General features: G+C 37.4%; 3 protein-coding genes across 5 annotated transcripts in view; all 3 read left to right on the top strand.

Annotated features, from left to right (window-relative positions):
- The first annotated feature begins 11,631 nt into the window (after window positions 1-11,631).
- On the top strand, window positions 11,632-13,023 carry LOC126707124 (protein FLOURY 1-like). The gene has a single exon (XM_050406721.1). It carries the CDS (start codon window positions 11,982-11,984, stop codon window positions 12,918-12,920), a length of 939 nt encoding a protein of 312 aa, XP_050262678.1. The 5' UTR covers window positions 11,632-11,981; the 3' UTR covers window positions 12,921-13,023.
- Window positions 13,024-37,518: 24,495 nt separating this feature from the next.
- Window positions 37,519-54,723, top strand: LOC126706222 (methylmalonate-semialdehyde dehydrogenase [acylating], mitochondrial-like). 3 transcript variants are annotated; one of them, XM_050405561.1, is made up of 23 exons: window positions 37,519-37,691; window positions 39,458-39,628; window positions 39,747-39,761; window positions 39,873-40,445; window positions 41,940-41,969; window positions 42,062-42,156; window positions 42,390-42,461; window positions 42,556-42,717; window positions 42,816-42,894; window positions 42,972-43,126; window positions 46,250-46,313; window positions 47,806-47,885; window positions 48,192-48,257; window positions 48,491-48,541; window positions 48,665-48,816; window positions 50,186-50,276; window positions 50,540-50,620; window positions 53,215-53,292; window positions 53,507-53,542; window positions 53,641-53,684; window positions 53,779-53,857; window positions 54,206-54,296; window positions 54,382-54,723. In XM_050405561.1, exons 2-23 carry the CDS (start codon window positions 39,622-39,624, stop codon window positions 54,483-54,485), a joined length of 2,205 nt encoding a protein of 734 aa, XP_050261518.1. In that variant the 5' UTR covers window positions 37,519-37,691; window positions 39,458-39,621; the 3' UTR covers window positions 54,486-54,723. The 3 variants fall into 3 exon arrangements, with proteins under 3 accessions (XP_050261518.1, XP_050261517.1, XP_050261519.1); XM_050405560.1 differs by having other exon boundaries at window positions 48,629-48,816; XM_050405562.1 differs by lacking the exon at window positions 41,940-41,969.
- A 15,360-nt stretch (window positions 54,724-70,083) lies between these two features.
- The window catches only part of LOC126706221 (methylmalonate-semialdehyde dehydrogenase [acylating], mitochondrial), an 8,745-nt gene continuing 6,739 nt past the window's right edge, over window positions 70,084-72,089 (top strand). Inside the window, exons 1-6 of the mRNA XM_050405559.1 lie at window positions 70,084-70,243; window positions 70,356-70,465; window positions 70,939-71,010; window positions 71,121-71,282; window positions 71,366-71,444; window positions 71,547-71,701. Coding sequence (XP_050261516.1) covers window positions 70,219-70,243; window positions 70,356-70,465; window positions 70,939-71,010; window positions 71,121-71,282; window positions 71,366-71,444; window positions 71,547-71,701 — 603 coding nt within the window. The 5' untranslated portion in view covers window positions 70,084-70,218. The remainder of the gene's footprint in view (window positions 70,244-70,355; window positions 70,466-70,938; window positions 71,011-71,120; window positions 71,283-71,365; window positions 71,445-71,546; window positions 71,702-72,089) is intronic.

The following is a 72,089-nucleotide window of genomic DNA, read 5'->3' as shown; positions in this document are numbered from 1 at the left end:
TCGGGATGGGTCTGCTCTTGGGCTTGGTCCCCTTGTTGTATAGCTTCGTGGGCTCTCTCTCTAAGGCGCCGGGATACTTGCTCCGCGGAATCGTCTCGAAGGGGAACTAGTTCGTCCGCGGTAGTGAACCGCCTACCAAATTCCCTCGCTTCCCCGGTTGTAAGCTTCGGCGGCAAGAAGTTCACGTACCGGACGTCTATGTACGAGAGCAGGGGGCTGTCAACTAACAACGCCTGCTTGAATGATTGCCAAGTGGAGTAAACCGGTTCCACGCCGAGGATCAGGTGTGAGGCCCGGAGTTGCCCGTCCCAGTGCACGAAGATCTCGGAACGAAGGACGAAGTTTAAGTCCTTGACGTGGACGGCTCTGAGGTCCTGAGTAAACACTTTGCCGTCTGCAGAAGAACAAATAACACGTTAGCTTTTAACAATAAAAGATTTTATTTTACTTAAACAACTACAAGAAGGGGAAGGTACGAACCCACTTCACGCCGTGTGAGGGGGCAAGGGATCTCCCCGGCAAACCAATTGCCGCGCACCCTGACAAACTCCCTGGCGGAGTTCCTGTTCGAATCGGGTAGGCACGATATCAGCCGTACCCGAGCATCCCTTGTCTTTAAGTAGTAATTTGTGGACTTGCTCCCACAAAGGCTGTACATTTGGTTAATATCATGGTGATCTAGTTGTAAGTTAAAGGTATGGTTTAACTGGCCGACACACCTAACTACCTGGTAAAAATTGGGGGGAAGCTGGTCGGGGCACAGCCCATAGTAGGTAAGTGTGCTTATCAGGAGGGGATCTACCGGGAACCTAACCCCACCTTCTAAGATGGACATCAAAGGAAAGAAGGCTGTACCATGCCCTCGGTGGAGTTCCATATCACTCTCGTGGCAGTAAGCCACGTCCACGTCACGGGGGATACTAAATTTACTCCTAAAGTTGGCCAAAGCAGCCGGGGTATCTAGAAGGTAAGAATAACCCATCTACAAAGCCTAAAACTACAAGAATAAAATCAAAGAAACAAAGCTGAAGGAACAGGAAGGGAAAAAGAGACTTACGTTGGGTTCTAAGGAGGAAAAGAACGCTGAGCAAGCAAGCACACAGAAATGTGGTCGGCAGAGAGTAGGCGCTAAAAATCAGAGGCAAAGGAAAAATGGAGTGACGCTTGGAGAAGAACTATTTATAGAGCCAGAAGAAATGGGGAAAGATGAAACGCTTGATCAAACAATAAATGGGCACAGCGAACGAGCGACCCAGCAAATGCCAAGCGTAACCGATTTGCGCACCGCTTCGGTTCACGAACCGTCAGGCAATAATGACGTCTGCGCCTGGCGCCGCGAAACGGCGCGTCTTTTGAGATGGCTATTAATGAGAAATGACAGCCAGAAGTCCCAGACTAAAAGATTCCCGAGGTCAAGAAGCCCGGGCAGTTCCTTGATTCTCCTCGGCAACCGAGTATGAATCAAGGGGGGGCTATTGTACGGCACCGAGCTCCCAAAGCCCATACAGGCCTTGGGCCCAGACCCATCTAGGCCCCGGGCCCAAGCCCATACCAGCCTTGGGCGCAGGCCCAGCAGATAGTTCCCGTTACCTTATGCCCTTCTGAAAACTGCCTTAGGGCCAAAAACAAGTTTTGGTTATTAAGCTCCCGGGGTTGACCGGTTGACATTTCTCGGTAGAGCGCATGAGTCAATACCCGGGAAGGTCATGATATGCACGGGAACGTGAGTCGCCGAACATAATCGGTGAAAATGGAGCCAAGTTCCAAGATCATAAATGCTGCACCGCCCTCTCACCTAAAACAGCCACTTTAACCAGATAATACTGGACCTTCAATAGCACTAACGATGAACATAATCATGGTCTCCCCACTAACCTTGGCTATAAATAGAGGAAAGTTGGGAGAAGAAGGGGTTCAGAAAAATTGGGAGAAAAGGAGTGAAAGAGAGAGAGCTTTTCAGCTGAGTGTTGCTTTGAGTCTCTCTGCCGAGAACGACCCATTGTAGGAAATCCTTAAACCCACTACAAATAAATTGTGAGCCCAAGGGATCTAAGGCCCAGAGTTCTTGTACTTGGTTCTTACAATTTTATTTGAAGAAAAATTCTGATCTACATCTAAGGAAGATGTAGATCCATTTTATTTTGAAGAAAAAGAGTTGACTACATGCAGATCTTTAAAACTAAGAAACAGATTATATCAACAATAAAGGAATCAAAAAAAATAAAAATAAAAAACCATATTTTCATAAGCTAAACTAACAAGGTAGGATACGAATATCTAAAACAATTAAACATTCATCATCATGATAAAGAAAAGCATAAAAACAAAAGGATTAGAAAACAACCTCTTGCATGAGCACACTTTGTTCTTGAGAGGATGTTTTAGGGTTCAAAGAAATTTGTTCAATTCTCTTTGAAACCTAAAAACCCTGATTTAGACAGCAACACTCAGAGATGGGATCAGAAAATATAAGCGATTTGAGAGCCTAAAACGTATGCCTCTCAGAGCGTAAAAAAAAAAAAAAAAAAAAAAAAAAAAAAGTGTTGAATTATGAGGTTTAGTCTCTATTTACAAAGGTCAGAGGACTCTAAAAAATAGGCACAGACAATTAGGATGTGAATCCGAACGCATCCTTTTGCGAAAAGATCGAAAAGGCTGTGTCTTATCATCACCCGAAGGCCGTTGGGCCAAAGCCCAACAAAGGAAAATTCAGCCCCCTTAGAGTGCCGAATTGGCCATTTGACACCGAACACTCTTTCGTGTTCGGGTGCTATTTGGACTCTTCTTCTAGGGTTTTTTGGCCAGTCCTTGTACCTAGAATACCCTAAAATAAATATTGATAAAGTTCAAATTATCCACAATTTTATTGTTATCCAGTCACCCCTTTTATTCCTATGTATGCAATCCTATTTTAAACACTAATTATCAACCTATCACAAAATTATTTAATTAATTTTAATGGCTTAACCAATTAGAATTAATTTAAACTGACCATGTGTAGTTGACCTTACCTAGACACAGTGCATATTGACCATACAAACTTGATCATGCGATAGGGGTGGGCATGGGTTGAGTTAAGGAGATTTTTTGACCCAACCCACCATGGTGGGTCAAAAAAAATTCAACCCAATCCAACCCAACCCATCACTTAAATCCAACTCAACCCACATGGGTCAAGTTCGGTCGAGTTGAACCCATGGGTTGGACAAATTTTATTATTATTATTAAATTGAGTAGAAAAAAATATAAATATAAATATATTTAAAAAAAAAAAAAAAAACCCCAAAAATTAGTATCAATGTAACTCCTTAAAGGTAAACAACACTAATGACTAAACAACAATAGTAATTTACTAAAGTTTGTATAAACTAATTGGCTTTTATATAAGATAGGAAGAGCTGGTTATTATAAAAATTTTATTAATTATGTAATATATTTTAAATATCTATATTAAATATATGGGTGGGTCGGGTCGAGTTTGGCGGGTTTGGAATTTTATGACCCAAACCCAACCCGACCCGCTATCAAAAAATTTTTTTGTAACCCAACCCAACCCACCAAGCCCTAGAAACCAACCCAACCCGGCGGGTTGAGTCGGGTCGGTTTTGGTGGGTCGGCGGGTTGGCTGCACACCCCTATCATGCGATATCTTTCGACTCGATGGTCTAATTTGAAAACCAAAAACACTGTTGTGACCGTTAGAATCAAAAGATCATTTTTATGATATGCAATGAATGAATTAATGCATGTAATGCAAAAACAAGTTGATGCATGTAATGCAAGAACAAATTGATGCATGTAATGCAATCATGATTTTTGTGGTACATGGATGGTCATTCAAGTCATTCTCCTTGATTAAATCATGGGTGAAAAATTGAGTGTCTACAATTGCAACAAATTTATTGTAACAAAACTCTACTTCAACGAAATTTTGAGAGAGGCTTGGTCAATAATTAAGAATAAAGCTAGATAGAGAGATAGGCTTGCAAATATAGGAAATTTTGGAATTTGATTAATTGTATATATAATGCAACCATGATAATCCTTGTCCCATTTGTAGGATAGGCTGGTTTTTCTAAGTGTTTAGTGCTCTCAAAACCAAAAAAAAAAAAAACATGAACAAGTGTCTTTGCATTGTATGTACAATTAATCAAATTCCAAAATTATCTATATTTGCAAGCCTGTCTCTCTGGATACACTCAACATGGAATGCATGGCTACATGCAAAAACCTCATCAACACTCTCACCCTCCACAAACTCCCCAAGGCAAATAGGGAAATTTTGGTGATTAATCCTGCACTGGCATAAAAAGCTCATTGTGGGAGTTTTGGCAAAGGAGGCAGAGGAACAAGCTGTATGTTGGCATGTTCAGGTTGTGTGGTGTGACACTTCTTCCAACAAAAGTGGATGATCCCTAGCAAAAGAATGACCACAACAACAGCACCCACAATCCCCAGAGTCTTAATGGCACCTTTGCTTCACTCTAACCCAAAGGAGTTAGTTGCAATTCTCTTGCATGGAGGAGGCAACAGAGTCAAAAGAGAGAAAATGCTACTCCCATAGCTGTGTCTGCCGAAAATGTAAATGAGAGAGAGAGAGAGAGAGTCCAAATGATCATTTTCAAAAAAAAAAAAGAGAAAAGAAGAGAGAGACATTTGATTAGTAACCATGACCATTTTTGGTAACCAGAACGCATAAGCCATTTTTGTAAAAATTAGAAAAATTGGCAAGAGAGAGAGAGGGAGAGAGAGGGAGAGAAAAGAGGGGGAGAGATGAGAGTATGAATGGCCATTTTCGGAAAAAATTAAAATAAAATAAAAACATTGATCAAGGACCACTGACCATTTTTGGTAACCATGGCCATTTTTTGGTAAACAAAACCTGTAAGCCAATTTTGCAATAGATAATTTGATGTGGGTCTTTTGCAAAATAGTTATGTAAAATAGAAAAAGTAGATTCTTATACTAGATGAAAAATTTTAGACGGACTAATGTGATTGCTCTTACCCCCATTTAGCATTTTGGCTAATAACATGACCAACGGATCAGATAAGCTTCTTGTGATTAAATATGAAGTATTATTAAATTTATATTATTATAAATTAAGCACTTAAGCTTGACCCGTGTACCTGGTCAAATAACTTTAAAAAAAATATTTTAAAAAAAAAGCTCCACCTAGCTGGGCTTTGACATGAAATAAATCCATAAGAAAATTATCAAAAGTCAAGATTGGGCTCAAAACTAATAGAAAGAAAGAATAGACTGACGGAAAGTGGGGTCACGGAGGAGATATATTTTTATGGAAAATGCTAAAGTTTGTAACTTAGCATTACTCTTTATCATGAAGTTAAGATGTTCAAACTCAAAACCTCTTACTCTAATACTATGTTAAATTACCGATTGTTTAAAAGCTTATTTGTTATAATAGAGTAGTTTTAATCATTTAACCACATACTTCTAATAAGTTCTCACTTAAGAATTAAAGAGGCTTAAGCCAACACCACATATCACTCTAATAATGTGATCTTATATTCAAGTCTTCCAAAACTCTACTTGGTCGAATAGTTCACTGTGAATATCCTCAGTATCAACAAATACCTTTAACGAATCTATGCAGCAGTGAGCACTAGCTAAAATGAACGAAATAAGATCATTTACATTCCTTTAAAGAGAGATAGGAATTGATCTCTTTTTAGGTTTGGTTACACAGTGGATGAGTCAATCCTGTTTAGTCTGCACAGGAAAAGATATCTTTCTAGGTAAAGTTGAATTTGTCATTTACATTGATGATAATATCCACTTCCCAAAACAAAGTGTGGTGGATTATGCTTGCTATAAGTACGGGAGGCATTTTTTTGTTTATGGTGTGGTGTTTGGGATTCAGCCTAAAAAGAATTCATTTTCTCGTGCTTTATATTGCACTGAATTTCTTGCCATGTAAACCATTTACCACTCCTACAACTCTCTCTCTCTCTCTCTCTCTCTCTCTCTCTCTCTCTATTAAAAAAAAAAAAAGTCCTTTCCTTTTCCTTTGCAGAAGTTCTGATTTTTTTTCTTTTTCTTTTTCTTTTTCCCACACAAATACAACCCTTTATGGCTTTATGTTTGGTAATTGGTATAACTTATTTTGACCAGATAAATCTTAAAAGTAATCTGATCATGAGTTGGGCTAGAACTGAAGAACACATCTGAAAAACATGAGTTTCGTAATTAGATGTTAATTCTTTTTAGGATAATTATTAGATGTTAATTGATTGTTGTTGCTCAAACCATGTATCATTCCTTTCCTGTATTAGAATTAAAGCTCGAAAATGTGTTAAAAACACAAGAGCTGTTTAGACCCCCAAATAAAAGTTACAACTCAATAGATTTTACACTAACTTAATTCTAAGTGCGGAATAGTGTAAATGTGAGCAAATAAATAAACAAGCTACTTTAACACATATTCATATAATCACAGCAGTAAAATGAACTGTAAAAGAGTAAGGAAGAAGAATGCAAACACAGATAACACGCCGATGTGTTATCGAAGAGGAAACCAAAAAACTCGGCAAAAAACCTCTCCGCCGCCCTCCAAGCGGTAATCGATCCACTAGACAATTAGTTGGGATACATGGGTTAGCTAGAGACCCTCCAAACCTAATCTACCCACTGTACCTAAGCCCTCCAAACTCCTACTCTAACAAGGCTTCTCGGAACTGTGTCTTGTCTAACTCTCCGGATCCCGCAATAAGCTCCATGTTGCATCTATCATCCTTGACTTCTTCCAATGCTTCCTAGCAGCACCAAACGATCACTTTACACTCTGAAAGGGTGTGATAAGTGTTTGGGCTATCAACCTCTCAATAGTATGGAAATGAAGAGATAGGAGTTGAGGAAAATCCACAAGTTATTGTGTAAAGGATTGTGGGTATAACAATTTCTAACTCTCAAGGTGCTTGGCTAGGGTTTTCTCTCAGAAGCACTCCTTAACATTTGTGAGTAATGTGAGTAGATATAGTGTGGGTACAAAAAATATGTATCTGATAGTACAGTCTGGCAAAACAGAATGTCTCGTGGGTGTCTCGCGGAAAGGTCTTACCCGCGAGATACTCACGAGACACATTTGTCTCCAACTGTACTAACTCTTCTCATTCCAGTCATGTGCAGAGCACATGCATTACTTCGCGGGATGCTAAGTCATGAGTTACTCACGAAAACCTCTTCAATCTTCAATAGCTTGAGTCTTCACACTCTCTCTCTCTCTCTATCACACAACCCTTACAATCAAGTCCCACAATAAATACAGGGTACAAAAGATTAAATAAAATTACAATCAAATTTGGCACGGAATAAAAGCCAACAAAATACATAGTTGTACTTGTAAATCACAACTTTACAAAAAGAAATATTGTAATTACTAATTACTTCAATTTTTACTCATAGTCAATGACTCAATATGTACTATACTTATTTTATCCTCCTTTTTTGTTTTTTTTTAAGAAACACCTGATTTTACCATTTGATCATTAAAGTTGGTGCTTTTCTCCTTCGGGGTTATAGTCAAACTACATATACTATTGAACCAGAAGACAATTGATGAACTCCAATATCTCCACTACTATATTATTGAAGTTCTCAATTTGCCTTTTTATCACATGAAATTTCAAAATTAGCTTTCTTCAATGAAGGTAGCATTTTTTTTTTTTTTTTTTTAAGTTTGGTAACTATAACGAAGGAGAGGAGATTTGAAAACATTAAAAAATTCCAATTGAGCTATAATACTTTTAGCATTGAAAATTGGCCAAAATGGCAAAATACCCATTTCTCACAAAGTTTCCAGCAAAATTTCTCTTATCTGAAACTATTTAGGGATGTGCCCCTGTGTTTGAAACTCAATTTTCTAAAAATCGAGTTTCAAATGTAAAACTCGATTTTCGGACAATCAAGTTATAGAGAAATGAAACTTTAAAATAAATAAATAAAATTGTGGAACTCGAGTTCCTTGAAAATATTCAAGTGGAACTTGAGTTCCATGAACTTGAATTCCACAATTTTTTTTTTTTTTTAAGTTTCATTTTGCTATAACTTGATTGTCCAAAAATCGAATTTTACATTGAAACTCGATTTTCCAAAAATTAAGTTTCAAAATAGGGGCACATCCCTAAATAGTTTCAGATAGAGGGGCATTTTACAGGAATGTTTGTGAGAAAGAGGTAAAACCCCATTTTGGCCATTGAAAATGTTAATTAAGGTAAATGCAATCACAACAAGATGGTCACAAACTTCCGCTACTCCACTTTTCCTTGTCACATTGTCTACTATCTCTTTCTTCATTTATTTATTTATTTTTTATTATTTATACAAGATAAAATTTCTACTTTAGTCTAATCTAAGTGTATATGTGTGTGAAACTCTCTCCTGAAAACTTAAACCCCGACCCTTGCCCCCCCACACCCCACAAACACTTATACTTGTAGAGTAACTAACACACCAAAGGTGTGTGGTGGTTATTTATTATTATTTTTGATAATTCAAACATTGTAATTTGTTTGTAATAATGGGGGAAGAGGAGGTTGTGCAAAGCTACATGACTCTTGTCAACTATAAAAGTGTATTAATTTGTATCAGTTAAGGTTGAATTTAGTAGGAATGTAATTAGGTTGACATTAATTATTACCTATAATTGGCTTTCTTTTTATCATTAAAAAAAATTGCATTACAATTCATTATTAAATTATTTATTATTCCTCTACATATGCACTTAGAGCATTCTTTATTAAAACTCTATCATTTATAGAGTTGAGAAAAAGAAGTTTACTTTTTTTTCGTTTTCTTTTTTTGATAAAAGGTTAAAAGGGTTTTAAAAATTTATAATTAAAACACGATTACAATAAATCAGATTCAAGAAGAGTTATAAAACAAGGAGGTAAATCCTCCAATCAAACATATTCAACAACCAAGTATTTAGCCTTATTTGCTTGTTATTTTTATTTTTGGTAAGCAACACTATTAAAAGATTGACATACGAATAAAGTATCACTAAAATGCATGTCTTCCTAAATGACATCCAAAATATGACCATATATGTAGTGATAGAGTTTGTTCTAGACTGAATCACTTTGACTGAAACCAAATCATCTCATTCAAAGATTACATCAAAGAGTCCAAGATCAGGACAAAACCTAAACTCATCCTCCATTGCCACAACATATTCTTTATATTCTTTTTTGTTTTTATGGAAATATATTCTTATATTCCAATCTAAAATATCCCAAAATGAAGTTCTCTTTGAAAAATTAATATATAAATTTCCTAATATACTCTTACTTTATTTTAAAAGTCAATATTTTTCTTTGACTAAATTAAAGTTTAAGGAGGATAGTTTTGAAAACTAGTACTTTTTATGTAAATGACAATACATAATGATGCTCCTTTACAAATTTATATTTTTGAATAAACCTTACAAAATGGGACAAAATAAGTATCAAATTACAAGAAACAATTCCCTTGCCTTAGCTAGGAGAGCAATTCATTTTTATGGTTTTTTTAGTTTGGATTGAGGATGTTAAATAACAAGAAACACTTTTTTTTTTTTTTAACTGTACAAGAAACACTTGAGAGCAACAAAAGGGAATGCTAAAATTACACCAAACTATCTGATCTCTTACTCATGATGTGAATCAATTAACAGTCGGGATCATGCCTATATGATTGATCAAGATACTACTAGAATATGGATTGAGATTAGGTGCAATACCTAGGGTATTACACCTGATGTAATTGGTGTGAGTGATTGAGATTTAAAGTTACAAAAAGTAACTTTAAATCTCAACCATTGAATAAAAAAATAAGAAAAAGTAAAAAAAGTAAGATGAGTAAAAAAATATATATGGGCAAGGATGGTTGTAGCAAATCCTGCATAATGTGGAAACGTGTGAGAGAGAGAGAAAGGGGTGAGTGGAGAGAGAGAGAGGGGTGAGAAACACTAACATAAAATTTATTTAAATTTGCATTGACATATGTCATTCTAATATATTGCCACATCCACCATTATGCAGGCCAAAGTTGCAGTAAATCTTTGCTCAAAAAATATTGTGAGAGAAAGGAGCGTAAATTGCATGGTGCACTGAATCTCAATCCCTATCATACCATATAGCACCAAAAAAAAAGAAAAAGAAAAGAGAGTTATTTGCCGCCGCCAAAAGACACTTTACATAACCTGGTGGCCTTAAAAAAATCACATGTAGAGATATAGAGTAGAACAAAGTTTCTCTCTAAACTAGTTTGGAAAGAAACTTTTCAAACTTCTCACATATCTCTTTTTTATTTGTGTGAATTTTGAAAATCTAACCATTGAATTTCATGTTCCTTATGTTCTTAACATGCATATCAAATTTCGTTCAAATTGGATATTATTTACTATTCGATCAATAAACTTATTTTGTATATACAATTTTAGATCATAAAATTTTGAAATTTTAACATTTGTTTGATGAGATAGCAATTTATCTTTGATTTTCTTGAAATTTTACATGTATGAAGAATATAATAGGAATATGCAATCTAACAGTTAGATTTTCAAAATTTACACTCAATATAGAGATATATGAGGAGTTTGTAGAGTTTCCCTTCAAACTAGTTTGGAGAGAAACTTTGTTCTACGAGGTACCCATGATCTTTCCCTAAAATAACAAATTTGCCACTTTTTGGAGAGAAATTTTGTTCTACAGAGTACCCATGATCTTTCCCTAAAATTACGAATTTGCCACTCTCGCACAAGTGGAGTTAATGACATACCCGTCTCTGGGTGTACCGTTGTACTATGTGGCCAAGACTCCTAGCCTTCAACGGTAAAAGGCATTAAAAAGTAAAAACAAAGATCAAAAAGACTATTTGCACTTATGAAGAGTAATGGTACAGACACAAACTATTTTACAATATTTTTACAAACTGCTGATGTGACTTTAGTAATTTTCAAATAATTATTGATAAACATAAATGTGATGTTAGCAGTGGACCCATATTAAAACTAATAAGAATTTGTCACATCAATAGTTTGTAAAAATGTTGTGGATAGTTAAATTCTCAAACTATTATATAAATTTTTCTACAAACTGCTGAAGTGATGGATAGTTATTGAACAGTAAAAAAATGATATCAATTGTGAGTCCAAATGGGAATCGATAAGAATTTGTTATGTTAATAATTTGTAAAAATATTATAAAAAAGTTTGTGTACGTGGCATTACTCCGGCATAGATTATAGATTAATTGCTTGCAAATAATAACCTCTGCAATAATATTAAATTCAAAGTTTATTAATCTCCATCAAATACATTTGATTTTCTTCTTTATGGTGATATTTCTGATGTAATTAGGTCTATCTCTATTTTTATAACTAGACTAGATCTATGTCATTTATTTACGTATCATTTTTTTTTCTACAAATTTTATCTTTATATTTTAAAAAATGTTGGTTTGAAACCAGGACCTAAAACACTCATTCTAACCAACATTTTTTAAAATAAATAAATAAATAAATGCAGATACTCAGAAATTAAATACTAGATTCTAAAAAAAAAAAAAAAAAAAAAATACTATATCAAACTTATTGGATAACTGAACTGACTCAACATGTTGATTTGTCGGAGCATCCTTGCAGTCCGTCCAATATATATCTCCACACTCTCTTCCTCACTGACACGATAGATACATTCCCATCTCTTTCTCTCTCTCTCACTCTTTCTCTCTCTACTGTAGAATGTTAGTGGTCCCATACTTCTACTCCTCTGTGTACCTTCCTTCTCCACGGTTCCGAATAGAAACTCGTATTGCATTTCTTTGTCTTTCGTTCCTTTTTCCCAAATTCTCTTCTTCTTTTTTTTCTTTTTTTTTGTAAAGAAAATCATAAAGTTTCTTTTTTGTTTCTTGCTTATACCAAAAGTTTGAGCATTCCAACATTGAAATCAAGGATCTTAGAGTGTAAGCCATTAGACCCACATGCATATTCTGAGACATTTTTGCTTATTGGTTGTCATTTGCACTGTTTTTAATTTGCATAAGAGGTTTTTGCAAAGCTTTTTGGGGTTTCTGGTTATGGACTGCGCTTCATGTTTGACGTTTCTGAATCAGGGAAATGGGTTTGGTTGTGGGTTTTTCGTGTTTGGGTATTTCTCACATGTTTTCAATTTTTTGGGGTTGTTTTATATAATTGGTTTGTGTTTGAAGTTTTTGCAATTTGGTTGGCACGGTATGGATTTGATGCAATTTTTGTGTGAATTCAGAGGGAAATCAAGAGGTTTTAGAAAGGGGGTTCCTCTAAAAAGTGGTGCGGGTGAAGTATCTGATTCAAAGATTATGCCTTGTGAGCGTGAATCGTTGAAATTGTTGGAGAATTCAAAGTCACAGAAACAGGCTGTGAATTCAAATGGTGATGCTTTGGAAGAGAATGATGATGACAAAAAAGAATGCCATGGTGAAGATGAAGAATTTGATGTAATGGCGTTGAGAAAATTGGTGAAGATAGAGAGGCAGCGAGCAAATGGCTCTTATGCAGAGCTTGAGAAGGAAAGAATGGCGGCTGCATCGGCAGCAGAGGAGGCAATGGCCATGATTTTGCGGCTTCAAAGAGAGAAAAGCTCAATAGAAATTCAAGCCAATCAATACCGCAGATTGGCTGAGCAGAAGCAGCAATATGACCAAGAAGTGATACAATCTTTGCGATGGATTGTGATGAAACACGAGTCTAATAGGACTTTGTTGGAAGATCAATTGAGGTTTTGTAGGCAAAAGTTGAAGCTTTGTACTATGAAGGGAAATGAAGTGGATCATGGACCTGAAGGAGTTGATGCAAGTATGAGATTTTTGAATTCCAGTACAGAACATGGTTTTGATGATATGCTAATTAGTTCTCTTGACATGGATTCCTCAATGTTGTAAGTTATTGTGCATATCTTGAATAATAATACATTGATGTATCCTTTCTTCCAATATAAATTTTAGTTTATAAATGTAAATTTAGCCTTCCTTTTGTTTTGCCTTTGATTTGGTAATTTAAATTTTAGATAGTGTGACTAAGAACTTGTTTGGATATCATGAAAAATAAATGAAATCATTCTATTTTCATGATCATCGTCCAAACCGAGAGGGTCCCATGGATGGCAAACTGTTTGGCTTGATTTTGGATGACTGTTTCTATAACTCAAAAACTCAAAATTTTAGATGTGGATGCTGGAAAATGAAAACATGACTTATTTTTAAGAATTGTGAACAAGTACCACTCAATTTTCATGATCCATCATCCAAACCAAGTGGGTCCTATGGATGACACACTATTTGACTTGATTTTGAATGACACTCAAAATTTTGGATGTAGGTGCTAGAAAATGAAAATAGGGATTATTTTTAAGAATTCTGAACAATTACTTTATTATTTTCTAGTGAGAACTGAAAACGAAAGTTCAGAAAATTCTACTTTGACGAAAGAAAGTCCTGGGAATTCAGTTTTTTTTATTAGCATAAGGGAATTCAGTTTTTGAATCAAACAATTATAATATTATATCTCAAACACATAGTATATTGTTTCTCAAAACAAAAAAAAACAAAAAAAAAAAAAAAAAAAAACAGTATATTATAACCTTGGAGATAGGTAGAATGCCATTAACTAGGTCCAATGGTCCTTGACATTTTTTTTTTTCTCCTTTTCTTTCAAATAAATTTCATATCTTGATACCGTTTATAATTTTATCTCAAACAAATCTGAGGTCTTAGAAACATTGCTCTCTTTTTCTTTTTTTATCAGCTTATAGACCATAAACATTTGATTTTACAATTAATCTCCTGAAATTTTAATTTGAATAATTAATTTCATAGATACCAGCTTAGTCACAAATCAAATATTTTGTTCATATTTTCTAGTCAAGTCTGGCGGATTTAATTTGATGACGTGCAATCTTTTTGTTTTGTTAGATAGCGAGTGGGGAGAGGCTGCATTCGAACTAGATACATGGATGCTATTACCATTGCATTATCACTTAAACCCTCACGTTAGTGCATTTATTTTTACACTCTCATTTCTTGAGAGTGTAAAAATGACACACCGTACCAAACTTGATGGAAAAAAAAAAAAAAAAACTTTCCTCTTTGACATCTAATTGACCAAACTTTGTTAAATTAATATTACAAAAGTTTTTTTTTAAAAAAATATTTAAAATGTTTTGTACTAACCTCCCATTTACTTAATGGCAAGTTTCCAAAATTATCTTATTTCATAATTAAAATTCATTGTTTTAAATTTTTAAAAGTGTATTTTAAAATATTAAGTATGAATTTTGCTTTTTTGCTCTTTTCTTTTCTTTTTTCAACAAGTTATGAACAGACTTTACATTGCAAGTGTTTTGGCACTTGATAAATTTTGCATCTTATTCTAAATCTATCAGTTATTTTTTTACTAATCATGATTATATTTTTGTAAAGAGATTCTTATAAAAATTTAGAATATTTCATTACTAATATTAAAAAAAAAAAGAAAAGGAGAATGTTTTTAGAATATTTCATTACTAATATTTCAAGGAAGGGGAATGTTTTTTTTCTTCAAGTTTGTGGTCGAGTGTCATTCTTCCAATCCTTAAGAGAGAGGAGGACAATTATGCCAACCAAATTTTGCAAACTTATGAGTCAGGGGAAATTAATGTGTACTCCCGGAATACCATAAATACGTACTCCCTCCTCTCACATGAATTGTGAGTCCCACTAATTAAATTTATGGTGGGACCCACCATTCATGTGAGAGGAAGGAGTACGCATTTATGACACTTCAGGAGTACCGAATAATTTTCCAGTCATAACTACTTAAAAAATAAAAAATAAAAAACGTCTTCATTTTCAAACCCAACCGTCAACACTATATGAGTAAATCGTTTAACAAAACTATCCCGAAAAGCCAAAACAACACTCAGTGCCATAGTTAGTAAAATATGTTATATATAATATAGTAATGTCAGTAAATATACTAGTGGGTATAATTTGGCATTTTCAAAAAAAAAAAAAAAAAATTGGCATTTTCACAAAAAATGCGTTTAAAACTTTTGGCAAGAGAAAAAATGAAAATGAAAAAAGAATGATACATATATAGTATAGGTGTAGGGTCACGTTTTTCTGGCCAAGTTCAAGATTGCATGGGACCTTAGACCAGTGAGCCCGGTACAATGAATTTGTAGAGAGTGGGCCAAAGAGCTAGGCTTTAGTGTATGGACAACGGTCATCACGGTGTTCTTCATGGACCGAGTTTATCAAAGAGAATTGGTCCTCGGCATGATCCGAGGAGCTTTTTCTGGCGCCTCTAGTGTGTTGGGGGGGGGGGGGGGTCTCAACCCCGCCCTCCTATCTCTCTTTACCCCCTTTTTATAGTAGTTTCCTTTCTCCTGAATGGGGTCCCTAGGGTAAGTACTTGTCCCATTAGCCCTTTTCTCCAATTGTTGGGAGTGGTTGTAAGGACAGAGAAGTATGGCCGTGTCAGATATAAGGCACTAAATGCAATAATGGCATCCTTTCCCTTAGGCACTTCCGTTTTCTCCGTTGTCCTTTTCTGTCTTTAGTACTTTTCCTGCTCCGTGGGACGATATGGAGTGTTACTACCAGTGGCAGGTTGCCTCCTTTATCCTCGGCCACACCCATGCTGAGGAGGATTCTCCCCATGGCCGAGGAGGGGCTTTTCCTTGGACTGGGCCCTTGACCCAATGTAGGTATCGACGTGGGCTTACAGGTCTTTTACCCCCACAATAGGTATAATACGTTTATTTTTAAAATTTTCATGTTGTAAAATATAGAAACGTTTATATACATTTTCAATAATAAATACCGTATTAATATTAGAAATTATTTTCAACACTTTAATTTGAAAAATCTACTATAATGGACAAAATTATTTAAATAAACATGATTAATAGAATATAAATATTCAATAAAATAATTCGTACATGAAATTGTGGTTCAAAGAAATCAAGATCTAAAAGTTATACTTTTGTAAAAAGTGTGGATATTTTGATACTTCGGCTTAAGAACACTAAAAATTGTGGTAAGTTTCCTATGAACTATAATGCTTCTCCTTTTGTTTTATGCAGCCTAAAGCATGTGATGGTTTTGACATATGGCTTTAGAAAAAGCCACATGCTAAACATCCATTCCCATGACTTAGCAAACATCAATGAAGGCCAAGGTCAATCCGTGAGTGTTTGTCTTCAACACACAAGGGAATATTATCAACACTCCAACAAGGATGAAGGTTCAATAAGTGTATAAAACACTATGAAAGTTTAGACTCCAATTTCCAAATTATCAATTCAAGCTTATTATTAAACAATTAATGTGCAGAATATGAACATAAGTATATAACATAATTGATAAACAATCTCAACCAAATAAAATCACATTCACAACAGAAATTAAATGGTAAAGATTAAGGGAAGAGAGATGCAAATACAAGGACAATCACAACGATGTGTTATCGAAGAGGAAACTGAAGCCCTCGGCGTAAAACCTCTCCGCCGCCCTCCAAGCGGTAAATAATCCACTAAAGAATGTAGTTGGGATACATGAACAGCAGAAGACCCTCCAATACTAATCTACCCAGTGTACCTAAGCCCTTCAAGCTCCTACTCCAACGAGGTTATGCCGAACCTATTTCTTCTTTAGCTTACCGGATTCCGCTATAGCCCATAGAATCAATCAATATGAAATTGGTCCCTTCCTAACTACTTCCCAAACACCAAAATGGCATTCTCACAGATGTGAGTATGATGAGAAAAAGGTTTTGGTAATGTACCTCTCAAGGATGTAACAATGGAGAGGGTGAGAGTAGAAGAATTTGAGGAGTCTCTATGTGAAGATTGGGAATGAGCCAATCTTGTTTTTCTCTAAGGTTTCTCTCTTAAAATTCTCTCTGGAAGCTCTCTACATTTCGTGGGTATAAGGGATATATATACTAGGGTGAGAAAGGAATGTGAAGAGTAAGGTTTTTCAAAACAGAGCTGGCTGGTGGCTTGGCCTCGCGACTTGACTGAGCCGCGAGTTCCAGCCGCAAGATAACTGAATGGCTAGTTTGTACTTTTTGTCCTGTAATGCTCCAGCTGGCATTACGCTTCAACTTCTAGCATGCTTGGCACGTGTGCAACTTCTGACGGCTTGCAAGCCGCGAGCCACCCGCGAGATCCAATCACGAGTCCTTGCTTCTTTGCACAATCTTAAGCATTTCTTCACACTCTCTCACACACTACCCTTACATGATTCTCACCTAAATACAGAGTTACTAATTGCCAAAATACAAGCAAATTTGGCACGGAATAAAGCCAACAAGATGGTTGATAAAATTTCAACCTTACAATCTCCCCCTTTGGCTATTTTGTGACAAAACCCTAAAACAGACTCTAGACTTAACATGTGAGTTGGGAACAGTTGAACAAAACTCACTCACACCTAACTCTAGAATTTGTGTAGCTCTTGAATCATATGAACAAGAATCTCCTGAAACACAATAACACAATATGATCATTGTATGTAGAAAAACTTGTAATGCATATGAGGCAAGCACAATGTGATCAAGCAAAATGGAATTAAGTAATAAACCATGGTTTGACCATACAAGCAATCACTATAAAATAGTGACCACAATACTCGTTCACACTTAGAATGAACATCCGGACATACAAGCTAGCAAGCTCAATGCAAATTACTTGCATGTCCAACACTCAACCAATGCACAATACAAAAAGTATATGCATCTAGGAACAAGATCCTACTAGGGCACAAGAGTGAGAGAACTTAAAGGAAATGCATAACATTTAACTAGAAGTACTAGGCAACAAAGCATAAAAACTGCATAAGCATGGTACAAACCATAAAAGCCTACAAATCACATGGAAACAAACCCTAAAAGCTTACAAAAGCAATATGGGTACAAATTAAAAGCTACATAAGCAAGGGTACAAATATAAACACTTCCCTTATCATATCACTCCCCCTATCAGAGTCATAGGAGCTGTGATGAACCTGGAACATAAATACCTATAACCTGAAACACTTGCATAAAACACATTAAACCCTTAAAGTAAAGCAAGTAATAAAAGGACAAGTATAATGTAACAAATAAATTGCGATTAAGTAAAACATGATGTGAAACATGTGAGCAACTTGATACACAAACACGATACAATGAAAACAACAAAACATAGATACCAAACATAACTCAAAGCACCATAAAACAAACGACTTGGTATATGCATCTCCCCTATGGAATATCTCTCCCCCTACAAATGTGCACAAGAAATATAATTTCTCCCCCTAAGGATGTGCACAAGAGTCATATAGAAATGACAAAACTCTCCGGTATACTACTCTAGAGTATACTCTCCCTCTTTTTAACATGAATAGACAAAGGGGTCAAGGAGAAAAGAGGGCAAGAAATGAAGGTACGAATAATGATAATGATGCATGAGGAGTGCGAGATGAATGAAAAAATGAAGCTCAAACCTAAGACAAATCAAAATGCTACAAAGCACAAGGTAAACATGACATGCTAGGATGAAGAAAGTATAGACCAATGCATGACAAGAGCAGCAAAGGTGTGTGCAAGAGGTGGCTATATGCAATGCATGAATAATGCATGGAAAATGCACATGTGGGGCAAGGTGTGTTAAATATACAACCAATGAACCAAACATGATCCTAGTAAGGAAACATGAGAAACCCCAATGTTTGGTACTCATCGGAGTCCAAACAAGTGAGAAAATGCCTAAGAGGCATTTTATCAAACACCTAGCGTGCACACTATGAACAACAAAGTAAAACAATGCATGAACATCATGAAATCCACCCTTAATACAAGTTCTTTATGCCACAATGGGCCAACATCCAATGCAAATCAACAAAAGAAACCAATCCCATGAAAAAATTTGACAAAAATTAAGTTTTCCCAACCCCAATGATGAAAATCCCAACCAAGAGCACAAAACTCTCTAAAACATAATCTAAAAATCAAAATTAATGAAAAGAGTTTATAATTACCTTAGAGATGTTAATGGAATGAAAAACCATTCAAATTGATTGGGTTTTGATGTAAAAATATTGAAAGAGAGGTTTAAAAGAGGATGGGAGAGATTTAAAATAGGTTTCTCACGAAAAAGCTCTTTAAAAAGCTGATTCTGGGCGTTTCGCGACTGGGCGAGTCGCGAGGTTCATGTATATACATAAGGAACATAAAAAATTTGACTGATATATTTTGAAAAAAAAAAATCAAGAATAAACATAACAATTATTATGTATATGTTCATATTATGATTTGAGACAATAATAATATATAGAGTGTTGTTTAGGATGCTGTTAACTTTTTTCCTAAGTATGGAAAAAATAACTCTTTTATTAGTATTGGTAATGAGTGAAAATCCATCTTCAATACTTTATTGTCATTTTTATATGTTTTTGTGTTAAAAACTTTCTTTGCGCTACTCTTAATTGTTTATTTATTGGGAAAAGTTAAAAAAATATTTTTAGGAATTTTTTGAGGAAAAAGAAAAAAGTAACTGATTTTTTTTACAATTTTTAATATTTTGCATAAAAATAATATCAAAATTTTTCTAAAATTGTTTATTAACAAATGTCGTAAGGACGCCTGTTAATCAGACGTCCTTTATTTATAATTAGAAATTGAATCTCTTGAATGATTCACTTTTTTACTTTATATTTTCTTTTTAAGGTTTAGGGTATCTTAATTGAAAGTTCAAATATGTGTATAAACACCCTTGAACATTTAGACCCCCAAATTACAACTTAACCAATTCAAGCATTATGTCAAACAACTAGTATGCGGAAAATTAACATAAACTATAATATGGAATTGGACAAACTATCTAAGCCAAAATAAAATCACAACCCACAGCAGATAATAAAAGGCAAAGATAAAAGGGAAGGAAGATGCAAACACAAAGACAACACGCGATGTGTTATCAAAGAGGAAACCGAAGCCCTCGGCGTAAAACCTCTCCGCCGCCCTCCAAGCGGTAAACAATCCACTAGAAAATGTAGTTGGGATACATGGACAGCAATAGACCCTCCAAGCCTAATCTACCCAGTGCACCTAAGCCCTCCAAGCTTCTTGCTCTAACGAGGTTGCGCCGAACCTTTTTCTTTTCTAACTTCCCGGATTCCGCTACTAGACCATAGCATCAACCAATGAAGATTGGTTCCTTCCTAACTGCTTCCCAGAACACCAAACAGCCCTCTCACAGTAATGGATATGGTGAGAACAAGGTTTTGGTAAAAAGCCTCTCAAGAGTTTGGCAATGGAGAGGAAGAGAGTTGAGGAATTTGAAGAGGCACTTATGTAAAGATTGTAGATGAATCAATCTTGTTTTACTCTAGGGTTTCTCTCTCAAAATTCTCTCTGGAAGCTCTCTTTCTTTTGTGGGTATAAGGGGTATATATACTAGGGTGAGAGAGGAATGTGAAACGTCAGGTTTTTCAAAACAGGGCTGGCTCGCGGCTTGGCCTCGCGACTTGACTGAGTCGCGAGATCCAGTCGCAAGATAACCGTATGGCCAGTTATCCTGTTTTTTCCTGTAGTGCTCCAGTTAGCATGACTGTTCACCTTCTGGCATGCTTGGCATGTGTGCTGTGTCTGGCGGCTTGCAGCCGCGAGTCACCCGCGAGGCCAAGCCGCGAGTCTCTGTTTTCTTGCACACTCTTGAGCAAACATCACTCTATCTCACTCACTACCCTTACAACAAGCCCACCTAAATACATGGTTACTAAATGCTGAAATACAAGTAAATTTGGCACGGAATAAAGCCAATTAGATGGTTGAATAAATTCAACCTTACATTAATGATCTAAGCAGCATCACTCTTCAATGCTCACCTTTTCAAAATTCATTTGGGTCACCAATTCAATAACCTTCCTCACAGCCTATGCTTTGAGCACATCTAATTCTCGAATAGAGATTTATACCTATTGAATCTCAATACAAATATTTTTTTCCATATGGTTATAAGATGCCACAATCACAATTGCCTTCCCATATTTCGGCCAAGTAACATCCGCATTCACTTTATTCTAATCCAATTTACACTTTGTAGGCTCCAAACAAAGGATAATTTAATTCAATGGACATTGAGATATACACATTTGATCTTTGCTTCTTCTTTTTTTTAAAAAAAATAATTATAATAGCTATTTTTAACCTATTGGACTCATTACTAAGGCCGGAAATTCTAACGTTATTTTCTTTAACTTATAACCATTGCTCACCCTTAGTGTAGTGGTCACTATACAGGTATAAATGCTTGTGAGGTGTGGGGGGTAAGAGCTGGGGTTCAAGTCTCCAGGAGAGAGTTTCACACACATATACACTTAGATTAGGCTAGAGTAGAAATTCTATCTTATATATAAAAAAAAAAAAATGATATAATTTTATAAGAATTTTATAAATGATTGTTAATGGTTAGGCACAACTCATCATGTCATTATTACTTGCATTTAAAAGCTTAAACCTTTCCTAATTAAAGGTCTAGTGACCACTTATATTTGTTTTGGTGCCTTTAAAGTTTAACTATTTAATCATCTACAAGCAAACTATATGACCAAATTGACAATCATTTACGGTGATGTTTGTAAATGCTACGTACCCAACAAATTTTGTTGACAACCTTTTTCACAACATATGAGATGGTAGATTTTAATTAATACATCACTTTTACATGGGACCACCATAGACATCACTCTTATCATACATCAATATCAACTTGCCACCTTATTTAATTGTGGGCCAATCAAAATTAATCACCTAGTTTCAAATAGATTGATCTAATAAAGTAGGATGCATCTAAGAAACTGTTATAAATAGAGGCACCCTTAACTCATTCAAATGAGATAAACAAGATAAAATTGAGCCTAATCTTAGGTGGGTAATTTTAAATTATTCCTATATAATATTTATAAAATTACCCTTTGTAGAATATTAATTGATACTCTTAATTGAATAAATTTTGAAATTGAAATCCAAGCCAATTAGTTTGGAGAGTCCCATGCTCGTCCAAAACTCATCAAAAGGTCCCCCTTATAAATAGAAGGGGGATTCATGGTTCAAGGTACCACACTCCCTTAGAGTTCTAGAGGAAGCTTCAAAGCATAGTCATAAAGTAGTTGGTGATCCTTTGTTTAGTGAGCGACCGAGTCTTTAGTTGTAATCCTCTCTAGACTTCTAGCTTGGGAAACTCAATAAACTTGCCCAAATTGTAAAAAATATCCATTCTATGCAGGTGGGGATAAAAGTGTGAAAAAGAAAAAAAAAAGTAATTTATGAACAATTATAAAATTGTCAAGAGTCCTGTAGTTCAACTTCATTGGCAATTTTTTATGTTTCCAACTAAGATGGCTAGGTCTCAAATCCCTTTACTCCTAACTATTGATGTAAAAAATGAAAAATCAAAATCAAAACTCTAAAGATAGTAAGTTGAATTGCAAATTTGCTTCAGAATTCGAATCTATTAAGTAATTTAAGGAGTCATGTGAAGCGTATTAATGTACATAAACCCACCTCAATTTGATATAATTTTATCTGTAGATATATACTAAAGGTGTCCATAGTCCATATTCGACATCTTTGGGTTTTTTCCTCATCTAAACTATCTATGTTAAAAAATAATAATAATAAAATAAAAATAAAAATAAAAATAAAAAATAAAAACCTCTAATATGTATTTAAGATTAAGATGACACTAGAGCAAACGAGGGGTTTCTCTTCTTTTTTTTTTTAGTTAGCATTCATATATTGTTTAGTTTAGTTTTTATTTATTTATTTATTATTATTTTTTAAATAAATCTAACTTGTGAAGAATTTTAATTTTTAATTCTTTTTTTAAAATGTCCTTTTTATATATAAAAAAAAAAAAATTATGAACACGAATGTAGATTGTGTGTAAAGACTAGGGTTAGACATTATAATACTATTCCCATTGCATATACTATGTGCATGCTAAGCAAGGTTTTCAGACCCAGACCGTTCATTGAACCATAAAAGGGAGAGGTTCAAGGTTTTTGAGGTCGAACCGAGGTCGAACTGGGGTCAAACCATGATGACGTCATAATTAATTTAATAATAATTAAAGCCTAAATATAGATATTAAATTGATAAAACTAGCAAAATTGACAATATATCTATATATGTGAGGGATATTTAATGATTTTCAAGCACATATTTAATAATTAAATAAGAAAGTTAATTAAAAAAAAAATAATCTTGAAAACATTAAAATTTATGATTAATTTTTGAAGTAAAGTTGAATATATTTGAAAGATTTTAATTATAATTTTTTTTATTCATTATACGAGATAGATAATTTAATTAAGTAGAATAAAATTGTGTTAAGTTGTTTTATAATAATTATAAAAAAAAAAAAAAAAATTGCTAAGGGGTTGGACCGCACGGTTCTCACCGGTTCGTGCGGTCCAATCCCGGTTTAGCGGTTCACGGAATTAACAAAAAATCCGGTTCTTTATGCTTAAAAAACCGATTTTCATCCCAGTTCTCGGTTTTCACGGTCTGACCTCTCAGTCCGGTCCGGTTCTGAAAACTATGATGCTAAGAGGGCTCTCTCTCTCTCTCTCTCATATACTATTATGCACTTGTCAATCATAGTTGAGAGTGAAATCTCATGTGTACGGTAAACTGAATTTAAATTTATGATACTATGATAGTGCCATTTTATAGGTTTTTTGTTTTTATTTTTCAATTATAGGGTGCTACTTTTTCTTTTTCCTTTTCTTTTTTCTACTAACCTATTTTAGCATGCGTTTTAGCAAAACCTCAATTAGACATATCTTTTTCAAATTTCTTTTAAAGATTTGATGACTCTTTTTTCTTTTAGGGAAATCATGCATAACTTTTTATTACTAATAAATACCAACAAAATTCTTACTAATTTCAAAGCAGTCCCTACCTTAGTTTCCAACTATTGCATGAACTAATAATTAATTTAAAGAAAGATATACAATACTCTAAGAGTAGAATAATATTATATTTTCTCCTCTTACATAAATAGTAAATCTCACTAGGAATTTAATTAGTATGTTAACTATCATATGAAAGGAGGAAGTACGACATTATTGTATTCCTAATGTATTGTATAATGATGAAGCGTGAATTCGTCAGTCGAGATGGGCAGATAGAATCGGCCTCCTGTCAGCGCGAATGTATCCTCTAAGATGGTCACCGGTGTAGTGCCTGCCACAACGCCTCGGATGCCAAAGTTAGAACAGAAAAGCATTTTGTGAAATGAAATGGATAAGCAAGACAATAATAGGTGTTTCTTAGAGTGTGTATGTACCTTCTATTGACAATGTGAGGGCTTTATATATGTGGCTTTGGCTGCTAGCCGTTGTGGTTGTTAATGTCTTTCTTAGTAACGTCTCTTGCCCAATAATGGGGCTTTTAATAGGTTCCCAACGGTCTGTCTAGCTGGTTTTGTAACTACCCAGGTCATCGATTGACTACATTGAATGATTTCCCTATCCTCGTCAGTGATGACTGGTTTCTTCGTCATTCAGGATGACTTCATTATGAGTATTGGCTTCGTCTATGGGATGTAATCTCGTCATTCCCATCAGTTGCCCCCCAGGTTATGTTGTCGTCTATGACGTGTCATGAGGACCATAGAAGATGAAAAGTTTTCCTGAGCTGTCTATGACTCTTGGGGTTTTGCTCCGAATTTAATGCGTAGTGGCAGCGCTACACGCAATGTGGTCACGTGGCGCGTGCTGATTAGTGGAGTTAATGGCATGACCCTTGGGTTTCCCGCTTTTTTTTTTTTTCAGTTTTCTTGGGTCTTGGTTTCAAAACTTTTCCTTTCCTTCACTTTAATCTTTTGTTCCAAGTTTTATTTTTTCCGTTTATTCCTGCGACCGCTTCGACCTTGCTCCGGCGATATCTTTCGAGTTTTTCTGGTTTCAATCGTTCATTCTTCAAGGTACGTTCCTCTTTTCTTCCTCTTCTGTTCCCCTTTCCTTCATAATCTTTTTATGAGTTCTTGATTCTTTCTTTGCCCTTTGCTTTTGGTGTTGTTGTGTTTGATTTTCAGGTTTTTAGGATTTTATTCCCCTTTTCATGGTCAGTTCTTCTGAGGTTAGGGTAGCTTGCCCCTCGGTCTCTTTCTTTTTTGCTCGCTTAAGGGCGGCTTTGGGCGTTTCCGGTGATTTTTTCCCTTTGGTTGGGGACTTTATTTTTGAAGGTTGTGGGTTGAGTGTAGTTTTAGGGGAGCTATCTCCAATATTAGGCCAGTCACTTGCTTGGTTTGAGGGTGAAACGAAGAGGATGTCGGAGGTGAGATCTAGCGAACTCGAAATTAGGTTGTCGTCCAGCGAAGGCCTAGTGGAAGGCGATACGACCGTCTCTGCCCCTCGTCCAGTTAGGGCTTTTTACGCCCTTGGGGAGGCATGTGGGCTGGAGGCTGATACTGTAGCTAGGTTCAAGGATAGATTTCAGTTTCTTGAGTGGGTTCGTGTTCGTCAGCCTGGTAGTAAGGATCGGGCCTGCCACTTCTTCCCTGGTGAGGTATGCTTCTATGAGGCTGCTTTCACTTGTGGGCTTAGGCTACCCGTCCATCCGTTGGTGATGGAGCTTTTGGGTTACTTTGGTATTGCTCCCGGGCAACTTATGCCCAATTCAGGGAGGATAGTGATCAACTGTATGGAGATATGGTTGGCCGCTAACGAGGATATGATCAAGGTGAGTGAGCTCGTCTTCATTTACCGTCTAAAAGAGTCAAAAGAGTATGGTTATTATGAGCTAGTCCCTTGGGCGAGGAGGACTAGGATCGTCAAGGGTTTACCCTCGTCATTCAGGTATTGGAAGTCCCATTTCATTTTCGTGTCCGGGGACGATTTTGAGACCCTTTCTAGCGAGGCTTGGGGTGATATCCCAAGGTTGCTCCATCAGTGGGGAACCCCAAACTTAGGTGCGTCAATGTTTCTCCTCGTCTGTTAATCTTCATTTTGCTTATGTGGTCGTCTCTAACCCCTTTAGCCGTTTCTTTGACAGTTAAAAGACGTCCCAAGTTAAAAAGCAAATACCAGGGTCTTGTTGAAAAGGCGATAGAGTACGCCAATTCGATTGAAAGTTGGGAGGACCTTGTAGACCCACGGACGCTTGCATTCTATTGCCTAGGCCCGGACCCATCTCCCTACGTCTTGTGCAACATCGACATTGAGGGAAAAAAGAGTAAGTATTGATTTTCTCGTGTGTACTTGGATCTCTAAGTTTTTTTTTTTTTTTTTTTTTTTTTTTTTTTTTTTTTTTTTTTTGTAGAGATGATGACCAGGTTTAATAAGGACATGTACGCGAAGATGAGGTCTAAGAAGGATGAGCCTCTGGCGAATATTGGGAAGAAGGTGGTCTGCGTCACAAGGAAGGGTCCGTCCATTCTCCCAGCTACGGACGCCACTCCTATCGTCTCCGGAGTTAAGAACGTAAGGACGGCTTCTCCGGCTACCTCGGTTGAAGAGATCCCTACCCCTTCCTCGAAAAGGCAATGAGTGTCGGGTAAGGAGAAGGAAAAGGAGAGAGTTGGTTCCTCCATCTGGGATGATAAGGGTATGGCCGTGGAGCGAGCACACGGTGTTGTGAATGCTAAGGACCTCAAGGTCTTTTCTGGGGTGCCACTCAACGCAGTTGCGAGTCAGCACGTGCATAGGATCGTCCAGGTAAAATACTTCTGCATTTACTTTGTTCCCCTTCTTTTTTTTTTTTTTTTTTTTACTGACGGACTTAATTTCCTTCATCAGGTGTTGAGGGAGAGTCTTCACCTTACTTCAGAGTGTCTTACTCAAGAGGCTAAGGTGGCGTCTCTGGCATCCAGGATGGAGGTTTTGGAGAAGGAGAGCTCCACGTTGAAGAAGAAGCTTATCGATTCAATGGATGAAGCTGCCACTTTGAAAGAAAACGTCAAGGCCTTGAATGCCGATCTTAGGGTTGAGCGTTAGCTAAACTTGGAGAAGGACGACCAGCTTTAGGCGGCTAAAGAAAAGCTCAAAACCATTGCTGCTAGGTCCGTCGAAGCCTTCCAGCAAACTGAGGAGTACACCACAGTGCTCTTCAGTTGGTATTTCAAGGGCTTCGAGCTTCTGCGGAGGTACCTCGTCAAGCATCCTACTAGAGTTGACCTGCCGAACCTAAACCTTGAAGTGGTGGATCAAGAGATGGCGATGGGTGAGGCTGCCCAGTCTTCAGCCCCTGAAGGTGATGCCCCTAAAAAGACTCCTGGTGATAACGCCCTATCTGGTGACGCCCCTGCCATTGAAGATCCTTCGGGTGACGCTCCCACTGACGCCCGGACCTGACACTTATGAAAAATTTTATCTGTTGTGTGTGCCTATTATGTTTTGGGCTTTTTGTACATCTGATAGCAGTTTTTTTTTTTTTTTAATCTATTTTGGGAACAATGTTTCTTGGCCTAGTGTTTATGGGTCTTTAGAAAGAACAAGGATAATTGCCCGCTGTTTTTGGGTTTTAATTGATTTTATGATTTCACACTTACCTGCTTATATGATTGTACTTTGTTGGCACCTGACATGTTTGTGGTGTTTTGAGCTCGTCCATATCTCGCCCTTAGCAAAACTTTTAACTGTGACCCTTTCCCTCTTTTCGTCGCTGATTTGATACTTAGTCTGCAACTCACCATCCTACAGAGAGGCTTGAGTACAGCCTGAGTTTTATTTTGATTTGTTGCAAGGTTCTTGTCCCTTTTTTTTTTTTTTTTTTTTTTTTTTTTTTTTTTTACGTGGATTCGTCTGTACTTGTGCCCGCCAAAGGATTCTGCCTGCGTCAGTAACTTACATTTGTCAAGGCGAAATCTTGTTACTTAGCCCTTTGGCTTCCCCCCTTTCAAGGGATTTCGTCATGCCTGTGGCTTCTCTAGTAACTTACATCCGTCAAGGCGGAATCTTGTTACTTAGACCTTTGGCTTACCCCCTTTCAAGGGATTTCGTCATGCCTATGGCTTCTCTAGTAACTTACATTCGTCAAGGCGGAATCTTGTTACTTGGCCTATACCCATTTAAGGGGTTTTGTTAGGTTTATGGATTCGTCAGTAACTTACATCCGTCAAGGCGGAATCTTGTTACTTGGTCTATACCCATTTAAGGGGTTTTGTTATGCCTGTAGCTTCGTTAGTAACTTATATCCGTCAAGGCGGAATCTTGTTACTTAGCCATTCTGTGGCCTTCAACCGTTATAGGTATCGTCAGTAACTTACATCCGTCAATGCGGAATCTTGTTACTTGGTCATTGCATGCCATACGATTGACTAGACCTGCTTACACAAAGACATTAGATGAATAACTCTTTCATTAATTTCAAGAATGAATATATTTGTTTGTTACATCTATTGGTGGTACTTCTTTAAATGCTCAATGTTCCATGGTCGAGAGAGTCTTTGTCCGTCCATGGTTTCCAGGTGGTAACTACCTTGTCTTGAGTAGTGAATGACTCGGTAAGGCCCTTCCCATGTGGGACCCAGCTTTCCTTGGGTAGGGTCTTTAGTTGCTGTGGTGGTCTTGCGCAGGACGAGGTCTCCTATGTCCAGTCATTTGAGTTTAACCCTCTTATTGTAGTATTTGGCCATCTTCAACTGGTACTTCGTCATCTTGCTGGAGGCTTTGTCTCATACTTCATCCAGACAATCCAGGTTGAGTCGCAGTTCATCGTCATTGCACTCTTCGTTGAACGTCTCTTGTCTGACGCTTGTTACTCCTACTTCGACCGGGATTACTGTTTCAGTGCCATAGGTAAGCCTGAAGGGGGTCTCTCCTGTTGGGGTTCTCGCCGTGGTTCTGTAAGCCCACAAGGTATTAGGTAATTCTTCTGGCCAGGCACCCTTCGCATTGTCCAGCTTGGTTTTGATAATCTTGAGCAGCGTCCGATTCGTTACTTTCGTCTGTCCGTTTGCCTGGGATGCTCCGGGGACGAGAACTGATTCTTGATTCCAAGGTTTGAACAGAAGTCTCTGAAGCCTTGGCTGTCGAACTGCCTCTCATTATTTGATATAATCGTCAAGGGAATCCCGAACCTGCAGATTATATTCTTCTACACAAAACTCCGAATTCTTGCCTCGGTGATTGTTGCTAGAGCCTCTGCCTTAACCCATTTTGTGAAGTAATCAATAGCAACTAGTAGGAATTTTACCTAACCTTTACCTTGGGGTAGTGGGCCGACGATGTCGATCCCTCATTGTGCAAATGGCCACGGGGAGGCTATCGTCGTCAGTCTCTCTGCTGGAAGCCGTTGTACATTCCCGTATCGCTGGCACTTGTCGCGCCTCTTGACGATTTCAACAGTGTCCACCTGCATAGTCGGCTAAAAATAACCTGTTCGTATTACCTTGTTTACTAGGGATCTAGGCTGTCGTGGTCGCCGCAAACTCTTCCATGAATTTCTTCCAGTATGTATCTAGCTTCTTCTTCGTTGACAAACTTCAAGTAAGGCATGGAGAAGCCTCTCTTGTATAAGGCATCATTAAGGATTGTGAACCTGGTTGCCCTCTTCTTGATCCTTTTAGCTTCTTCTATGTTCTGAGGGAGGTGCCCGTCTTAGAGGAAAGACATTATGGGTGTCATCCAGCTGTTTGTGCTCTGAATCAAAGGTTTTCAAACCCGGACCGTTCATTGAATCGTAAAAGGAAGAGGTTCAAGGTTTTTGAGGTCGAACCGGGGTCGAACCATGATGACATCATAATTAATTTAATAATTAATTTAAATATATATAAAAAAATTAAATTAATAAAAAAAATAGAAAAATTATCTAAAATAGTCCAAAACAAATATAGATAGTATTTTTTATAACATAACTTTCATAATACAAATAAAAATTATTAAATTCTAAAAAAACATAAATTATTGAGTTTCTAAATTATTTTTAAGTCATAACAAAGCACACTTTAGTACCGAATAATTTTTATTTTATGAAACCCAATAAAATAGTTAAGAAACAAACTAATTTATTTGCTCCTGGCCAAGCCCATTTGACTGGATCATTTTTTTTCCCAAGCCCATTTGAATAGTCGCTTTTTACCATTTATTATGAATTGAAAAAAATAAAAATCAAAAGCTGGATTTGAAGAATGAAGATGTCCATGTATTTAAAAATTGTTAAAGTTTAAACAAATAACAAAACCCAAGAAATCGTTTTACTGTCCCCAAAAAAAAAAAAACAAAACCCAAGAAGTGCTTGACAGCAAGCAAGCATTTATGTGAGGAGTTGACACGCACAGCAAAGAAGTCTCCAGAAGCGTGAAGAAGTCTACAACATTTTTAGCAATAATTTCACAACAAAATTTATATAAAAAATTGTTATTAGTTCTAATTTGAACCCACTATTGAAATTATTTTTTTACTCACCAATATTAACTAATAACAATTTATACTTAAAATTTATTGTGAAAATATTGTAGTAACATTTAATTGTAATTTTCTATTTTTTTATTATTATTATTCCCTTTTTCCTTGCATCCTTACATTTCTTTTCCTTTTCTTTTCTTTTTTTATCTCTTGATTTTTCTCCTCCACACACGTTTCCCCATCCCCACTCCTCTTATCTTTCTTTTTATTTTTCTAGACTCTTCCTTCTCCACACAGAGTGTCCTCTGCTTTTATTTTTCTTTCTTTATCTCTATCTCTCTGTTTCTCATTCTCATTCTCTCATACTCTCACCCTGTCACACACACATTATCGACGGAGAACAAAGCTAGAATTTAAAGCTTGCTTCGCCCAAGAGAAGAGTTTCTAAAGAGAGGGAGCTGCGTGATGTGCTCTGAAGAGAGAAGAAGAAGAAACATAAAGACATGTTGTGTTTCTTTGGAGATGGCAGTGGCAGACATGATGTACTTTTTTTTTTTCTTTTGAGAGGGAGTTGTGTTTCTGTGTTTCTCTGAAGAGGGAGTTGTGTTTCTTTTTCTTCTTTCTTTCTTTCTTTCTTTCTTTCTTTTTTTTATTTTTTTATTTTTTTATTTTTAAGGTTCAGATTCAAAAGAAACCATGAGAAGCAGTCTGATCACGGTTCTCAGAACCGTGCGGTTGAACCGCGGTTTGAACGGTTGCCTTTTTTTGGGGCATAGAATGGTTCTTGAGCATAAAAGAACCGTGATTGTGAGAGGTTCACAGTTTTTTCGGTCGGACCGTACGGCCCGGTCCGGGTTTCAAAACCATGCTCTGGATGGTAAATGTTGGGACCTCTTCAATGCTGGGGTGTTTCTGGACTTCCATCGCTAAGTCCGTGCTAATCTCCCCTTTTTCTGACGACGCTAGCTTCGAGACTTCGTCTGCTCCCATATTCTGACTTTTTGGGATCTGCACGAACTCCACTGTATCGAACTCCTGAGTCAGATGTTTCGTTAGCCTGAGATATTTCTGCATCCTCTCTTCCTTCGCTTCGTACTCCCCCTTGATCTGCCTGATTACTAACTTTGAATCATTTTGGATTAACAGGTTCTTTGCTCCAAGTGCCTTTCCAAGCCTCAATCTCGTCAGTATCCCCTCGTATTCAGCTTCGTTGTTGGTAGCCGGAAATTTCAGTTGAACCCCATACTTGAGCTTCTCTCCGTCGGGGGTGGTTATGACGACCCCTACTCCCCCCTTCCTTTGGGCTAACGAACCATTAGTTTGTATCGTCCATCTCTCAACTCCGTCGGTAAGGCTGTCTTCGTCCAGAAGGGTGAACTTTACGATGAAGTCCACCAAAGCTTGCTCCTTGATTGCTGTTCTGGGATGGTACTCGATGTCAAATTGACTAAGTTCAATGGCCCACTGGACCATTCTTTCGGCTACCTCAGGTTTATTCATCGATTTCTTGATCAGTTGGTCCGTCATTACGAGGATGGGGTTTGCCTGAAAGTATTGCCTTAACTTGCGCGAGGCTACTATTAATGCAAACGCGATCTTTTCAATTCGTGGATACCTGGACTCAGCCCCTTGGAAGGCTTGGCTGATGTAGTAAACTGGGAGTTGCTTCGTGTCTTCTTCTCTAATCAAGGCTGCACTTACTGCTGAAGCTGACACTGCTAGGTATAAGTATAGGTCTTCCCCTTCTTTGGACGGGCTTAAGAGGGGTGGACTACTCAGGTAACGCTTTAGTTCCTGGAACGCTACTTCATATTCGTTGGTCCAGGCAAAAGCTTGCTTCAAGGTCTTGAAAAAGGGTAGGCACTTGTCTGTAGCTCTGGAGACGAACCTATTTAAAGCTGCTATCCTTCCTGTGAGCTTCTGAACTTCCTTGACGGTCCTGGGTGACACCATGTTGATTATGGCTCACACTTTCTCTGGGTTTGCTTCTATTCCTCTTTGGGACACCATGAATCCTAGGAATTTCCCTCGAGCTACCCCAAAAACACACTTACTTGGATTCAACTTCATCTGGTATTTTTTAAGGGTGGCAAACGTCTCTTTCAGGTCGTCCAGATGTGTGAGCTCTTCCGTACTCTTGACGAGCATATCGTCCATGTATACTTCCATGTTCCTTCCAATCTGTTGGCCAAACATTTTGTTCACCAGTCTCTGATACGTAGCTTCGGCATTCTTTAATCCAAAAGGCATTACCTTGTAACAATAGAGTCCTTGACTCGTGATGAAGGTAGTCTTCTCCTGGTCTTCCTTAGCCATCCTTATCTGGTTATATCCCAAGAAAGCGTCCATGAACGTCAGTAACTTGTGCCCGACTGTAGAGTCCACAAGCTGGTCTATTCTCGGTAGAGGGAAGCTGTCCACCACTAGGAAGTCTAACTGACGGGTCAACTGCACCAGGTAGGTCCCCACCATCACTGTCAACATCACTATGCCCTTGGGGTATACCCTGTCTCCGCTGAAGCTGACGAGGGGAGAGTCAAATGGGCGCAGTCTTCTTGGATCTAGTCTCAGCTGCTGGAAGGCAGGGAGGTAAATGATGTCTACGGAGCTACCGTTGTCCACGAGGATCCTCTTGGTATTGAATCCCTCTATATTCAGCATTATAACCAAAGGGTCATTGTGGGGCTGCTTCACTCCCCTAGCGTCTTCTTCATTGAAGGACATGTCCCGGTCTGTTCATTGTTGCTTAGACGGAGGTATCGTGTGGACACTATTTACCTGCCTCTAATATGCTTTCTTGAGGGATTTAAATGATCCTCTTGAGAAGGGCCCTCCTGTAATCGTTTTTATCTCCCCGATCACATCCTGTGGAGGTTGGGACGGACGGTCGTTGTAGGGGCCTTTTTTGTGTATTGCGTTAGGCTAGGCTGCCTCCTGCGGTAATGGGCCCGAATGTTTCTGAGTAAGGGAGTTGAGACCGGCCTAACTGTAACTCAACTTGGGCCGGCTTGTGCACAAACTATGCCTCGTATGCCAGGAGTATGCTTACGGCAAGCAGAATTGTTTCAGATGAGTTACGATAGGCAGATATAATAATAATAACAAAATAGAGTACTCTGACTATTTATGAAAAATGGCCAAGCAATCCCTACTTATAAAATATAATTACAGTCGTAAAAATGTCATTTACAAAGAAAGTAAAGGAGAAAGAAAGTGATGTGAACTAATCAAGAATGGGCATAAAGTCAAGTTTAAGTTTGGTCCGCAGAAGCAAAACCAAAGAGGGGAGAACGCCTCCTCTCAATGCAAATAATCTCCCAGGAAAAGATCCTGCCGTGGAGATTAATGGCTTTGAGGGAGTCAGACCTGAATGGTTAATACCCAAAAGGAATCCTTGTTATGTTTTGGAAGAGAGCAGGATTTGAAGGGGGAGAGAGGGAAATCGACCTACTGGTGCATGCCTATTGTATTATCTTTCTTTTTTTCTCTGTTTTCTCTCTTATCTTTTTCTTTTCTTTCTCTTGTTTTCTTTTATTCTCTTTTCTTTTTACTACGCAACACCTTCTGTTTTTTCCCTCTTTTTTCAAGGCACGGCAAGGGTCCTTTTATAGTGCTTGCTGTGACCAGTTTTTTACCACTTTGCCCCTTAACCGCCTTTGTCTGGTCTGGGCGTACTTGCCGACCACCAAAGGGTTCGTCTGTGTGCCACTCACCCTTGCCAAACAAAGGCAGGTTTGTTTCATTCGTCAATCCACCATAGCACTCTTAGCTGCCACGGCATAAATGTTTTCTCTCTCTTTCTCTCAAGGCATGCACCTAATGGTTCCCCCCTCAACCTTACCTCTTTTGGGTGGACTGTCATCCCAACAGGACGTACCTCCCAAAAGGGCTTGGGCAGGAGCCACAAAATAGGTCTTTTCCCCTCTCCTCACCACCAAACCATACCCCCTTTACCTCTTACCTCTGACCCATTACTCCACCACGTCCCATATTGGCTGGGTACAAACTGGTGGTGCCTAGGTCTTGCGTGTGCTTTCCTTTCAAATATGTCCAAAAAATCTGCCTACTGCTCATGCGTTTGCTGTGCTCTGGAGGCTCGTCGTCCGTGTTTTTTGACCTCTTATGTGGGCTTTTCTTTGTTTTCCCGCTCCATTCAAGATCTGAACTTTGTCTGATGATGGGCCTTACATTTCTTTAGCCCATTCCTTGGTTTTCTTTATTTCTTGCAATGTTGTACTGTTATTCCTGCCGTAATAACTTAATCCTGCTGGACCTCTTTTGGGCCAGCCGTTTATTCCTTCTCTTAGTGGCTTGACATGGCCACTGTTTTGCTTTTACTTATGGGCTCTTTTGTCCCTTTGGGCTTTCCTTTAGGCATCCACGGCCCATTTGCTTTCTTTGGGCTTCATCGGCCCATTTGCTAATTCCACACTCCTATGGGCTTTTTACTAACTTCATTGGGCTTCCTTGGCCCAATAACCTTATTCTCATCCTTGGGGTTCATGGGCCTACCATAAACTCCTTACTCTCTTAGTTTGCATTACCTTGGGCCTGCGACGGCCCTTCCTCGCTTTTCTACCTCATACACTGCCTATAGGATGCTACTTCTTTCTTTCCGGGCTTCTTTGAGCCCACTTGCCTCTTCAAGACCCATTTGTTTATTTCTTGGGCTTGTGATCCATTATTCCTGCCGCTTAGGCTTACTGATTTTTTGCTGTCTATTTTGTCAATTCCTTGTTACCCTTATTATTGGGCTTTCTTTCTTTCTGCCTGGGCTCTCACAAATGACCCTCAACAGTCGTCATCCCGGGAAGAGGACCCATGCTGGCTCTTATTACCATCCCTGAACTTACTATATTCCCCTTTCTTCACATACTTCTGTAATTTCCCTTTCCGTATCAACTCCTCTATTTGCTCCTTTAGGCCCCTACAATCTTCTGTGTGGTGTCCGTGATCTTTGTGGAATTGGCAGTACTTGTTCTTATCGCGGACGCTAGGGGATGAGTGTAATGGTCTTGGCCATTTGAGTTAGTGCTCGTCCTTGATCTACGGTAAAATTTTGCCAACAGGCATAACCAGAGGAGTAAATCTTACCGTCCAAGGACCTTTATCATCTTTTCTCTTGTTCCCGTCATTGTTCCGATGATCTGGGCGCTCCTTCTTTTGACCCCTACGATCGTCTTCCTTCTTTGCCTTGTCTCCTGGCTTCTCTACATCCTTTATAGCTGCTAAAGCATCTTCAGTATTCATGTACTTCTGTGCCTTCAAGAGCATTTCTGCCATTGTTTTTGGTGGATTCTTTGCGAGGAAGGCCACGAGATCTCTGGATCTCAGTCCCATTTTGAAGTTCGTCAGCTGCACCTTGTTATCAGCTTTGTCCACCTCCAGAGTCTCCCGAGTAAAGCGTTTCACGTACGACCTCAGAGTTTCCTTCTCTCCTTGCCTAATGGTGAGTAAGTGGTCCGTTGGCCTCTTTGGACGCTACCCCTCTATGAAATGACGTAAGAAGGCATTGCTCAACTGCTCGAAGTTATCTACGGACGAAGTTGGCAACTTTGTGAACTATTCCCTTGCAGCTCCTTTGAGAGTGGTGGGAAAGGAACGACACAGTATCTCGTCAGGTGGCTGTTGAAGACTTAGAGTCGTCTTGAAGGTATTAAGGTGATCCTAAGGGTCTCTGAGTCCGTCGAACGGCTCAAGTTGAGGTAAGCGAAATTTCGACGGTATAGGGCATTCAAGTACCGCCGAGGTGAAAGGCGAATCCGTGGCCCTTACCATTCTGTCTACGCTTCGATCTGTCTTCTCCTTAATGGCGTTCCTCAGTTCGTCCATCTCCTTCCTCATTTCTCAAAGGAGATCTGAATTCTGCTCGTCCGGAGTAGTTGGCCTCTGATGGATACTCCGCCTATGGCTATCCCCTTCTCCCTCTAGGTTATCTTTGGACCGGTTCTCTTCCTGTTGAGCCTGTTGGACCTGCTGGAGTCGTAGCTTCATTTCCTGGTTTTGCTTGGTGAGTTCTTCAATGGTGGCCGCAAGAGCTTGAACTTGCTGGGTCAAGGCTGTAGAATCTGGATTAGGTTCTATCTGAATGTAGAGGGTTGATGGAAACTGCGTTCTCAAATATGAATCTGAAAATGTCGTCCCCACAGACGGTGCCAAACTGATGAAGCATGAATTCGTCAATTGAGATGGGCAGATGGAACCGGTCTCCTGTCAGCGCGAATGTATCCTCTAAGATGGTCACCGGTGTGGTGCCTGCCACAACGCCTCCGATGCCAAAGTTAGAACAGAAAAGCACTTTGTGAAATGAAATGGATAAGCAAGACAATAATAGGTGTTTCTTAGAGTGTGTATGTACCTTCTGTTGACAATGTAAGGGCTTTATATATGTGGCTTTGACTGCTAGCCGTTGTGGTCGTTAATGCCTTTCTTAGTAACGCCTCTTGCCCAATAATGAGGCTTTTAATAGGTTCCCAACGATTTGCTTGGCTGGTTTTGTAGCTGCCCAAGTCATCGATTGACTACATCGAATGATTTCCCTGTCCTCATCAGTGATGACTGGTTTTTTCGTCATTTAGGACGACTTCGTCATGAGTATTGGATTCGTCTATGGGATGTAATCTCGTCATTCCCATCATATAATATCCCCTGGTTTAAGATAATAATAAAAAATGTGTTATTTATTATAAGAAATGAGAATATTAGAACTTAGAAGTATGTTGTCATTTCTTGATTGATAGTTTTTTATCATCAGACTAAGAAAATTTCAACTTATAGCATCCGCTCCAAAGATTTTACCAGTTAAAATAACTGGAACCCACTTGATTGACCTTATTATATTTTGACAAAGAGCTCTTAAGATCACACTATTTTATAAATCATAATTCTATTATATATTGCTTTTAAATTTTATTCTATATTCAAACCTAATATTATAATTATAGTTTATAGATAGTTCCATATAGTCAAAAACAAACCTAATATTAACGGATACTCATTAATAATAATAATCAAATTTCATATTTAAAAAAAATAATAAAAGAAAAAAAAATCATATTTTAAACATTCCGGTGCATTGCATTTGCAAGGCTTATCCATTAGCTGTTACATAGTACTGTACCACGTTTGTTTAATCACTTAAAACTCTTTTTTAACGCATTCCCACGTAGGTCTAAAATTCCACTCTATCATGTAACGCCAAACAACGACTGTGCACTCATTGAGAATTCAACAAGTCAGTTGCATTGCATTTGCAAATTCCATTCACAAACCTCTCACTGCACTCTCCACTCACGGACCTACACGTAACCGAACTCCGGCCGATCGCCGTCGTCGGTTAGAATTTCTCTCTCTCTCTCCACCCTGTTTGGTTTCATAGAAAGTGTGGGAAAATATATGGAAGAGAAAATTGATATACTTGTTTTGTAAAGTAAAGTGTGTGGGAAATGTTTGTTCCATCATTTTGATGCTTATGACTCTAAATTGGGTCCTCATATAACTTAAAATTCTGCAATAATTTATTTTCTGAGGTTGTAAAGATCATAATTTGGTGGGTTTTTTTTTTTTTTTTTTGGTGGATTAATTTAAGGCTTATTAGTTATTTTTGTTTTACTTTTAATCCTATGTTTGGTGGCTGAGGAATTGTAGGAAAGAAATGAAACTAAAAACTTGATTCTGAGATTTTTGGTTGGTTATGATTGAAAAAACACACATGGGTTAGGCTCTAATTTTTGTGGCAAATGGAAGTTTTTCATGGAATAAATTGCAGAATGTGACAGTGAGCTAAAACAATCAATGATGACTATTGCGGTCAAAAGTGAAAATGTAAGACAATAATAAATGTAGGCCTGTTCTCTCCTTAGACCTGAAGTTTTCTTGCATAATTTTTTGTTTTTTTAAAATTTTATAGAAAAGATTAAGGTGGTTTGCCATTTAGTTTAGATGGTAAGCCTACAGGACATGCTTTAGTAGGCGTGGAAATAATCTTGTTTAATCCCATCACTTCAAAGTGAAAACTTCAGTTTTACAAGTGCTTCTCTTTACATTGGATGAACATGGTAAATACTTTCCGTCCTTTTCGTTTATAGGAAATGTTTTCTTCCAGGCTTGTTTAATGCCATAATTCACCTTTTCTGTCGCTAGATAGCTTCCTTGGGGGAAATAAATGGGACCTTACCTTTTAGGGTAAATTGAACTTTCTCTTTCAACTTTGTTTGACAATCATTATTAACTATTGTAGCAAAAAGCACCTGTATTATCAGTTTAGATTGAATCCTGATGTATCTTTCATGTACTACATCAAGCTTATTCCAAAGCACTGGTATATAAACCATCAAGTCAGTTAATCATAACATTTTTAATTTAAATTTGTGTATAAGGGGAAAATACATTTGATTGTGCACCATTTTTGAATGAAGTAGTATAACCTCATTTTCAAATTTAAATTAGCAAATTGGATTTTGGACACCTGAGAGTTGAGTCTTCTTGTCTGAAAATTGAAATCATGACAATCATCAATTGTCATTATGAAGGGGTTACTTTAACTTCTAATTTTGTGACTGGTAAAGGAAGTGAGCAGGTTAACATCTGGCAGCATATTGTAATTTTAATAAATTAGATAAACTATTATTAGTGGATGAAGTGGTAATGGTTATAACCTCTCACACAAGAGTAGCGTGCTAAGTTATGGTTCATAGTTTTGTTGTTCATATGAATATTATTTACACACATCCCTTAATTAACTGCTGCTGTGTGTAATATATGTATGAGATGCTATATTGTTGGTGATTAGGAGAAAAGGTACATGTAAAAGTAGTACATGGTGATGCTTTCAAATTCTGAGGATTCTGTAATAGGGAGAAAAAATGCTAGATAGTGTGTGCGTGTATGTGTGTATGCTGGTGTATCTTTTGTGTGTGCGTGCGTGCGTGCATGCACTGTGTGTCCGATGTAAATTTTTGAAAGGCATGTAATGGCACAAAATGTTGGTTTATACTTATTCCAAAAGTACTGGATAAAATTGTGGCTATGCGCATTACGCGTATTTATATCTTGGATTGTTTGAAATTTGTATAATCTATATCAACTCCCTTTTTTGACAGGGGACTTTATAGGGTATGAACTCTTCTGTTTCAACTGAAAGTGAAATGCTGGCAGACGAGGATATCAGTGCTGTTGTATGAGGTGTTTTTGTTTAACTTTTTCTGGATTCATGCATTATGGGCCTTACGACAGTAGTTTTACAATGATATGAGATTCAATAGACATGAGAGGTGATAACAATATTTCACTTCTGAAAATTTCAAATAGAAGAATGGGTTTTTGTTTTTGTTCTCAACCAGGCATGAAGTATCTTATCTGCTGATACAACAAGTGATAAATTTTTTGCAGCATATATATTTAATGGTAATTCCTAAAATTACTTTTCTTTATGCTAAGTGGAGCCTTGGTGCTCATAAGTTTGGTATACAATATGAAGAAAATTAGATGTAAGGTGATGATCAAGTCATAATGCAGGCTTTCTCTTGCGGTTATTGATGATGGACATTGAAAGCTGCACAGAACTGAATGAATTCCCACAGATGCTTCCACCTCCACCTGGAACATTTGTGGATCGTGAAGAACTTATCCAACATGTTGGGGACTTTGCCGTGTCCCAGGGATATGTGGTTACCATTAAGCAGTCTAAGAGGGATAGGGTGGTTGTCCTTGGCTGTGACAGAGGAGGTGTTTATCGTAACAGGCGGAAACCTGCTGATGAATCATCTGCTGAACATACTCGTCGAAGAAAAACTGGTTCTCGGCTTACAAATTGTCCTTTTGAAGCTGTGGGCAAGAAGGATGATGGCTTGTGGATCCTTACCATAAAAAACGGAACACACAACCATGAACCCATAAAGGACATCTCAGAGCATCCCTCTGCTCGTCGCTTTACAGAGAGAGAAATTGTGCTAATTAAAGAAATGACAGAAGCTGGATTGAAACCTCGCCAAATTCTAAAGAGACTGAGGCAAAACAATCCAGATCTTTTATCAACTCCAAAGCATGTGTACAATGTTAAAGCTAAGCTCCGACAAGGAAACATGACAGGTTTGGTTTTCGTTTGAAGTTGCATGTCCTCAAGCACTCTTTCTTTGACCTTTTTTTTTTTTTTTTTTTCCTGTAATTACCTCATTTCTCTAAATCATCATTTTCACCTAGGCTTAATTAAAGAACCAAATTTTGTTAAGCTCTCCTTTCTTTTGAGCCATCTTACTCTAGATAAGTCCTACTGAATGGAAATTAAGTGTTAATTTTTTTGTTCCCTTCCCTGACATGCTTGTGGAGATTTTGGAATTGGAATTCAAACTTAGGTTTAGGTATCGCCCTTGTTATTTTCCATTAGTGAAGCTAGCAGATATTTTCAATAGATAGGTTGGTTAATTTTTTGATATCATAGGGAACGCATGTAATGCGGTCATTGTGGTACCCTCATTTCCTAGGTTCAATATATTGGAGTATGTTTTGACATATTCTTCTGATAAAATTTAATAATCTTGATGCTGAGTACTGCTAAGGATAATTCAAAAAGGTATGGGTGCTTTTTAATGCTCACTGCAGCTATGTTAATGATTAAACAATAATTTCCACCATCATCCCGATGTACTAGGGTTGCACCCCTTTATGTGCTTTTTTGAACACATTCTTTACTTATCAAAAAATGTTTGGCCTGATATATGGTCCCTGTAGAACATGGTTGCTACATATTCTTATGAATCTTAGGACTAACGCTTGCCTATTTCTAGAATGGAGCTTCATTATGTTTGTCTTATGTGTATTGAATTTATAATTATTTATTATCCAGCAGGTCAGCTGGTTAAGTGACAAAATAGGTTCTGAGCCTTTGCAGGGTTAGCCAATAGCTGTTGGATCCGCTATTGCCTTGTTTTGCTTTCCTCCCATTCCCCCCTTTTCTTGTGTTCAATTGACGCTAATGAATTAAATGACAGCGGGCTTGATATAAATTATTACTCATAACTACATGGGTAAGCTCCTTTAATAAATGTGGTAATTACAAGCATAATTAGGTACCTTTATACGACATCAGGAGATATCATCATAGTTGGCCAATTACTAATTGCCATTCCCAGGTCAGAGAGCTGCCCCAAAGGCTATATGATTTTGTTTTTTAATTGCTGAATCTCTTCATACTCTTTGGTTATGCTTGGGAATTTCATTTCCAAATGAGGAAGTTCTGGCTGTCTATAGTATTGAGGATTGTTGCTTCGTCAATTTTTGGATGGTTTTGGAATTCAGGTTAAACTTTAACTGTTGATTTTTTTTTTTTTTTTTTTTTGGGATAGGTAATAAGAATTTTATTGATATAAAAGATCATCGTGTTCACAATGATGAACACTCTGAAAAGAAAAAAATGACTGCTTATGGCCATATGAATTCAGGATTGTTAGAATTAAAAATGGAACCTTTTTCCCTTTTCCCTTTTGGTTTCTTCAGAGGGCATTATTTAAGTAAACATTGTAACTCTGCCGTTTATAAGATGATTAGTTTGAGAGAGTAACAATCAATTTTTTGCCCTCTTTTCAGTTGAATCCCTTAGAAATTCTCTGCAAATCAGTAAGTATATGTAAAACCTATAGCAAAAATTTATTTAAAAAAGAAAGTGTGTCAGTTTCCTTACAGTGGAAGATGGCGTGCTTATGTTGCAGTGAGGAACTTCAAGCCATTGAGACCCCAGAAGTCTGCTGTAAGAAACAATTATCTAGCAGTTACCGAGCCATCTTGGAGGCAGCGCAACCCTCCGGTAAGCTTTGATGTTACTCTGCTCAAGAAGTCTAATCCTTACTACTTGGAGGAGAGGAAACCGTTAAAAAGAAGATGGAAATAATCTATTTCTGTTAATGCCTCCTGAATTGCTCTGTATTCTCTCTTTCTTTCTCTATTCCACCCCCCCCCCCCCCCCCCCCGCCCCTCCCTGGCCTTTCTTTTCATTGAGGTTTTTTCTTACTGTATTCTTTTTCTTGTAATGTATATCAGAGGGTTCCCAATCTCATTGGAGGTAGATTTGTTGATTCACAATCATTTGTATCTATTGATGTTTTGAACCCTGTAAGTGTAATATATGCCTTTAAAATCTAATTTTCCAGTATTTTTGTATCAATTTTAAGTCAATAATAAATTTTCTTTTTTCCCTAATTGATAGGCAACACAACAAGTTATTTCTCAAGTTCCTTTAACTACAAATGAGGAATTCAAAGCCGCAGTATTTGCAGCAAAACGGGCTTTTCCATTGTGGAGAAACACACCCATTGCAACTCGTCAGCGCATCATGTTCAAGTTCCAAGAGCTAATTCGCAGAGACATTGTTAGTGATCGGGACTTCTTTGTTTGACTCAAGTCAAGTTACGAATTTTTTGTTGATCTGTTATTAGTTAATATTTATCTTACCAATCTTTTTTCTAGGATAAGCTTGCTATGAATATTACTGCTGAGCATGGAAAGACATTAAAGGATGCATATGGTGATGTGTTACGTGGGCTAGGTTAGTCTCTTTGTGGTCTTTAAAAGCTCAATAGGTGTTGGTTATGCTCTTACAAGGTTTTTGATTATCATTCATAGAGGAGGTGGAACATGCTTGTGGATTGGCTACCCTTCAAATGGGGGAATTTGTTTCCAATGTATCTAATGGTATTGACACCTACAGCATTAGAGAGCCACTTGGTGTTTGTGCTGGGATTTGCCCCTTTGACTTTCCGGCTATGATTCCTTTATGGGTAAGCTCACTATGCTTCTGTTTTCACTATTTATTTGCTCTTTGGTTCTACGTGGTAGTTTTTGGTCTAGGCTGTGTGCTCTTTTTCTGCTTATGAATGCGGTTATGTATATCACTCATGTTGCCATTTAGAGAACAAGTTTGTTGTTTAAGTCATGTTGGGATAGTTATTTATCTAATATTATTTTTAGTGTGCTTTTCTCTCTTCTTCTTCTTATTTTTTTGTTTTTGTTTTTTTGTTTTTTGTTTTTTTATACATATTTTATATCTTAAACAAAAGAAAGAGAAAAAGGGGGGGGGGGGGGTATGTGCGCTTTATTGTTGGATTTTGTCAGGTGCATGAACAATTTTGTGATTTTTTTTTTTTTTTTTTTTGAGAAGAAAGACTTTTGTGAGTTAATCAGGGCTTATTCAACTGCTTAGGAATGGCATTATGCTTATAACATAAGAGCTGGAGGAATATACTTTGACCTTGTGATTGGTCTCACTGACCAAAAAAAACAATAAAAAGAAGGGGTAATTACATAATAAACCCTAGAGTTTGATGTTAGTTCCAAATTAAATCCTTTTTTTTTTTGATGAATTATTCATACCAAACAAAGGTTCACAAATCATTTAGCAAAAGCTGTACATCATCCAGATACCTAGGTAGAACTTAATGCTCAAGCTTCACCAATCACTAACGATAAGAAACACACCCTGACTACAAACAGCCTACATACTCAAAAACACAAAGTGACTGCTGCAGATGCAGTCAAAAACCTCTGCATCACAAATCTAAGTACTTTACACCCACAAAATAAATGGATCTCTCCGCTACAAAATGGAGGTGTTATTACTTGCTTAGTGCAGAGATGAATCCCCCAATAACAACATAGCACTGTGTTCCTTATAGAGTTCTTGAACTGCCCTTTAGCAGCTACTCAGCACTTGACCTCCCAAGTCCTAGCATTGTGTTGACAATAACACATGGTATACAACAGCCCCCATACTAATTTGCATATAATTTCCTTCTGACTTTCCCCTTTATATATATATATATATATATATAAATATTATTATGTAGATTCCAATCCACCAAGCTGGACCACTCAACCTCAGGCTTCCTAATCAAACACCTCTTCATCACCTCCTCCTAGATTGTCTTAGAAAACACATACCTAAAGAACAGATGGTCCCTGCTTTCCACACAACCCCAACAATATAGATACGGAGAGGGTCACCTTTGTGGCTCCATTTGAGTAACCTGTTGCAGGTATTCAATCTATTCCTAAAATTCAATCAATTTGTAAAGGCATGTCTTGGAGTTGCAGCTAAGAACTAGATCAATTTCCACCAATTTACTTCTAAAACTTGACTTTAATTTAACCTATCAAAAAAAAAACTTGACTTTAATTTCATTCCAAGTTTCAGCAGTTGTGCACTCTCTTGATTTAACTGTAATTTAAATAGGTTTATCCCTCCCTCCAATCCCAACTTGAGGAAGCATACTCTGAAATTAAATAAATCATTAGACATCAATGGCTTCTAAGTTCTAACACCAATCACTGTAATGATCACACTAGGCACATTGACTTCCATACTACTTTATGCATCACATACCATCCCATGTGACCATGTCCAAATATGGTCTATAGCACCCCTAAAGGATACTACCAATCATGCCAGAGAGAAATATGAGAGTTTTACCCACTTCAAACCTTATAAAAGGCCTTGCTAAGCTCTTAAGTTCAGAAGTTTCCTCCGCCGCCAACTGCAGCTATGAGGGGCCTTCACAGTTCACAAATCCTGAAGTTTCAATTGCATTATTTTTTACCCTGTTGTTTCAAAATTTTTAGTTGAATCTTTAGTTGGCCTCTATTAACCCATGAGATACTGAGGGTTTCTAGAGGGGCTCACTTCCCTTGGAGGAACATATGGAGTGAGGTATCTGGAAAGATTCTCGCATGGATAACAACATTGGATAAAATTTTAATGGTGGATAATATACAGAGATGATGTTTGTTTGTTGTTGATTTGTATTGTATGTGTCAGAACAGTGAGGAGTTAATTAATTACCTTCTTCTTTTTTGTTCAGTGGCACAAGATATTTAGTCTTTTGTGTTTTCATTATATGGCGTATCCAATTAGGCCGAAAATGGTGATACTGGATTGCTGGCATGGAAGATTTCAATATCATAGGAGTTCAAAGATATGGAAGGCTGTTCCTTTATGTGTAATATGGAGAATTTGGTGGGGGCAAAATAGTAGAACATTTGATGGTGTCAAAGACCCTAATCATGTTACTAAAAAGTCCATGTTGAGATGTTTGTATGAATAGATAGTCCTACCTTGGGTAGCATCCGTTCGTATTCTTGTTTAGAGTTTTTAGATCTTTTGAGTTTGAGGTCCTAATTCTTTAGGAGTAGTTTGATTCACAATCTTTTGTGTGAAAAATCTCCTTTAGTGGAAAAAATCTTGTAATATATATATTTAAAAAAAAAAGGAAGATACCAAAATTCCTCCATATGAATTATAGGTAATGTTTCGGCACCTAAAAGGCCCACAAAATAGCTTACTCACATAAAGTAAAAAAGTAAAGGAAACTTGCCATTGTTAGATAAAATAAAAGTCCAGTGTGCATTGATTTTGAAACTACAAATTGTAATTGCAACTTTGTGGATTAATTTGAAATCAAGGTCAGGTATTTTTTATTTTTTTTATATTTTAATCTAATTACCCCTTCAAAGAATTGCAACAAATTTGTCGTCAAGATGGAGTGAAGAACGTTATTACTTATTAGTAATTCAATGCGGCCATCGTTCTGCATCATAGTTAATTTTTAGTATTTTTATTGCATTTCAAACTTTATTTGGATTATGAGGTATTCCATGGATTGTTTTCTCTCATTTATAGATGTTCTCAATTGCAGGCCTTAAGCTGTAGTTCTTCATTTTATTTGTTTTTGGGGGTGTTTCCATATGCATATTTTGGACTTGGGATATGTCCCCTTTTAATACTTTCATTAATTATCCCCCTTCCCCCTCCAAAAAAGATGAAGAACTAAAGAAAGGTTCAATAAATTTTTCATGGGTTTCAATGGACCAATTGGAATCTCCTCCCTACCTTTTTTTTTCTTGTGCAGATGTTTCCTTTGGCAGTCACATGTGGCAATACGTTCATTCTGAAGCCATCAGAGAAGGATCCAGGTGATTGTCAAATCCTTCCTCGTATTGTAATATATGAGATCATAGAACTTTTGCTCCTCATTACTATGATGCACTAAATAGTAGAGTACGAGGGATTAATAACTCTCTTCTTTGGTCTCAAATGACAACATGTAAAAAAACACCTATCTTGAGGACGATCACTTCGTGATGTGTTTGGTGCTTGGGATAAGGGGGCTGATAGTTTATAAATTATCCATTTTGTGGTGTTGGTGTGAACCAAATATTGGACATATGTAGCCTTGCACTTCCTATATATTATAAAAACCATATAAAACAAGGGGAGGGAAGTTATACTTTGCTGAACATCCCAATAGAGAGAAGGGATGAGTAATGCCATGGATCTTGAACTTTGATCTTGCCTTCTACCACAGTGACTTCACTGTTGGGGATCTTGCCTTCTACCACTGATCTTTTTTTGTAGTTGGCCAGGAATGGTGTGTGGATGGACTTGTGGTGAAACTGAGCTAGATTTGGAGCAGCAGAGGTGAGGGCTTGACAGCATGGCATTTAAATTGATTTGTTTGGTTGTGGGTGATGGTGGTTATGAGTGAAGCAATAGTGCTGTTGGTGGAGATGATCTATGGGTTTAAATCGTTAGTGATGGAGATAGGTCTAGATTTTGATATTAATATGTGGCAGTGGTAGGTGAAGTAGATGGGTGGTGTTGGTCAATCCTGAAAGGATAGGGTCCTTTTCTCCCCATTATTCTTAGAGTTCCTATTATTTAACAAAGGGAAGAGGCAAGCAGGTTGAAAAAAAGAAAAAGGAAATCATATCCAAACTCCAATCCTTTCATGCACCAGACATTGAAAAGGATATATTATGTCCCTTAATATGACATCTTATTTGTCAAAAGGGGATTTGAAGTATGTTGTTTTAAATTTTTCCTGAATTCACTGTATGTTATGGATTTTTCTTAACATCCACACAAGAGGCATCCAATTAAAGACCTAAAAGAAAGTGAAAAACCTGATACCTAATATCTGTAACCAATAGGAAATCCAAAGATAAATTTCAGTCTATGTGAATTGAAATTGTGCTGATTACATTTCATCAAACATGTGGAGTGCTCAGCATTTATAATATGAATGTATGTATGTATGTAACTTTTAATTTTGCTGTGGTAGGTAAATTGTCAGTTTCTATTTTTGTAATTTGTTCATTTCTTATAAATTTCCTTTCCCATTAGGAAAAGATTTTGTGCTTCCAATGACCAGAGTTAGGTCTTTTGAGATTCTTATGCTTTTATCTTGGTAAGTAAATGGTCATTGTAAAAAATGAAAGTAAAGCTACCCGAGTAAATGGTACATGTACATAGACAAAGCTACAAGCAGTCTAGAAAGCATTCGATTCTAATGCTTTTATTCTTAAGAATTGGACTTATAGGCTCATTCATTGTGCATGCAAATGACATTAATATGCACACATTTGTGCTCAATAACCTACTTGGTGTGTGTGTATACTTTTCCAGGGGCTGCTGTAATGCTTGCAGAGTTGGCTGTAGAGGCTGGTTTGCCTAATGGTGTCTTAAATATAGTTCATGGCAGCAATGTAAGGCTTCTAATAATTGTTTATCAGATTTTGTTCACTCCATTAATACCTTCCTTGAGTATGGGGTATATGTAATTGATCTTTACATTAAAGCCATCAGTTTTTCGAATTGAATACGTTACAAAATTGTCTACTTCTGTTTGGTCTACTATGCCTTATGATGAACATGGTTTTATCTTCGTGCTCAACCAAAATTGTTTGATTTTGATGCTTTTATGATGCTATCTGCCTTATCACAATGGATTTTAATTCTTCTTTTTCTATCATCTTTTAGCTTTTCACTTTCTTCACATTGACTTGGGACAGGAAATTGTTAATGCTATTTGTGATGATGATGATATTAAAGCTATCTCATTTGTTGGTCCAAATGTGGTAAGTTATTCCTTAGTGTTGACAATGATACAAGTTGCAATTTGTTACCTCTATTTGGAGTTTTTTTGTTCTTTCTTCTTTGATAAAACAGTATGTCATTAGTTTTATGCATTTCTGACAATGAGCAACATGGTTGTTTTAGGCTGGTAATCTAGATTCTTGACATTGTTGTCAGTCATTCCATAGGTCTTTTACTTCAGATTGTTGATCAGTTATTTATGTGATTTTCAAAGGCGGGCACTTACGTATATGCAAGAGCATCAGCAAAAGGGAAGCGTATCCAGGTACTACTATTAATGCATATGCTTTGGTAACAAGCCTGCAGTTTCTCGAGCATTGTGGTTGCTGTTTTATTAATGCAGTAGCTGAAGTCAATTGAAAATTGGCTGGCTGACTGTTGTCTTCAGTCCAATGTTGGAGCAAAAAATCATGCAGTTGTCATGCCTGATGCAAGCATGGATGCTACTTTAAATGCACTAGTTGCTGCTGGATTCGGTGCTGCAGGACAAAAGTGCATGGCACTTAGCACAGTTGTTTTTGTTGGAGGCTTAAATCCATGGTATTCCGCTTTGCTCCCTTGCTTATCTTTGTGTTTTTTGAGTTTGTATTTGTAACTTTGTAACTTTGAGCAATGTGTATCTCTCTTTCTTAGGAAGGTGTTTCACTCTATTGTGACTAATCATATCACATCCTATTCCATTTAAGGAATCCACAATGAGGATCTCTATTTATTACTTGAATAATTTTAATATGTAATAGTAGTTTTATTGAAAATAGTTTGGAGGGCATTACAAAGTTCATGGGTATTGGGTAGTATTCATGAGAGACACCAAAAAATCAAGATCTAAAATTGCAGTTCTCTAAAAAGTCCCACAAGGAGTGAAATCTTTTTTTTGCTAACAACAAGGGGGGGGGGGGGGGGGGGAAGGATTTGAACCCAGGTTCTCCTCATTGGAGAGAACAGCCAGTGCCACCGAGCCACAATACTCTTGGCGATGTTTAGAAATCCCTTTTGACTCATAAACTTATCAAAAAAGAGTCAAAACTTCTGTTTAGGCAAGGAAAGCTCAACCCTGTCAAACATTTTATTATTTCTCTTGCTCTCTCTCTCTCTCTCTCTCACACACACACACACACACAATGAATGAAAAGAAATCCATGTCCACTCACAAAGCAGTCTCAAGAATAAAGACTTTTTGTTTAGGCAGGAAAAGTTCAACTCAGTTGGATATTCTAGTCTCAATCTGCTTCTCTCTAAAGATACCCATGAGGCATTAAGGGGTTGTCTTTCATTCCACTACTCCTATACTGACTGAAAGGACCCTTTGCAGAAACAAACCTACAATTCCAGAGCTGTCTGAGGCATAAACCACGCAAAGCTAAACAAAGACAAAACTAGAGACCACATCTCCCTGGAAAAAGAACAAGGACTATACATGATCCACCAATTAACTGTTTGTACACATATAGCACTAATTTACATTGATCTTCCCCCAAGTTTTCAAATTATCAATAGTGAGATTCTTCCCAACGGCAGCTATCCACAAAAAGAAAGCCACTTTCTTATGCTACTTTACCTTCCAAATGCCCTTTCTTGGATAACAAGTAATTGAAGCCTACTCAACGTCCTGTGCTGTCTAGCTTATGTGGTAAAAGTCTCTCTAGTTTTAGACCCCCGGCATAGGTTATAGCCCCTCTTTAGTGGGCCTATGGTTAATGTATATTGTGCACCTAAATGAGAAAGGTAAAAGTAAATTTATGTTTCTAACATATGTTTTTTTTTTTTTTTGAAATAAAATTTATTTATAAGTAAGTTTCTTACATATGTTTAGATTTATTTGATTATGCTGCTTGGATTCAGTTAGTTGATAGAGATCATATGGCATGGTGTAAGTGGTCTGTTGTAAGAAGACTTCATTATTTTCCAGGGAAGATAAACTAGTGGAGCATGCCAAGGCAATTAAAGTAAATGCTGGAACAGAACCAGATGCAGACCTTGGCCCAGTGATTAGCAAGCAGGTGGATGCATATTATTAACCCTTGACCAATTTAGCAGAATTAAAATCATAAAGAGAGTTGTTGATGTGGCAGTAATTTTCTCTTATAATTCAATAATCATAAATTTTCATGACATTGTGTGCTTTGCATGAGGCATAAGTTTAATTACTATGCATTTGTTATTTTGGATGCAGAAGTGGAAGCACTTTGAGCATTTCTCATTCTACATTTAAATGTGTCTTATTTATAATTTCATATTCTGCAACATTCTTAATTGTTGACAGGTAAAGGAACAAATATGCAAATTGATCCAAACTGGTGTTGATACTGGTGCAAATCTAGTCCTTGATGGAAGAAACATTGAGGTATTGTCTTATGTTCTACCAATTTAATCTTTCAATTAGTATAGTTTGTTTTTGTTTTTTGATGTGTTGGTGCCTCTATGTATTATGTTGTTCTATTAATTGTTCTTTAGAAAGGATAAAGGATGCAGCAGAAAATTTTAAGTGAGGGCTGGCAAGGTTATTCTCTTAAAGTCTGATTGTCTGGAACTAAATTCTATCATGTAGAACTTCCTCAAAAAAAAAAAAAATTCTATCATGTACAACCTGGTATGCAGGGGTGACTGAAGCACTTGGATTCTATAATTAAACCTTCTTCAACCTGGCATGCCCAATTATTTAGGCAGAACTCAATTTTGAAATTTTAATCAAGATTTTTCCAAAGAGATCTAAATATGTGAAATGTGCAAGGATTGCAGACAAGCACGAATGTTTGGTTGTAAAATGTTTGCAAGAGAAATGGAAGCAAAGAGTCATTATTTTTCAATTCAAACACAATATTAATATTTTGGGTAAATCACAGCAACCGGGATTTTTTAAAAAACTAACTACAAAACCCAAACAATATCATTAGTTAGCAAACGTTTCAAACTAATTTCGTTTATAACAATTCGAGTTCAGTGGACTCGATTTAGGAAAAACTGATGTGGAGAAAACATGGAAATCGAGTTCAACGAACTCGGTTTCCATGTACAGAAATCGAGTTCATTGAACTCGATTTTCATGTATGGAAAACGAGTTCAATGAACTCGTTTTCATTGGACTCGAAAGATCAGAAGATGGAAAACTAGTGCCATCAGATCGTGCTCTTGTTGTTGGGTTTGGCTGCGTCTGCCAGATCGTGCTCTTGTTGTTGCGTCTGCAGAAGATGGACCTTGCCATCAGATCGTGCTCTTGTTGTTGGGTTTGGCTGCGTCTGCCGAAGATGGACCTTATCAGCTTGTTGTTGGCAAATCAATTTCTTGTGGGGGTGATCGTTTCCATGTATGGAAAACGAGTTCAATGAACTCGTTTTCCATACATGGAAATCGAGTTCGTTGAACTCGGTTTCTGTACATGGAAACCGAGTTCGTTGAACTCGATTTCCATGTTTTCTCCACCTCACTTTTTCCTAAATCGAGTCCACTGAGCTCGAATTGTTATAAATGAAATTAGTTTGAAACGTTTGCTAACTAATGATATTGTTTGGGTTTTGTAGTTAGTTTTTTAAAAAATCCCAGCAACCACTCTAGAGGTTTGGAGAAATGTTAGGGATGTTCCCCCCAGTTTCAAATTTGACACTCCACCCATTGAGGTTTGTGATTCGTATAACAGATGTACTATTTCACTCTATTGTCATTACTTACAATAACAAAATATACTGTTTTCGAAATAGATTCCCTTATAGACTAACCAAAGGAGTGAACAAACTAAGCAGTCCCTTTTTTTGCAATTAGATGAGTTGGATAATTAGATGGTTATTATTATTATTTTTTTAAAAGTCACCATGTGTCTAACCAATCAGTCATTACAAGAGATAAATAGCTCAAGAGAGCTATTTGAGTCAGAGCTTGAAGGAGGATGAAAGATAGATCAAAAGAGGGGAAAAGGTACATAAATAAAGGGAGAAGCAGAGATAGGAAGTGAGAGGAAGAAACAACCAGAAAAAGTAATCTTGCTCCATGCTTCAAGGATATCTTCTGTTGTTCTGGAAGATTCTTTCATTTATAATTTCATATACAAATGGGCTTAACTGAGAACTCAGGACTAACTAAAGGCATAAAAAAAATTCTTCAGACATTTTTCTTAAATATATTTTTTAATTTATTATGATAATGATGTAAGCTGATGATTACTTTGGGGGGTGGAGTGACATTTTCAAAATGAGGAGGCAAGTCTTTCATATTTCCCAAAACCTCAAAGGAGGTTGCTTTAATTTATCCTAAGAACAGAGTTTTCTTCCAAACTAATTTGGAGGAACTTTCTCTTAATCCATTAAATGGTGGTTCAAATGATCATCCACATGTACCTTTGTTTTTAGGTAGGTAGTATCCACATGTACTTATAGTCACATGACCTATTTAAAAGTCATGTGACTTGTTTTGATGACATAATGAATCATCAACTTTGTATTTATCCTAATATTTTTAAGTAGGATAGAATTATGCCTTCTGGTGAGAAAGATTAATTCCTTTGGAGGGGTTCTTATCTAGAGTCCTTCACTTCCAATGGCTGTAAAATTGTCCAACGTGAAATGGCATGGATGACTCGCAATTCATTTATGCTTTCACTTGTTAAGACAGAATTTATCCAAAAAAAAAAAAGAAAAAAAGATGCATGCCATATTAAGGAGTTAGGACACAACAATATATTATGAGTCCTTATAACAGGTTGAAACCAGTATTCTTTCTGTGTAGCTCCCTTTGTTAAGGCCATACTGCTATTATTTTTGTTCCATAAATCACCAACAATCAGGAATATATTGCAAAGTTTTTTCCCTACACACTTGGCAGTAATCAATCTGTCTATTATCGGATTGTGGTATGAGTTTAAGAAGCATGTTTATAGCTACAGTTTTCTTTGTGGTTTGATAAGCGTCTGGACCTAATATATGGTGTTGATTTTTGGATGACAAAAAGGTTCCTGAATATGAACATGGCAGTTTCGTTGGTCCCACCATCTTATCCAGTGTCACAACAAATATGGAGTGTTACAAGGTATCTCTTACAGTGTTCTAGAAGCAATCATGCATTGTAGTGGAGTAGAGACATGAACCTAGAGTATGTTTGAAACAAAGGGAGAGGAGCGGAGAGGGGAAAGGTGGCCATAATATGTTAATTTTAGCATTATTCTGGCCACCCTTCCCTCTCCCCTCCTCTCTGCCTCTGTCCAAACATGAAGTTAAATGACACTTTGTCTTGGATTCTGCAGGAGGAAGTTTTTGGTCCAGTTCTTCTTTGTATGCAGGTTGCTACAATGCTGCTCATCTCTCCATCATGTTTCTTCAGTTAGAGTTGTTGCTTACCTGTTTAAAGATGTTAAGATACATTTTTCTTTGTGCCCAGGCTGACAGCATTGAGGAGGCCATTAACATTATTAACAGACATAAGTATCCTCAAATTTAGCTTCTCTTGACCCTCTTTGTAGGAAGAGAATCCTTTAAACCTGTAATATTCTTATACCTATGATTTTCCCTCTTACAGGTACAGCAATGGAGCTTCTATCTTTACCACATCTGGTGTTGCTGCAAGGAAATTTCAAACTGAGATTGAAGTTGGGCAGGTAGACATCTTTTTGCCGCATGTTACAAGGCAAAAGGATAGGAAAAATATTAAAAGCCTAAATTTGGATAAACTACATGTGTTTCTTTTTTGGTCCATTGTCTTGCACTGCCCTATGCCCACTCTTTTAAAAAATCTGAAGTGCTTTCAATGGGTGGAGTTTTAGGACAGTAGTTATCTCCACAAATTTGGCCTGCATGTTTTGTTTGTAATGCTCACTGCATTAGTTGATGAAATTCCCTAATATTTGTTATACGCTGTTAGTTTTTTTATGAAGTATTAATTTATTTCTTCTTTAAGTTAGTTGTCATGTTTTTTGCTTTTGTCACATGAACTTGGTTTGACTCAGGTTGGCATAAATGTTCCCATCTCTGTTCCGCTGCCTTTTTCCTCATTTACTAGCTGCAAGCCATCCTTTGCCGGTGATCTCAATTTTGATGGTAACATTTACTTCTTTCCACCTTTTTTAGAAGCAATCATGTAGAGTATCGGATAGTTTGAATTTGTCATGAGACTGAATTGCAGGCAAGGCTGGAATTCAGTTTTATACCCAGGTTAAGATGGTGACTCAGCAGTGGAAGGATTTACTGGGCAGCAGTGGTGCATCCCTGCTAATGCCAAGTTCTTAGAGGTTATAATGGACATAAAAGGCAATGTATATGTATATAATGCACACTTTTTTTTTTTTTGAACAGTATTATTAATGTGAATCTTTAATCACTGTGTAAATATATTTTTTAAGATCACCCAGAACACGTTGCCTTTAAATCTTTGTGTACCACAGGTGAGCACTCCCATGGCATGTTTGGATATATCAGGGATTTGCTTCATATAATGTTATGTTCCAGTGTTCCAGTGTTCCAGATATACTGTTGTTATAAATTTTATTGTTATTATTATTATAGAAGTTGTATCATGTTTATTAGCGCCATTTTTAGAGGTGTTGCTTTGAAACTGTGTTTAGAATTAGAATGGATTTTATGCCTCTTGTAACAAAGAAGGCCAGTCTGTTCGTCAGGTTTAAGCTGGAGATCAGTACAAGGTTTACATGAGGTTTAAAGTTTGATAAAAATCATCAATTTATATACATAAAAATGAATTAGCCAATGAAGCAAATGTATATATTAAATATCTATAGTTCTGCATTAATTATTTATACATACTGAATTTATATGATTAGTTTATAAGTTTTAGATAAATCAGTTAAGAGTAATGCTACAGTTACATACAAACTATTAATGTGGCAAATTCTTATTAGTTCTAATATGGATTCATTACCGCTAAGTGCAAATACAAGCGCCTACCTAATATATGCTATTGGTGTGGTTGTCTTACACATGGAGATCGTGACTGTGAACAATGGATTGAGAGCGAAGGAAATCTACCCATAGAATCCCAACAATATGGTCCTTGGCTACGTGCAGCACCCTTTACACCATCGCGAAGGATTATGATCAAAGTGCCAAGATTTTACAACAGGAAGGCCAAAGAATCACCACCAACAGCGACAGTGCAGTCCAAGAAGCCTCCGGTGGTGGTGGTGCGAACGGGGAAGCTGTCACCGGAGATTATTAGATCAGAAAAGGAAACCAATGAGACATTAATGCCATTATACTCCAGATTTTCAGGAGCAACTTTTGCAGCATTCAATGTCAAATCCCTCGAATCAAGGGACTCTTAGGAATTTGAATTTGCAAACAGTGGGTATGGGAGATACAAAATCAGCAGCTGAGATATTTGAGGAGAAAATTGAGGAGATTGATAGGGAATTAAATAAGTTTGACCCCAAGGCAGAATTGGCATCCAATAAAATAGCTGATACGGGTAAGGAAAAACTCTTGGAATCATTAGTTATAGCAGCTACGGGTAAGGAGAATATTTTGGAGGCATTATCTATTCATGAGTCAACACCCTTGGTCTCTTAAGCTACACATGCAAACCAGCCCCAACTTAAAAGGTCTGCAACACGTGTACCACTATCAGTTTTACCTAATAGAATTAATATACCAGAGAATAAAGAAACCACTTGGAAGAGAATAAACAGAACAGACATGGGGACTGATGTGATTATGGAGGATTCTATGGGGGAAAAGAGAAGTGCAAACATCTTTGACAGCCAAACCGAGTTACTGAAAAAAAAAAAAAAAAAAAAAAAAAAAAAAAAAAAAAAAAAAAAAAAAAAGGTTTCTCAGGGAGGCAAGAACAACAATGAGATACTGGCGGAGGCTGGTTTCCAGCTCTGCCAGAAGCAAGGAGTCTCTTCTGTTGGAATGTTCGAGGGCTTGGGAACCAACGAACGGAGAATCAGCTTGCAGAGATCGTGTGGGCTAAAGATCCCTCCATTGTATTTTTAGCCAAAACATGGATGGATGAAGATAGGCTAATTCGTATTCAGGATCGTTTACAGTTTAAGCACAGGTTTGTGGTTCACAGGACAAGTAAAGCAGGGGGTTTGGTTTTGTTTTGGAAGGAAAATTTTAAGTTAGATGTTCAGACTTTCTCTAAATACCACATAGATGCAAAGATTAATTAGAACACGGATGAGGAGTGGCGTTTCACGGGTTTCTATGGCGAACCAGATACAAGTAAAAGACACGAAGCTTGGAACAGATTGCGAAGATTGAGAAACAGAGGATCTGCTTCTTGGATTTGTGCAGGAGACTTTAACGAAATCACAAGGCAATCAGAAAAACTTGGAGGGAGGATTCGGCCACACAATCAAATGCAACCTTTCCGTGAGGTGTTGGATGAATGTAGACTCATTGACTTAGGATTTGTTGGCTCATACTTCACTTGGCATAAACATTATCCTAGGTACACGGTGTGGGAGCGGCTTGATAGAGCAGTGGCAACGGATGAGTGGCTGCTAAAATTTCCAGATACAAAAGTCTATCATTTAGACGTCACAACATCAGACCATAAACCTTTATGGATTGTTCCAGAAGGGGTGGTTTGCACTCAACAGTGACCTTTTAGGTTCGAGCAGATGTGGATGATGGATAAAGGCTGTGGTGAAACAATTGAAAGTGTGTGGAAGACTAATTTTGATGAACCACAAACAGAGAAGATTTTAAGGAAAATTGACAAGTGTGGCCTTGAACTGACACAATGGAGTAAGAAGAAGTTTGGTAGCGATTGTAAGGAATTGGAGACTAAAAGAAAACAGTTAGCAAGGGCTGAAAGATATGCTAGAAGGGGTGGTGATACAAGTTGGTTGAGGACTCTTGAGGCTGAAATAAACGCACAAATGGATAAGGAAGCGAAGATGTGGAGACAAAGATCAAGGGTGGCTTGGCTGAAAGATGGGAATAAAAACACAAGCTTTTTTCACACTAAGGCGACGCGAAGAAGACGAAGGAATTCTATCAAGGGTCTTTTTAAAGAAGCTGGACAGTGGTGTACAAATTAGAATCAGATTGTGGACATTGCTGTTAACTATTATCAGCACTTATTTACATCAAGTAACCCGGATAACCTTGAAGAGGTGTTGGCCGAAATCCCTCAAAAGGTGACTGAAGAGATGAATGAGGCACTAACAGCACTATTCACAACGGAGGAGGTGGAAAAGGCTCTTAAACAAATGGAACCCCTTAAGTCTTCTGGTCCTGACGGAATGCCCCCAATATTTTTTCAGAGTTATTGGTCTTTGGTGGGTTCAGATGTACTTAAATTTTGGTATGCTCCCAAAATCCCTTGGACACTCTTTTATTACTCTCATTCCAAAGGTAAAAAATCTAGAACATATCTCTCAATATCGCCCAATTAGTTTGAGCAATGTTTTATATAGGGTTTTCTCAAAAGTCTTGGCAAATAGACTAAAACCCTTCTTACCACATTTGGTGTCGGAACATCAAAGCGCTTTTATTACAGATAGGCTAATATCCGATAATGTTTTGGTGGCTTTTGAGACTCTTCACTATATGAGGAATCATTGTACAGGGAAAACATGATTTTTGGCTTTAAAACTCGATATGAGTAAAGCCTATGATCGTGCGGAGTGGAGGTATATGGAGAAAGTGTTGGTGAAGATGGGCTTTTGTGATAAATGGGTGAAACTCATGATGGAATGTATCAAAACAACAACCTATTCGATCTTGATCAATGGGGAACACCATGGCAATATTGTACCCTCAAGAGGACTTAGGCAAGGCGACCCCCTCTCGCCTTACCTTTTTCTTTTTTGTATTGAAGGGCTACATGGCCTGATTACTAAGGCGGCCAATAGTGGAGACATTCAAGGAGTTTCCATTTGTAAAAATGGACCTAAACTAACACATCTTTTGTTTGCAGACGATAGCCTTGTTTTTTGCAAGTCCACAGAAGCTGAATGCCGCACACTACTCCATGTATTATCTACCTATGAGAGTGCATCTAGGCAGCAAGTGAATCAAGCAAAAACGCACCTGTTTTTCAGCAAATCCACAACTCCAAACATGTAAATTTTAATCAAGAATGCTCTCGGGGTTGAGGTGGTGCAGCAATATGAAAAGTATCTCGGCTTGCCTCCCTTTGTGGGCAGGAACAAAAAGGCAAGCTTTGATAATATTAAACAGCGGATTTGGAAAAAGTTCCAAGGATGGGAGGGAAAATTGCTTTCACAAGCAGGGAGGGAAATTTTAATCAAAGCAGTTGCCCAAGCTCTTCCTACGTACACCATGTCATGCTTTAAGCTCCCCCTTGGTTTATGCCACGATATTGAGTCTCTTATTCGTCGCTTTTTTTGGGGACAAAGAGGCAACAACAGAAAGGTAAATTGGATAAAATGGTAGGAGCTTTGCAGGCCAAAATCTCAGGGGGGACTCGGCTTTAAGGAGTTGCCAAGATTTAATGACGCCTTATTAGCAAAACAGACATGGCGGCTTCTCCACGAACCTGATTCCTTATTCTATAAAGTCTTCAAAGCCAAATACTTCCCAAACAGCTCGGTAATGGAGGCAAAGATTCCAAGCTCAGCATCTTACGCTTGGAAAAGTATTATCAAAGGGAGAGAAGTCATAAGGAGAGGTGCAGTTTGGAGGATTGGAAGAGGAGACTCTGTTTGGGTTTGGGGAGATAATTGGTTACCAGGGACTGACACAAATAGAGTATTATCTCCATGTTGGTATGGTGCAGGAAACTTCACAGTCAGCCTATTCATTGATCAAGTTAATTGCAGGTGGAGAGAAGACTTGCTGGATTACTATCTGATGGACTTTGAGGCAGCCAAAGTAAAAGCCATTCCCTTGCCAAAAACACAACAGCAAGACACTTTGACTTGGCCACACAATCCCACGGGTGAGTATACTGTGAAATCGGGGTACAAGTTTCTGCAGAAAGAATTCTAAAATCAGCAACTGGGTCCCTCAAATTCAGAAGCAATGAAGCCTTTATGGCAGCAAATTTGGAGATTGAATGTTCCATCGAAGGTAAAGAATTTGGTGTGGAGAGCATGTAAAGATTCGCTACCAACAAAGTCCAATCTGGTTCGAAGAAGAATAGTTGAAGAAGACACGTGTTTGTTGCAAAAATCATTGTGAAGATGTGATTCATGCCTTATACTCCTGCCCGAAACTCCAAGACTTATGAAGTAAATGCCCACAATGGAAACAAGCAAATTTGTTGCTATGCCCAACCTTCATTGACATTATGAGTATTATCTTGGCTGAACAAAAGCATCCTGAGTTGTTTTCGATGGTGGTATGGACCATATGGCAACAGCGGAATAATAGTCGCCTTGGTAAACATGTGTTGTTGCCTTCTCAAATTCTGCAGCAAGCACGGGAAAAATTGTAGGAATTCTCCACTCTTCACATTCCCACATCACCACCTAGAACTACACCGGCTTCTTGTTAGAGACCTCTAGACCATGACTATGTTAAAATAAATTTTGATGGTGCACTTTTTAGCAAGGAAAATCGGGCTGGAATTGGCGTTGTCATACGCAATGAAGAAGGTCTGGTATTGGCTTCACTTTCACAGCAAATACCTTTACCCGCAACAGTATTTGAGGTAGAGACACTTGCTGCAAGAAGAGCTCTTGAGTTTGCAGCTGAGATAGGAGCAAACAGAGTTATTCTGGAAGGGGATTCTTCAATTCTCATCAAAGCACTCCAAGGCAGAAACCACTCCTTAGCTCAATTTGGTCACATAACAGAGGATGTTAAATACATTGCTTCATGTCTTCAACACTGTATGTTTTCACATGTTCTAAGGCATTGTAATAAAGTGGTTCATGCTTTGGCAAGAAGAGTGCTTTCCTATCCTCATATGTTAGTTTGGATGGAAGATGTTCCACCAGACATTTTTGATGTATTCCAAGCTGATTTGAAGGGCCTTGCTTAATAAAATGAAAAGTATTGCTTCTCAAAAAAAATAATAATAATAATAATAATAATATGGATTCATTACTAACATCACATTTATATTTACCAATAATTATTTGAAAATTACTAAAGCCATATTAGCAGTTTGTAAAAATGTTGTAGATTAGTTTGTGTCTGTAATATTACTCATTAGTTAATATTAATAATTATAAACTGACCCTATAAATAATTTATGCATAGCATATATGAATTGCATTAATTATTTATATTTACTGATTTACTAGGAATAGTAATAATTGAATTATGATATGACATTTTTTTTTCTTCGAGGATCAAAACTTATGTTTAGTTGCTTTGAAAAAATTTGACACAAAATCCATAAAAAATTAAATATTGGTGAATTCACTAAATTTAATCTTAATCATTTAGATTTCCTAACTTCTTATAATAATATGTAACATGTAATATATATGAACTCAACTTCCACCTCAAATTGTCATTGCTCGGAACTCAAGACTCTAAGACTCAAGTTCCTTCATTGAACTCAAGTTTCAAAACCTTAAGATGATAGCTTACAAAATAGTTTCACAAATTCAACAACTAACTAAATTGTTCCGAAAATCATGTTAAATGCCAAAAAAAATCCCTAAATTATACTCTTAATTAAACTTTGTACCCTAAATTTTGGTTTTCCATCCAAGACAATAGTATAAATTATATAATTGACAACGAGGTACAAAGTGTAACACGAGCTATAGTTTAGGGTAAAAAGTACAATTTGAGGTATAGTTTAGGGTAGTAAAATGTAATTACTTCAATATTATCATATTTAAAAAAGAATTCACAATAAATGTTAAAAAAGTATTTATGCAAAAATATATATAATAAAAAAAATTTATAATAAAAAAAATGTTTATCTCCAAACTAGTTTAGAGAGAAAATATTCAAACTCCTCCTATATCTTTTTATTAAATGTGAATTTTGAAAATCAGATATTATTTATTTCAAATCGAATGTTATTTTCGTTCAAAGATATAAGAGAAGTTTAAATAATTTCTCTCTAAATAAACTCTTTTTTCAAAAAAAAAGAAAAAACAAAGTCCACAAATAATAGAATCTTTCATTAATATAGTGTTATCTTGTATTGCTGAATCATCACGTGTGAGCTGTGATAAATATAGTGTTACCTGACAAGATTTTTATTACTCAGATAAATCTCGAGTGGATGATTTTCCATTATTTACATAGATTTACCACCGAAGAATACAAATTGCACAATTACGAAACAATTTCTGGTAAAAGGTAAAAACATCAAACTTATGCCAAGAGAATTTAGTTCCGTTGGCATATGTTAGAGTCACGTAAGTGACTGTACAATAGAAAATGTATCACATTTTAGCCAATTAAGTTTAAAATTCAACCTCATCAGTTTATTTAAAGGTTTTTTTTTTTTTAATATTATAAATTTTTAAAGGAGGTCATTTAAAGTTGCATAAAGAGTAAATACATAGAGTTGCTATAGTGTCTATATAAATTTACACTGACACTATTTATTTTGTACTATTTAATTTTTTATTCTTTCTTTTTGTATTCCAATGATGAAGAAAAAAAGTGGATGGTGGTTGTAGGGACACGTTCCGCGACGAACCGCAGTTGTGTTGGGTTCGCACGTGAATGGGCTCAGACAATATCATTTGTAGAGAGTGGGTTCGAAAGGCTAGGCTTCGGCTACCCAGCGGTGGGTTTTTGTGGTGCTCATATATGATTGAGGTGTCTTCACTCTTGGAGTCTTTCTCCTGGAGGTGGACTGGGAGGCCCTTCCTCTTTTCCGCCCCTCAACTAGATTACTTATTTTTTCTTTTATACTAGCCTACATTCACTTTCCTTCGTCCACGTGTAGGGTCAACCTTTCCAACACTGATACTTGTCCCGTCAGTCCAAGACAAAAGTCGTAGGGAGTGGTTGATAAAGCTAAAGCATACGGCTCTGTTAGGTGCAGAGCTAGGTATGGGGAAGGTAGCAAGGGCAGCCTTTCCTAGATATTTTAGATTTTCTTTCAAGTTTGTCCCTATACCGTTTTTGCCCTTCTTCTTGGTGGAGTTTTGGGTCAACCGAGGACTGCACTGTCCTCGGCTGCTTCTCCGGCCCAATTTGTGCTTCACGTTATTGAGTTTGGACTGTAACCCTCTTCGGCTTGGGCCTTAGGGCTCCCCATGAATAAATGGGCTCGGCCCATAAATCGCTGGACCCCACAATAACCCCTCAAAACCCTGCTGTCCGACTTCCTGGTTGGAGAGGGTGGTTTTGATAATACCGAGCCTATTTATTATGGCTCATTTAATTCAGCCCTTGAATGACGCTGGCGACTCTTCACCTGCTCAGAGAATGTACCGATCTACAAGATATTCCCCTTGATTTGCGCACGATGTGTTTATGCCGTTTGGTTATCTGAAGCGCATCTTTAATATCTTCCCTTTACGAGACCTCCCAGGTTCAACGGTTTTTGATGGCGTGGGGGAATGAAACGGGCGCATTCATGTTTGCAGATTTCCTTGGAGATCTGAACTCATTAAGTACCCTTTTCTTCGTCCCCTATATAAAGAGAAGAAACAAGAGTGGTTTCTCCCATAGACGAATCCCTTTACTCCCCCCAAAATTTGAAACCCTTAGATTCCTTCCGGAGTTTACTCTTATTCTCCGGTTATACCTTAACCTGAAATACACTCACCGTAGTAATAAGCAATGAAAAAACTATTCCCCTCCCAGAAACACCGTGTTCTAACGAAGCTCGAAATGGCTCGGTCAGGGCAAGGATGGCGGAGACTCAAGATTTGTCTCGCCTTTCTTTCAGCCAAAATCCGAAACAGGGACTCGTCGCGTCACAAATTTGGCGTGACTGAGCCGAGAACACACATCATCAGTACTACCTGCTCTTTCATGAGCATATCTAATATGGCACCAGTGTGTTAGGAGTCAGGACTGGGGCAAGGATTAAGTGCCCCTGCTTCTTCCTCTCTTCGTTCACTGGCGCCTCCTTCTGCCTCTCTTTCTTCCTTCTTATCTTTTCCCTCTTCTTCTCCTCCTTCTTTTACTCATGTCCTCCATCTTCCTCATTCATCTCCTCCATCCTCTTCTTCCTTGTCCTTCACCTTCTTCTTCTTTCTCCTTCAACTTTTTCTAAAGAAAGTTCTTCTCTCAATATGAGCAATACTGAGGCAGAGATTGGAGAAACTTTGAAGACGAGTTTAAAAGACACCTGATAGTTTACTTATCTGTATTGCGAATATTATTGTTGTTTCGGCAGTTCACCTTTTGTATAGGCTTGTTTAAGCTCTTCTTTGTACGTTGTAATAATTTTTCATATTAATAAAAATTGTGGTTATTTTGCTTCGCATGTTCTGTTTCTATGTTTTTACAAGTTTACAAGTGCTGCTCGGCCCAATAATATAGCATCTGAATCAATGGCAACTAAGGCCAAAATACTTACTAATAAAAAGATGTCACCATAACTTTAATAGAATTATTCGACACAGCAATGCCTACCTGTGAATAACGATACTTACCCAAAACAATGCCGAGATTAGAACTGGATGCTCTATGCGGTGTAGGAAGTAATCGTCCGAAGACATATCTCCCGCAAGAATGAACAACCCCCTTAGGCTACTGAATAGCGTGGTGTCTCGCCATCATCCTAACCCTTTTATCGGCCTTAACATTTTACAGTATTTGAGCCGAGGGCTTTCCCCATCTGAGTAGTGGGTGTCCCAATAGGTTTGAATCCGAGGACTTCGTAACACCTTGGTTCTGTCCAAAACCTAGTTTTGTCATCCAGGCAGTTGGTTTCCCCATAGGCTTGAGTCCGAAGGCTGTAGTTCATTTTCTCCTTTTCCTCAGGTATTTCGCGAGGTGCCGAGCAAGAGGTTGTCCTCGGCAACGGCTATTCCTCGGCGTGGGCCATTGTCCCTAGGCCCCCATGTAGAACGGGCCTAGGCCGCGAATTCACTAGGCCCACAACTTAAATGGTATTTCTGTAGTCTTTGGTCACGCGGTACTTTTTGGCGTCTCAGTGTTCGAGGTGCACCTTCCCGAAACTCCTTTAATCCCATGGTTGCAGGTGGCGTTGGAGATTGAGCCAGAGTCATCTTGTCTGTAGCGTTTCTTGGGACGTTGCGTGAATTAAATGCCACCACCTTATCTTTTTGAATAAATAGGAGAGAAAGTTGCTTCACCTACGCACCAATTCTTCAGTTTCCTCCCACATCACAATTCCCATATCCAGTGCTATCCCCCATTAGTATAATATGTTTGAGGCGAGGGTTGGGGAGAAGAAACTCTCTCCGCCACAGAGGCGCCGTGTCCTCCTGAGACTCAGAATAGTGAGGTACGGGCAAAGGAAGCATAAATTCAAGAGAATACTCCGCTTCGACAGAGGGGAAAGGGTGTTCCTCCCTCTTTTAGTCAAAATCCGAAGCAGGTTCTGTTCATGCCAGAATTTTGGTGTGTCAAAAGAAAGATTCTCCGCCATCATCGCCTCTGCCCTGTCGCAGGCAAATTTTTGGTGAAGGCTTCTCAACTTCCGGCTCCCTGCACCTTTCCTTCAGCGGTGTAAGGCTCAAGTTGGGTTTCTTTTGCTGCCTGAGTTATGGGCATGTAAAAGCATTGAGGAAGAACAAGGTTCTGGAGCAGTAGCCAACCTCTCCTCTGATCCACTTCCTCGGCTTTATCTTATTCTCTTGTATCTTTCTTTCTTTTGGTTATGTAGTGAGCTTTGACATAGGCTGATTCCAGCTTTTCATTGTACGCTGTACTGCTTCTTTGTTTTAGTAAAAATGGATACTTATTTACTTGTTTTGAATATTGTTCTTTTGGCAACACCACTTTGTGAATGGGTGTGCTCCATGTGTGTGTTTCTCCTCGGTGATATTTAAAGCAAGAACCCTTGAAACACAATCCAACTAATTCTAATTTGCCGACACTACCAGGCATAATAATAACAATTCATAGTAAGTTGAACTTAGGAAACTAACCGAGATAACGGTTGAACATTCTGTAATAAGTGCGAGAATATTGTCTGAGAACGACAAATTCTAAATAATTCCTCCGAGGGAATGATCGAGCATTGAATGACTTCGCTTATGCTTCTGGAAACACGTTGCTCCATTCCGTACTAGTCCCTTTGGTGTTGAGGATCCGAGGGCAAACTAGAGAATCCATGTAGTTCAGGAATTAACCCAATTGTTAATGGAGAGTTTTCCTCGGGGAGATTCTAAGGCCCATGTAACGTAGTTTTTCCTATTAAGTAGTTGGTTTCCCCAGAGGCTTGGGTCCGAGGACCATACAAGGCCTTGGTTTTGTCCAAAACTTGTATTCTGTTCGTAAGTAGTTGGTTTCCCCAGAGGCTTGGGTCCGAGGACCATACAAGGCCTTGGTTCTGTCCAAAACTTGTATTCTCTTCTTGAGTAGTTGGTTTCCCCAGAGGCTTGGGTCCGAGGACCATACAAGGCCTTAGTTCTGTCCAAAACTTGTATTCTCTTCTTGAGTAGTTGGTTTCCCCAGAGGCTTGGGTCCGAGGACCATACAAGGCCTTGGTTCTGTCCAAAACTTGTATTCTCTTCGTAAGTAGTTGGTTTCCCCAGAGGCTTGGGTCCGAGGACCATACAAGGCCTTGGTTCTGTCCAAAACTTGTATTATCTTCTTGAGTAGTTGGTTTCCCCAGAGGCTTGGGTCCGAGGACCATACAAGGCCTTGGTTCTGTCCAAAACTTGTATTCTCTTCGTAAGTAGTTGGTTTCCCCAGAGGCTTGGGTCCGAGGACCATACAAGGCCTTGGTTCTGTCCAAAACTTGTATTCTCTTCGTAAGTAGTTGGTTTCCCCAGAGGCTTGGGTCCGAGGACCATACAAGGCCTTGGTTCTGTCCAAAACTTGTATTCTCTTCGTAAGTAGTTGGTTTCCCCAAAGGCTTGGGTCCGAGGACCATACAAGGCCTTGGTTCTGTCCAAAACTTGTATTCTCTTCGTAAGTAGTTGGTTTCCCCAGAGGCTTGGGTCCGAGGACCATACAAGGCCTTGGTTCTGTCCAAAACTTGTATTCTCTTCTTAAGTAGTTGGTTTCCCCAGAGGCTTGGGTCCGAGGACCATACAAGGCCTTGGTTCTATCCAAAACTTGTATTCTCTTCTTAAGTAGTTGGTTTCCCCAGAGGCTTGGGTCCGAGGACCATACAAGGTCTTGGTTCTGTCCAAAACTTGTATTCTCTTCTTGAGTAGTTGGTTTCCCTAGAGGCTTGGGTCCGAGGACCATACAAGGCCTTGGTTCTGTCCAAAACTTGTATTCTCTTCTTGAGTAGTTGGTTTCCCCAGAGACTTGGGTCCGAGGACCATACAAGGCCTTGGTTCTGTCCAAAACTTGTATTCTCTTCTTAAGTAGTTGGTTTCCCCAAAGGCTTGGGTCCGAGGACCATACAAGGCCTTGGTTCTGTCCAAAACTTGTATTCTCTTCTTAATTAGTTTACTTCCTAAAGGTTAGCTCCTCGAATAAGGTGGGGGAAACTAGCTTGATGTTTAAAGCCCCTAGACTTGCCATGCCACTGGCATTACGAGGCGTAGCCCCTAGTAGGAAATTGTGTCGAAATAGCAACAATGTGTCGCCGGTCGTAAAGGCATCGTCGTAGACCCTTGTTCGACAGAAACTCAACTCCACCGCCGCTCGAGCTAAGGCGCAAGCCCTCTCCACAGACGGCGCCAATTATAGGGACACGTTCCGCGACGAACCGTAGTTGTGTTGGGTTCGCACGTGAATGGGCCCAGACAATATCATTTGTAGAGAGTGGGTTCGAAAGGCTAGGCTTCGGCTACCCAGCGGTGGGTTTTTGTGGTGCTCATATATGATTGAGGTGTCTTCACTCTTGGAGTCTTTCTCCTGGAGGTGGACTGGGAGGCCCTTCCTCTTTTCCGCCCCTCAACTAGATTACTTATTTTTTCTTTTATACTAGCATGCATTCACTTTCCTTCGTCCACGTGTAGGGTCAACCTTTCCAACACTGATACTTGTCCCGTCAGTCCAAGACAAAAGTCGTAGGGAGTGGTTGATAAAGCTAAAGCATACGGCTCTGTTAGGTGCAGAGCTAGGTATGGGGAAGGTAGCAAGGGCAGTCTTTCCTAGATATTTTAGATTTTCTTTCAAGTTTGTCCCTATACCGTTTTTGCTCTTCTTCTTGGTGGAGCTTTGGGTCAGCCGAGGACTGCACTGTCCTCGGCTGCTTCTCCGGCCCAATTTGTGCTTCACGTTATTGAGTTTGGACTGTAACCCTCTTCGGCTTGGGCCTTAGGGCTCCCCATGAATAAATGGGCTCGGCCCATAAATCGCTGGGCCCCACAGTGGTTATTGTGTGTGTAAAGGAAAAAAAAATAATTAGAAAAATAAAGAAAATTGATATTTTAATAAAATATAGTGTAAAATAGATAATCTGATATGTGGTGTTTTGAAAAGTGTGTATTTTAAATATTAAAAAAAAAGAGTAAGTTCTTATGCTTAAATAAAAAAATAAATAGAAATTTGCACAAGCTCGAATGTTTATAAAAGAATCTGACTTTTTGATTGATGTAATAACTAAAAGCTATATTAAGTAACTAGAATTATATTATAAAATATTAGCCTCATGCCCTCATTACATGTGCTTAAAGCGTGCGATTAGCTTCTTCTTTTTTCTTTTTCTTTTTTTTTAATCTTTTGGGACATAGTATCATAATTTTTTATTCATAACAATTTGTAGTTTACATGTTTTCCTACTAATATTAGGCATTGACTCATGACCTTCTTTTTCACAAGAATTTCACCCTATTTTATCTCTTCTGTTTCTATATCATTTTCATTCTAGAACCTATCATCATTGACGAACCAATTGCAATAAAATAAATTAAATAACTACATTTTTCTCCTTGAAATTCTATAGTTCACAATTACAAAATTACAAAAAGAATGCCAAAAAAATGAAAAAAAAAAAAACTATTGACACATGAAATTCATTCATATACAACAAAAAATAACATTTAAGGAGAATTGAAAGGGAAAGAAGGGGGAAGAAAAAAAAAAAAAAAAAAACAAATATGGTAAGAAAACAGTGTCATCCCTTGAACCTTTTTCATGTTTGACTTCGACATCATTTGGTCTTCTAGTTCCTTAACTTTTCCCCCATAAAACCAGATATACAACAATTGCAATGGCTCTAATAATCCTAAAAATAGTTATAATACAATGTTTATTATTTGAAATAGTTTTCTTACAATTTCCATAAAAATAAATCAAAATCATATACAACAATCAAAATTACATGAGCAATAAAACATTAGAAAAGATTTATTCAGATTAAAAAGGGGGAAAAAGCCTAAATTTTAGGACAAAGTTTTAGGATAAATTTAAAGATAGTTAGCTAAAAAAATACTAATATGAGTTGTTTATTTTTTATAAAAAAAATGAAGAAGTTGTATTATACTTGACTAACATGAGAGAAAAAAGGGGAAAAAGCTATTTGAGACTATCTAAAAAAAGCTATTTTATTTTTAATATTTGAATTTGACAAAGAAACGTGCATGGGGAGGAAGAATCGTGGATCAAAAAAACTATCTAACTCTATTATTTAAACTTTCTAAATAGATGAACTTTGGTACTCCAAATGGGATATATATATATATATATATATATTTCTTTTTGGGGGAAGAAAAGACAATTGCAAGGTCTGAGACGACCTAGAAAGCGCTTGAGCATGTTATTAATACTACTAAAAACATCATTCCCTTGTTTGGGTTTCATCATTTGGCATACCAAAATACCCTTAAAATCATATGTTTAGATAGTTTAAATAATATGATTAGGCATGTAAAATTATTAATTTAAAAACTCCTAAATTTTAGATAAATTTAAAAAGCAGTTCCATCCATGTCTCTCATTCTCCACGTTTCTTTGCCAAATTCAAAAATAAAATAGCTTTTTTTAAATAGTCTAAATTTTTTTTTGTTTTCCTTTCTTCTTTGACGTTTGTCAAGTATAATACAACTGTTTCATTTTTTTAAATAAAAAATAAACAATTTAGGCTCCCCCCCCCCCTTCATCTGAATAAAACACCTCTCCCCAGTTCAAAGAAAAACAATGAAAAAAAAAAAAAAACCTCTCATGTTTATACTATTTTGAATACACTATTTTTTTAGTTAATTGTTTATTTTAATTCAAATATAAACTCTTATTCATATCCCTTAAAATAGACACTCAGTTGACAAAATCAAATATAAATAACTGTGTCTCTTCCTCTGTTTTATCTAAATAAATAAACCTCTTTTTTCTCTCTTAGAGGAAGAAGTAGTTTTTTCTTACAAGGTAATTCTCTCAGTGGTGTTGTTGTTGTTGTTTTTTTTTTTAATTGTTTTTATTGCTCATATGATTTTGATTGTTGTATGTGATTTTGATTTATTTGTTATGAAAATTGTAAGTAAAATATTTTAAATAACAAACATTGTATTATAACTACTTTCAAGGTTATTGGAGTAATTGCTGTTCTTGTATATCTGGTTTTATAGGATCAAAAATAAGGAACTAAGGACCAAATAAGATCGAAGTCAGAAAATGAAAAAGATTCAAGGGATGGTATTGTTTTCTTACCCTATTTGTCCCTCCCACTCCCCCCACTTTTTTTTTTTTTTTTTTTTTTTTTTTTTTTTTTTAATATTGTATATGAGTGAATTAAATGTGTGAATTACATTGAATTTATGGCAAGAGGTTTTAATTCTATAGACTTCTTTAACGTGTTTTTAAGAAATACGTCTAGGTTCAAATCATCTATCCAATTGTTTTTTTTTTTTTTTTTGAGAGAATCTCTCCAATTGTTGTAATAAGTAAATAATAACTATATTAAGTAACTATATATTATAAAATATATAAGATATAGTATTATATGGGCCAGGCCAATTGCACTACAAAAGCTGAGAGAGTTTAGTGCTGAGTCTGCTGACTGCTGAGTCACAGCTCATAGACTATCCGAACATAATCATCATCAACATCCTCGAAGTAAAAAATGTTGCAGTTTTCGATTCAACGAGGTTGATTTCATAAATCGAATTTCATTTTTATTACCAATTCAATTTGTTTTTTGTTTTTTTGGTGGTATTGGTCTTGGTAGTTTAGAAAATATAATTTTGATTGTTGTTGCAGTGAGGAATTTGAACTTGAAGGCTTTGAGTTTAAGGCCTCAAATCTTCGCTTTGAGAAACACCCATTTCTCTACGGCCACAAAGCCCTCTTCTAAGCAACCTAACCCTCTGGTATTCTTAAAACATACATATATATATATATACACACACATACACACATGTAACTTTGCTTAGGATTGTGTTTTCTTTTTTTAAAATTAAATTATGCTTATAGAATGTTAAGTTTAGCTATCAAATGGTATGTTAATGGAAGTGTTTTTTGTTTTTTTTTTAAACCCTGTAATTTTTGTGGAAATGAATCAAAAGGAGTTGATGGGAAATGGTATTTGGGTTGCATAAAATCTGATTACAGATTAAAGATTTGATTTTACTTTTTGGACCAATAAATTTACAATTTTTGTTTGTTTGTTTGCTTTTGTTTTAGAGATCTAACGAGCAATATCACAGTGAAGCTAAGGAATTAGAATTTTCACAGAATTGTAGAATGTATTTGTCCAACAATACACAGCCAGTCAGTGTTGATGCTTCTAGAATTTAATATATGCTATTTTCTCAACTTTGTTTTACTGGTCTTATGTTATCAGAGGGTTCCCAATCTTATTGGAGGCGCATTTGTTGATTCGCAATCACTAGCTTCCATTGATGTCATAAACCCTGTAAGGATCTTAAGATGCACCATACTGCTTACTTTTACATTTACTACAGAATTATGAGCCAATATTTTGCTTTTTGGTGGGGGTCTGATTGATTTCTGATTTGGTAATAGGCAACACAAGAAGTTGTTTCACAAGTTCCACTGACTACAAATGAAGAGTTTAAAGCTGCAGTATCTTCAGCAAAGCAGGCTTTTCTATCATGGCGTAACACCCCAGTTACAACCCGTCAGCGTATCATGTTCAAGCTTCAAGAGCTTATCCGGAGAGACATTGTAAGTCTGTCAGAGTCATTGGTATATTTGGTTTCTCAAAATCAGTTGATTGACAAATTTGGATCACTCTGTTGTTGTTCCAGGATAAGCTTGCCTTAAACATCACAACTGAACAGGGAAAGACATTGAAGGATGCCCAAGGGGATGTGTTCCGTGGGCTAGGTTAGTGTGTTTTCTTTGCACTTTGCTCTTTTCTCTTTAAGAGGATTTTGTAGTCACTTAGTGATGATGGACCTCTTTGCTGTCTTTGTTTTCCTCTTGTAGAGGTGGTTGAACATGCTTGTGGAATGGCAACTCTACAAATGGGGGAGTATGTTTCCAATGTATCAAAAGGAATTGATACTTACAGCATTAGAGAGCCACTTGGCATATGTGCTGGGATTTGTCCCTTCAACTTTCCAGCAATGATTCCCTTATGGGTAAGCCTGCTATATGTTTTACTCCTTGTTACTTACTTTTAAGACTGGTCCTTTCCATTTCCCATAATCATTGATTATAGTTTTGCTCTATGGTGTAGACTGCATTGCTTATTTGAAATCATAGGCTTGTTATGACAGTTACCATATGGTTGAATTAGGTTGAGAAATTCAACCAGCAAAATTGTGATTAAGATGGAGAAAGCATTTTGTTAGAGTGAAATCTGGTCAAACACACACTCTCTCTCTCTTTCTCTTGCATGAGAATGCATAAATGAATGAGATTTTTCTCAAAACAAAGGGAAAGATTTTTATGCAACAAGCATAAAATGAACACAAACAGCTGCAAATTGAAGCTAAAGTGCACTAGTTTAATCATTTTTGAAACAGT

This window comes from Quercus robur, chromosome 11 (genome assembly GCF_932294415.1).
Source record: "Quercus robur chromosome 11, dhQueRobu3.1, whole genome shotgun sequence".
Classification (NCBI taxonomy): Eukaryota; Viridiplantae; Streptophyta; class Magnoliopsida; order Fagales; family Fagaceae; genus Quercus; species Quercus robur.
This window is presented reverse-complemented; position numbering and strand designations above follow the sequence as displayed.

What these genes read in the sequence shown, in the direction of transcription:
- LOC126707124 (XM_050406721.1), top strand. Translation starts at nt 11,982, where the DNA reads ATGCATATTCTGAGACATTTTTGCTTATTGGTTGTCATTTGCACTGTT.
- LOC126706222 (XM_050405560.1), top strand. An exon ending in CGGCTATGATTCCTTTATGG is followed by an intron (nt 43,127 to 46,249) that starts GTAAGCTCACTA and finishes TTTCTTGTGCAG; the next exon opens with ATGTTTCCTTTGGCAGTCAC. An exon ending in CAAAAGGGAAGCGTATCCAG is followed by an intron (nt 48,542 to 48,628) that starts GTACTACTATTA and finishes CAGTAGCTGAAG; the next exon opens with TCAATTGAAAATTGGCTGGC.